General features: G+C 46.9%; 1 protein-coding gene across 1 annotated transcript; it reads left to right on the top strand.

Moving 5' to 3' along the window:
* Positions 1–14,255: 14,255 nt before the first annotated feature.
* On the top strand, positions 14,256–71,804 carry TOMM22 (translocase of outer mitochondrial membrane 22). Its single transcript, XM_063940474.1, has 4 exons — positions 14,256–14,525; positions 21,508–21,626; positions 36,181–36,298; positions 70,873–71,804. Exons 1-4 carry the CDS (start codon positions 14,436–14,438, stop codon positions 70,933–70,935), a joined length of 390 nt encoding a protein of 129 aa, XP_063796544.1. The 5' UTR covers positions 14,256–14,435; the 3' UTR covers positions 70,936–71,804.
* The last annotated feature ends 285 nt before the right edge of the window (positions 71,805–72,089 follow it).

The following is a 72,089-nucleotide window of genomic DNA, read 5'->3' as shown; positions in this document are numbered from 1 at the left end:
AGAAGTTGGCCAGGATTTGGCCCAACACCGGTGGGATTCATGAGGCCGACAAAATCTCCCAACTGAATAAGTGAAAAAAAATTAACTCCTTTTAATTTATTTTTTTTGTCTGGCCGGTGATAATGTTATGATTCCCGAACTCCAGACCAGAGGAGATCTTATGGCAGAGGTCTGAGTACAGGGAAGATCTGCTGGTAGTGGGAGCAGGAGAGCCTAGTAACCCCTGGCGCCCTAACTCCGTTGTCTCGCCCGTGTTATCAGAAATCCCCTGCGAGACTATGGTTGCTTGAGCCCATGGCAGCCGCGTTCGAAGGGCGGATTATGTCTGCCCAACCCCGATGCCCCCTCAGGTCTTAATGGGAGACAAAGGGAAATCCGAGACAGGGTGATAACAAGGGGCCCTCTGACTAAGCAACCAGGCCAGGGGTTACAAGCTAACTAACTTAAACCAAAGGTATGTGCGGACTAGCCGCCAGGGAAAAGGACAACCAAGGATCCACCGATCCGTTACTCCTATCCAGCACCGCTGGATACCAGAGTGGATCTGTGGGAGCGGAATCCTCCGCAAAAGCTCCAGAACACAAATATACTAAATAATAAACAGTAAGCGGACAAGCCGCAACACACGGCTGCGCCGCGACTCACGAACACCACAGGATGTTAAAGGTGCTCGGTCAGACTCCAGGAATGATGACAACTTTCCGAGTACAGGACCACTGAGGACAGGAACAACCGGATTGAGCAAGACTGGAACTCTCTGCAACTGACACAGGCAAACAGGAAGCTATCACCGGCGTCTGTGGGAAGTCCAAAGGGTGCTTATAACAGAGAGCTCCCCAATCAGGAGCCAGACTGGGTAATCACAATGAATGCCGTGCAGCTTGCAAGCTGCACGGCCAGCACACCATAAAATAATTAGAACAGACCCAGCAACGGGGAACGCGGCCCGAACGTGGCGTCCCCGTTGCTAGGTTCAGAGCGGCTCCGTGCGCCCGGCGTCTAGCGTTGCCAGGGAGCCGGCGGCTGTACGCGCACGGCGTCCCTAGTTGCTAGGCGCCGGGCCGCACCGACGAGCGGACCCCGGCGCCTAACACTTGGGATCTTAACGTGGTGTTGAGTTTCCTGAAATCTCACTGGTTTGAGCCGCTTAAGACCGTGGAGTTAAAATATCTCACGTGGAAAGTTGGCGGCTTTGTCATGTAAAAGCACCTATCTGGTTTTCCATATGGACAGGGCAGAATTACGGACTCGTCCGCAATTTCTGCCAAAGGTGGTGTCATCTTTTCATGTGAACCAACCTATTGTGGTTCCTGCGGCTACTCGTGACTTGGCGGATTCCAAGTTACTAGATGTAGTCAGGGCTTTGAAGATTTATGTAGCCAGATCGGCTGGAGTCAGGAAACCTGACTCGCTGTTTATCCTGTATGCATCCAACAAGCTGGGTGCTCCTGCTTCAAAGCAAACTATTGCTCGCTGGATCTGTAACACGATTCAGCAGGCTCATTCTGCGGCTGGCTTGCCGCCTCCAAAATCAGTAAAAGCCCATTCCACAAGGAAGGTGGGCTCTTCTTGGGCGGCTGCCCGAGGGGTCTCGGCATTACAGCTTTGCCGAGCAGCTACTTGGTCGGGTTCAAACACTTTTGCAAAGTTCTACAAGTTTGATACCCTGGCTGAGGAGGACCTTGTGTTTGCTCATTCGGTGCTGCAGAGTCATCCGCACTCTCCCGCCCGTTTGGGAGCTTTGGTATAATCCCCATGGTCCTTACGGAGTCCCCAGCATCCACTAGGACGTTAGAGAAAATAAGATTTTACTCACCGGTAAATCTGTTTCTTGTAGTCCGTAGTGGATGCTGGGCGCCCGTCCCAAGTGCGGACTTCTTCTGCAATACTTGTATATAGTTATTGCTTAAATAAGGGTTATGTTATGGTTGCATCAGGTTTGTCTGATGCTCTGTTGTTGTTCATACTGTTGACTGGGTAAGTTTATCACGAGTTATACGGTGTGATTGGTGTGGCTGGTATGAGTCTTACCCTGGATTCCAAAATCCTTTCCTTGTAATGTCAGCTCTTCCGGGCACAGTTTCCCTAACTGAGGTCTGGAGGAGGGGCATAGAGGAAGGAGCCAGTGCACACCAGATAGTACCTAACCTTTTTTTAGAGTGCCCAGTCTCCTGTGGAGCCCATCTATTCCCCATGGTCCTTACGGAGTCCCCAGCATCCACTACGGACTACGAGAAATAGATTTACCGGTGAGTAAAATTTTATTTTCACACTGGTTGAGGAATCCCCTGCAGGCTTTTGGAGAGCCATCAAATTTCGCTGGAGTCAGTAAATGGAGACGTGGAGCAGAAATGGGTATGGTGGGTGGGGTTACCACTGTAGGTACTGCAGTCGGCACACTGGACGCCCCTGAACCACGGAGAGTATCTCATCCAGCTGAGAGGAGAGGTCTTGGAGACACCGAATCACATGGCCCAGTGCAGCCTCCAGCTGTTCAAGGTGGGCTGCATGTTCTTGCCTTGGCCCGGTCGCTTGATCTTAGTCTCCGGCCGGATTCATTAGGTCAGTGCTTACTGTCACAACTGAGGGCTGGTGCTGACCAGGAGTGGCCTCAGTTGTAGGGGCTGGTGTGTATGTAAACCTGGGCGGCAGTATAGGACTTCTAGACATGCAGATAGATTTGTTCCACGAATGCCCGAAGGTGTGACCACGACAACAAGGATAAAATTAATGTATATTTATTCAGCACAGTTCAGATGGTACACGGCAGTAGCAGTAGTAGAATATGAGAAATTATTAAAAACAGTACACAGTTCCACTAAAAGCAGCAATAGATGAAATGTCCTTAGGTGTGGTATCCACAACAAGACTAGCTTGAGGGGTTAGGAGATTAGGAGATGGAAAGTCCTTTCACCAACACCTGTATGCTGAAATAATAAGATGGAGATATGAACTGGTCCGCAGATGTTGTACAGAGGCTGAATGTACTGTAGAGTAGATCGTACATGTAGACTGCCAGATTTGCCAGTTGGAACCGGTGATGGAGAACTGTTGAAGAAGTGCAGATGAACCAGTGTTAACAGGAGGTGAGTTGAATGACACTGGTAACGCTAGGGATCGGTGATATTGAAGAATAGATGACTGAACACCGATGGTATCAAGGAAACCGATGGCGGAACATCGATAGTACTGTGAAGCTGAACACCGCTGGGAGCCAGGCGCTGGAAGACGGTGTTTTAGAGCACTGCCAGTAGCAGAGAGCAGTGAGGACACTGTGAAGTCAGGCTGCACCGCAAGGTGGTGATTGGTGCTGGTCTCTGATGGAATGAAGACACAGGAGCTGGAATACCTGGAACTTAATAATCAACCAATCAGGAGCAGAGATAGGTTACACTGGTAATGACAACCAAAGCACTGACAACTTCCTTGTTCATGATCAGTCTCTTTATGCCCTCAGCAGTGCAGGGATTGGATGATCAATCAGGCAGAGTTCAGCAATGCTGTGGATTGGTGGAAATAGCGTCATGTGATTAGGACCAACATGGCTGCGCCCATACTGGCACTTGGAGGGAAATCTAGTTTGTAGCACCACATGGGGGTTTACAGTAATGACGGACGCAGGAGCCAATGGACGCCAACCCGCGCACCAGACACACGGAGCCGGCGGCAGAGACCACAGCAGGCGAGAAGCGCCACGCAGACCCGCCCGTGCACCCGAACCACAATGACGGCGGCAGAGGCCGTAACTGACAGGAGACGCCATGCAGAGCCATCTGAGCACTAGAATCGCAGCAATGGCGGCGGAGGCCGCGGCGGCTAGAAACACCATCCAGACAATAAGAGTTCCTTGTGACAGCATCTGCAGACTGGCAGAGAGGAGACATGAAGTGAGGATATCAGCAGCATGACTGAGACCCGGCCCTGGAACGCTGAGCCAGCCTCAGGAGACACCTGAAAGGTAAATAATAGTGTCCTGTACCCCGGATCGTGACACTTAGCTATCGAAAAAATTTAAAATAATTGGAAATATAGAGACGAAACTACGAGATTGGCCAGAAATGAAATGAAATGGATATATAAACTCAAGAGCCTCGTACCTAATGGACTTAACGCAGATTTTGAATTAAAGTGGTTTTTATAGTCACACTTTTCTTTAGTCCTTTTCTCCTACTTTCTTCCATTTCTTCCCTTCCAACCGTATAGGGCACTTTATTTAGCCCTTCTTTTAATAGTTTCCTTCCCCTCTTTTGATTCTATATGTATTGAATTCAATCACCTGTGATATTCTTTCTGTCCTCCTAATTAGGACAAGAGAGTAAAGTTGCCATCTTTCTAGGAATTAATGTACTCCAGTGGGACCCAGGAACAGCCATGCATGTTGATAGACGCTCCAGGAAACGGAAATTGTTGGTTATTTTCATTTTTAACCAAAATTACTGAGCATACCCAAGAAAAGAATTTATGGACATAATAATCATTTTAAAGAATGCTTAATAAATCTTTTGATAAGATGATTTATTCTTATTGTGCCGCTGCATGTTATTATTCCTATTGTACCGCTGCGTGTCACTGTGCGTTCCAAGGACCGGAAGCACGGTGTCCAATCGTCTAACTCTAACAAGTACTAGCAGTGTTAGGCGCCGGGGTCCGCTCGTCGGTGCGGCCCGGCGCCTAGCAACCAGGGACGCCGTGCGCGTACAGCCGCCGGCTCCCTGGCAACGCTGGACGCCGGGCGCACGGAGCCGCTCAGACCCTAGCAACGGGGACGCCACGTTCGGGCCGCGTTCCCCGTTGCTGGGTCTTTTCTAATTTGTATTAATGGTGTGCTGGCCGTGCAGCATGCAAGCTGCACGGCATTACTTGTGAGTACCCAGTCTGGCTCCTGATTGGGGAGCTCACAGTTATAAGCACCCTTTGGACTTCTCACAGACGCCGGTGATAGCTTCCTGTTTGCCTGTGTCAGTTACAGAGAGTTTCCAGTCCTGCTCAATCCGGTTGTTCCTGTCCTCAGTGATCCTGTACTCGGAAGTTTGTCATCTATTCCTGGAGTCTGACCGAGCACCTTTAACATCCTGTGGTGTTCGTGAGTCGCGGCATAGCCGTGTGTTGCGGCTTGACCGCTTACTGTTTATTATTTTGTATCTTTGTGTTCTGGAGCTTTTGCGGAGGATTCCGCTCTCCCTGGTCCACTCTGGTGTCCAGCGGTGCTGGATAGGAGTGACGGATCAGTGGATCTTTGGTTGTCCTTTTCCCTGGCGGCTAGTCCGCACATACTTCTTTGGTTAAGTTAGTTAGCTTGTAACCCCTGGCCTGGTTGCTTAGTCAGAGGGCCCCTTGTTATCACCCTGTCTCGGATTTCCCTTTGTCTCCCATTAAGACCTGAGGGGGCATCGGGGTTGGGCAGACATAATCCGCCCTTCGAACGCGGCTGCCATGGGCTCAAGCAACCATAGTCTCGCAGGGGATTTCTGATAACACGGGCGAGACAACGGAGTTAGGGCGCCAGGGGTTACTAGGCTCTCCTGCTCCCACAAACCAGTATATCTTTCCTGTACTCAGACCTCTGCCATAAGATCTCCTCTGGTCTGGAGTACGGGAATCATAACATTATCACCGGCCAGACTAAAATTTAAAATTAACAGGAGTTAATTTTTCCCTTGTTCAGTTGGGAGATTTGTCGGCCTCATGAATCCCACCGGTGTCGGGCCAAATCCTGGCCAGCTTCTAGTTAGCCAGATTCAAGAACTTACTCAGATGGTTCAGGATCTGTCCCTTCGGGTGAGGTCACAGGAAGATCTGTTACGGACTTCCCAAAGGGTCATTCCTGAACCAAAAATGCATCTGCCTGACCGTTTTTCTGGGGATAGAAAACAGTTTTTTAATTTTAAAGAGTCTTGTAAACTTTATTTTCGTTTGAGACCAGTCTCCTCAGGTACGGAGGCTCAGCGGGTTGGAATTATTATTTCTCTGCTTCAGGGGGATCCTCAGACCTGGGCTTTTGGTTTAAAGACAGACGATCCGGCTTTATTTTCTGTAGACGCCTTTCTGAAGTCTTTAGGACTGTTATATGACGACCCTGATAGAGAGGCATCCGCCGAGACTCAGTTGCGTGCTCTCAGACAGGGTAGGAATCCCGCTGAGAATTATTGTACGGAGTTTCGCCGTTGGTCGAATGACTGTGGATGGAATGACCCAGCCCTGCGCAGTCAGTTTCGCCTCGGCTTATCTGAGTCTATAAAAGACAGTCTCCTTCAGTATCCCGCTCCTGAGACTCTCGATAAACTCATGGAGCTCTCTATTAAGATTGATCGTCGGCTCAGAGAGCGGAGGGCTGAAAAAGGAGCATCTGTCGGGTCAACTCCTTGTGTTTTTTCCATCCCTGTAGACATAGAGGAGCCTATGCAGATAGGTCTCTCCAAACTGTCTCCTGAAGAAAGAACCAGAAGGCAAAATTCTGGTCTTTGTTTATACTGTGGAGGTAAGGGACATTTTGCCCGTAGTTGTCCGAACAAGTCGGGAAACGTCTCGACCAAGTGAATTGTGAGGGGGTTCACTTTGGTCTGCAGCTTATCTCCTCAAATAATTCACTGTTAGTCCCAGCTAAAGTTTCCTTTGGCAGCCTCTGTTCCTCGGTCTCTGTTTTTGTGGACAGTGGAGCTGCAGGGAACTTTATGGATTTAACATGGGCCAAGACCTTAGGTATTCCTCAGTTAGCCTTGGGTAGGTGTATCACCATGCATGGTAGATGGGAGTCCCTTGTCCAATGGGGTTATTTCTCTCTGTACACCTCCTGTTCTACTCTCGGTAGGAGCTCTGCATTCTGAAAAAATTGAGTTTTTCCTCACCCATTGCCCAGCAGTTCCAGTGGTTCTGGGTCACCCTTGGCTGGCCTTTCATAATCCCATCATTGATTGGCAGTCGGGGGAGATCTCACAATGGGGTACCATCTGTAATAAAGAATGTATTACGCTTCCCATCAGAATAGCTGCTGCCATTCCCGCACCCATTCCTGTGGAATACCAGGATTTTGTTGATGTTTTTTCCAAGGGCAATGCGGATATTCTGCCTCCCCATAGGCCTTATGATTGTGCTATTGAGCTAATTCCTGGTGCCACTTTGCCTAAGGGAAGGTTATATGCATTGTCCGGACCTGAAACCATGGCCATGAATGAGTATGTTAAAGAAAGCCTAGGGAAAGGATTTATCAGGCCATCTAAATCCCCTTTAAGTGCAGGCTTCTTTTTCGTAGAGAAGAAGGATGGTTCACTCAGACCCTGCATTGACTTTAGAGCCTTGAATAAAATCTCAGTAAAAAATACTTACCCTCTGCCACTGATCTCTGTCCTCTTTGATCAGCTACGTTCGGCTGTGATTTTTTCTAAGATTGACCTGAGAGGAGCATATAACCTCATCAGAATCAAGTCAGGGGATGAGTGGAAAACGGCATTCAGTACTCAGTCAGGCCACTATGAGTATCTGGTTATGCCATTCGGCCTGTCTAACGCTCCGGCAGTTTTCCAGGATCTCATTAACGATGTGCTCCGTGAATTTCTTGGAAAATTCGTTGTAGTCTACTTAGACGATATTTTGATTTATTCTGACTCGGTAGAACAACATGTTACCCAGGTGCGTCAGGTTCTAAAAAAATTACGTGAAAATCACCTATATGCCAAGCTGGAGAAGTGTGAATTTCATGTCACGGAGGTATCCTTTTTAGGATACATTATTTCCCCTCGGGGATTCCGTATGGAACCAAAAAAGCTCCAAGCCATCCTCAGTTGGGCGCAACCCACCAACTTAAAAGCAATTCAGCGCTTTTTAGGGTTTGCGAACTACTATAGAAGATTTATTCACTCTTTCTCTGACCTAGTTGCTCCCATTGTGGCACTGACTAAAAAGGGAGCAGATCCTACCAATTGGTCACGTGAAGCTGAGTTATCTTTTCAGGCCTTGAAACAAGCTTTTGTCTCAGCCCCTGTCCTCAGACATCCCAACCCAGAATTGCCTTTCATTGTTGAGGTTGATGCCTCAGAGGTTGGAGTAGGGGCTATCCTGTCTCAGAAGGATCCGGATTCCCTTGAATTACATCCTTGTGCCTTTATGTCCAGGAAATTCTCTTCTGCTGAATCCAACTACGATGTTGGTAACCGGGAATTGCTGGCTATTAAATGGGCTTTCGAGGAGTGGAGGCATTGGCTTGAGGGAGCGACTCATATCATTTCAGTTTTGACTGATCACAAAAATCTTCAATACATTGAATCAGCTAAACGACTGAATGCCCGGCAGGCTCGTTGGGCTTTATTTTTTACTCGTTTCAAATTCATTATCACCTTCAGGCCAGGTTCCAAGAATACCAAGGCAGATGCCCTGTCACGCAGTTTTCTTCCAGTTCAAGACAACAGTCCTGTTACTCCCATACTTCCGTCTTCAGTCATTCGGGCAGGCCTCACACAGGATTTATTTACCCAGTTAAAGCTGCTTCAACATCAAGCTCCTGGAAATACTCCTGCTGGTCGTCTTTTTGTCCCTGAGTTTTTGAGAGCAACTGTTTTGACGGAGTTTCATGATAGCAAAGTTGCCGGGCATCCGGGAATCGCTAAGACTTTGGAATTAGTCTCCTGCTCAGTATGGTGGCCTGGTCTTTCCAAAGACATTAAAGAGTTTGTTTTTTCGTGTCAGGTCTGTGCACAGCATAAAGTTCCCCGTTCTTTGCCTATCGGTCAGCTTATGCCCTTGAATGTTCCTCTTAGGCCATGGTCTCATATCTCCATGGATTTTGTGGTGGACCTCCCTCTGTCAGCCGGATGCCGAGTCATATGGGTGGTAGTGGACCGTTTTAGCAAAATGGCCCATTTCATTGCTCTTCCCCGATTGCCATCTGCCCAGGGATTGGCAGTCTTGTTCCTCCGCCATGTTTTCAGACTCCATGGGTTACCCACTGATATTGTTTCTGATCGGGGTCCACAATTCATTGCACAGTTTTGGAAATCTTTTTGTGTCTCATTGAAGATGAAATTATCTTTAACGTCAGGCTACCATCCCCAATCCAACGGGCAGACTGAGCGAGTTAATCAATCACTAAAACAATATTTGCGTTTGTACTCGGCCAAACTCCAAAATGACTGGTCTGAGTTTCTTCCATTGGCGGAGTTCGCTTACAATAATGCCTGTCATTCCTCCACCAATGTGTCTCCATTTTTTGCAGTTTTTGGTTTTCACCCCAGAGCAAATTCCTTTTTTCAACATTCCTCTGTCTCCTCACTGACCTTGACCTCTCATCTTAGGCTCATTTGGAGAAAAGTGCACCTGGCTCTCAGAAAAGCGGCATTTCAGGAAAAGAGATTTTCTGACAAGCTCCGGCGGCCGTGCACTTTTAAAGTAGGAGATAGGGTATGGTTGTCGACTCGCAACATTAAACTTCGACAAACCTCAGCCAGATTGGGTCCTAAATTTATTGGACCATTTCACATTATCAAAAAAGTCAATCCAGTTGCCTTCCGGTTACGTTTACCAAAAACTTTACGGATCGGAAATACTTTCCATTGCTCTTTGCTGAAACCATTTGTCTCGTCCAGTAGATTTCCTCGTAAGATATCTCAGGGGAGATCACCAATAGATGTACAGGGTCAGCAGGAGTTCTTGGTGGAGAAGGTTCTCGATTCCAAGTTGTCCCGGGGTCGGCTTTATTTTTTGGTGCATTGGAGAGGTTATGGTCCAGAAGAAAGGTCTTGGGTCCTGGATAAGGATCTCCATGCCCCGAGGCTCAAGAGGGCATTTTTTCGAGAATTTCCCCAGAAACCTGGCTTTAGGGGTTCCTTGACCCCTCCTCAAGGGGGGGGTACTGTTAGGCGCCGGGGTCCGCTCGTCGGTGCGGCCCGGCGCCTAGCAACCAGGGACGCCGTGCGCGTACAGCCGCCGGCTCCCTGGCAACGCTGGACGCCGGGCGCACGGAGCCGCTCAGACCCTAGCAACGGGGACGCCACGTTCGGGCCGTGTTCCCCGTTGCTGGGTCTTTTCTAATTTGTATTAATGGTGTGCTGGCCGTGCAGCATGCAAGCTGCACGGCATTACTTGTGAGTACCCAGTCTGGCTCCTGATTGGGGAGCTCACAGTTATAAGCACCCTTTGGACTTCTCACAGACGCCGGTGATAGCTTCCTGTTTGCCTGTGTCAGTTACAGAGAGTTTCCAGTCCTGCTCAATCCGGTTGTTCCTGTCCTCAGTGATCCTGTACTCGGAAGTTTGTCATCTATTCCTGGAGTCTGACCGAGCACCTTTAACATCCTGTGGTGTTCGTGAGTCGCGGCATAGCCGTGTGTTGCGGCTTGACCGCTTACTGTTTATTATTTTGTATCTTTGTGTTCTGGAGCTTTTGCGGAGGATTCCGCTCTCCCTGGTCCACTCTGGTGTCCAGCGGTGCTGGATAGGAGTGACGGATCAGTGGATCTTTGGTTGTCCTTTTCCCTGGCGGCTAGTCCGCACATACTTCTTTGGTTAAGTTAGTTAGCTTGTAACCCCTGGCCTGGTTGCTTAGTCAGAGGGCCCCTTGTTATCACCCTGTCTCGGATTTCCCTTTGTCTCCCATTAAGACCTGAGGGGGCATCGGGGTTGGGCAGACATAATCCGCCCTTCGAACGCGGCTGCCATGGGCTCAAGCAACCATAGTCTCGCAGGGGATTTCTGATAACACGGGCGAGACAACGGAGTTAGGGCGCCAGGGGTTACTAGGCTCTCCTGCTCCCACAAACCAGTATATCTTTCCTGTACTCAGACCTCTGCCATAAGATCTCCTCTGGTCTGGAGTACGGGAATCATAACAAGCAGGTCATACAGACGGACAGGATATCAGACCCGGAAGTGCCGCACCTCGTCACCGTGCGTTCCAAGGACCGGAAGCACGGTGCCTGTTCGCTTAAACTCAAATTTAACAGCTTTGCTGGTGCTATTTATACACCGAGGGAGCGTCCTGTCGATGGAGTGACATGCGGGACAGGAGCATATGTTTTAGAATTAGTTCCAGCCGGATTTCACGATCGCGTAACCGGAAATAGGATGACGAGGATGTCCGGTCACGGAGTATTGTTTTTTAATCCCATCTGTTTTTAGTATTGTTATTTATGAATGTTTAAAGATATATTGAGTTATAGAGTCCACAAGGGAGCATATAACGATTTAATGTACATAGATTGAAAAAATCCATTTCAACCTTTGACCTGGAAATATTCGTGTTACATGGCTTAAATAGCCCCACAGTCAAACTCCTACCTTACTGCCTTGATGAAGGGAACCGTCCTGAAACGCGTCGGAGGCTCGGAGCAGTTGATAGAGTGTGAATTTTATCCTAAAGGTACCAGGCTGACCAGACGGAAGTGTGATTGGGCACAGAGGAGACAGGTTCCGGAGCCGGTGACTCCATAGTAATATCTTGAGGCCCATATTACGCCGATCTCTGGTAATCCTCCACCTTGATCGTTTGCTATTTTAGGACCAATTATATTTTGGATGCAGGAATACCTGTGTGTTTTCTACACTAATTTTATATTAAAATAAAAGAGATCCCTCCTAATGCGCTGCAAAAGAGCAGCAAATAGACAGTACCAAATAGGTCACCAACCTATATAAACAATGCGTAACAAAAAAAAGGTACAATCTCACTTTTTGCGCTCCAAATGTCCCTTCACTTGAATAGTCCTCACTCCGATGATATTGTTTACATGGAACAAAAAATTAAACACAACATAGTGTAATACTGTATATGAGAAAAAGTTCTTTCCACTGTGTGGAGGAGAAATAAGGTGATGGAAAACAGTCCCAGAAGAGATCAGACGTCCACCTTCTTATGGGGTCACCCAAAGTGATATAGCGAGGACTTGACAACGAATTCTTACATGTATGCTTACTTGTATAAATGTAGTAGAACACCCGTAAAGGTTTCTTTAGTGGAGATGCTGTTTTTTCTCCTTAGACCATATGATGCAGATAAATACCACTCATGGAATGATATGTGAAATTAAAAAAGGGAAGCCAATTAGGGCAAAGCAAACCCCTTTTATTTTTATATAAAAAATACAGACGACCAGTCATACCCAAAATGGGAAACAGAGATGGACTTCAGCTGACACAGTAATATCCGGATATCACAATGCCATATGCTCCCCTCAATGGATACGCTGGTTTTAAGACATCAATATAACACTGTATCAAAGCGTTTCGACGCTCAACAGCGTCTTTATCAAGATTAAACAATGTATTTAACACTGGCGTGCAGCCTCTCATATATGGTCTGCTGACCATATATGAGAGGCTGCACGCCAGTGTTAAATACACTGTTTAATCTTGATAAAAACGCCATTGAGCGTCGAAACGCATTGATACAGTGTTACATTGATGTCTTAAAACCAGCGTATCCATTGAGGGGAGCATATGGCATTGTGATATCCGGATATTACTGTGTCAGCTGAAGTCCATCTCTGTTTCCCATTTTGGGTATGACTGGTCGTCTGTATTTTTTATATAAAAACAAAAGGGGTTTGCTTTGCCCTAATTGGCTTCCCTTTTTTAATTTCACATATCATTCCATGAGTGGCATTTATCTGCATCATATGGTCTAAGGAGAAAAACAGCATCTCCACTAAAGAAACCTTTACGGGTGTTCTACTACATTTATACAAGTAAGCATACATGTAAGAATTCGTTGTCAAGTCCTCGCTATATCACTTTGGGTGACCCCATAAGAAGGTGGACGTCTGATCTCTTCTGGGACTGTTTTCCATCACCTTATTTCTCCTCCACACAGTGGAAAGAACTTTTTCTCATATACAGTATTACACTATGTTGTGTTTAATTTTTTGTTCCATGTAAACAATATCATCGGTGTGAGAACTATTCAAGTGAAGGGACATTTGGAGCGCAAAAAGTGAGATTGTACCTTTTTTTGTTACTCATTTTATATTGTTGATGAAGTTGTTGTCCATTAAATACATTTTTGTTTAAACATACTTCACCATATCTAACATATATGCTTTCTTTCTATATGGGATCCATTTGAGATACACCTACAATCTACAAGAGAGCAAGTTAAGGAAAGTATCTTTCACATACCTTTACACCTAACACACCCATACTGATCCTACCTTCTATATCCACTATATTTTGTTTTGGTATTAGGGAATACCACTGGTTCAGGGGGTGCTGCTATTCTGGGTGTTTTAGGCGCCACGGTCACTCTTTCAAAAAAAACACTTTTCTAGTTATCATCACAATGACAGACCTTTCCTGCGGTGTCCTCCTCAGACAGACTGAGAGCGGTTTAGGCTTTGGCCAAGCTATATACCTATTTTTATTTCATTTAATAGCGGTCACAGCAACTGTGGACGACACCCTGCCATTCCGACCTATTTTCCACGTGTCGCCCCCGCAACGGTCCACACCTGCTCGCCCCGCAAACGCCTCTACCTGTCAATCAGGCAGATGCGTTTGCTGCCAAAGCGAGACCATACCCTCCAACTGTACCTTTTTAGCAGGTACAGGACCTTTTTTTTTATGGTCTGTACCGATTTATGGCTCTCCAAACTTCCATTGAATGTATAGGAAAAGGGGCGTGCCACGCCCCCCCTTTCCTAATTTGTACCGATTTTTATGTGTAACATGTTGGAGGGTATGCTATACAATCGCATTGGCTGGTCTGCGCACGTGCAGGACAGGACCTGCGCGTGTGCATTAGCGCCGTAAACGGGAAAATTGCTGCAATGCGATCTGAATAACCCCCACTGGTTGTTGTCTCAGCTTGCTGTGTCACCAACTGTATGTTACTAGCTGGCTCATTTATCAGCAAGTTTTAGCTATTTAAAACGTGTTGCATATGAAAAATGGTGTTCCAGCCAATCAGCCCCCAACTGTCATTTAAAAAAAACAAAAAAAAAAACCACATGACAGTTAGGAGCTGATTGGCTGGAGCACCAGTTATCATACGCAACATGTTTTAAATAGCTATGTCATTGATAAATGGTCCCCTAGGTACTAAATGCCTGTAAGCGATTTTTACAATATGAATTTATTTATTTCAAGCCTATTTACTTATGTGTTCACTCCAGAAGTAGAGATTACATTTTTCTACAAATTGCTTGCACTTCCCACATAACGTAGTATAATGTATCCAACAGTAGAGGGCGCTTTCTGCTTCTTACGGCTTGCTCCGTCTGTCTCCTCTCTATGGTGATGTCACGTGCTTGTCTTTCTGTGTTTCCTCTCTATGGTGATATGCCGGTCTGTCACTCTCTCCTCTCTATGGTGATGTGCTTGTCTCTCTCTGTTTCCTCTCTATGGTGATGTGCCTGTCTCTCTCTCTCTCCTTTCTATGGTGATGTGCCGGGCGCTTCCGATGACCCAATTCCTGCCGGCTGACCCCTGAGTGTTCCCGCACGCTGAGCAGCAGACATGTCCTCCCCCTCCGAGCTGCCCCTGGAGATCGCGCTCAGCGAGGCCAGGAACCCGGACACCGAAGAGGAGGAGGAGGATGACGAGGAGGTGAGGTCCGGGTGTTAGTTTGGATGCTCTCTGTGGGCACAGCAATGAGAAGGTGTCAGTCACCCTGCACTGAGCTGTCCTCATTACAGCTATGGCCTTCAGCTTCCTTGCTGGCTGCTCTTCAAATTACATTTTGTCTTGTTAGTGTGCAGCTCTTGATCATACCGCAGTAATTTCAGTGTGACCCTACTGCATGATGGGGATTGCTGTACAGTGCACACTTTGGGGCCGATTCAATCCCGCGACAGTTGAATAGCGCCAGGAGTATGCTCCCGTCGCTATTCAATTCAGCTCAAGTTAATTCGGCCAAGGCCCGTTCTCACCGTCTTAACAGGTTGAATTGTCGGGAGAACGGGCGTTCTCCGACTTAACTACCCGCCGCGATGTTGATTCCCGACAGAATCAGCCTCGCGGCAGCACTTTTGTCGGATTTCTTCTCTCATCCCCAGGGGGTGAGAGAAGAATTCCTGACAATTGGTGTCACTTGGCGCTGTATTGAATAGTGCCGGGAGCTAACTCCCGGCACTATTCAACCGTCGCTGAATTGAATCGATCCCATTGGGCCGATGTGTTGCGTGTAGCCTCATATGCAGCTACGTGCATAATGTGAATATTTTGCCATACAATGATAACACAACAATATGCGTGTCTTCTAGCGCACGCATCACACCACCCACTGTTTTTCCATCTGCGGTGACAGCCGTCACCACTAGTACCAGGACTATTACATCTAGCCTATGGCGGGTGCAAGAGATCAGTTTGAAATAAATGTTCCCGCGGCGTACCCTCGAATTGGAATTGGACGCAACTCTGGTTACAGGCCAGTGACCCTCCCACTAAACAGTTCTTTCCCCTGTATTCACAGCTAAGATCTGTCCAACTCACACTAAGATGTGTATTGTAACTACAGCACATGCACCGTTTGCTACTTACAAGACTTGGGTATAACTCTGAATCAGACGGCGCACCCAATTAACTTTCCCACACACGTGAGGGGGAAGTGTGTAAACGACAGCATTGGAACTCGCAGCCTTATCGCGTCGAGGTTTGTAGCTATTTGTACACAGACTTAAGGGGCTGCAGTAAAAAATCTGTGCCTCTGGGGGTTCCATAAGTTTTGCTTATAGGCGCAATTGCTCGCACCTCAAATAAATCGCAGCTGATTGGATTGACTACAGAGTATTTAATAACTAACGTCCTGGCTTGAAATCTAATCTACTCTCTAGTTTCTTGAATTGAGACACTCAGTTTAATTAAATAAGAAGCCCATTAGTGTGCCTGTCACTGCTGCACCCATAGTTTGGGGATTGTGTTGCTGTTTCTCACTTCTCTGTAGAGCTGTTAACTGTTTTCTGCTTAAGCGATTTCAGATCTTTTATAAATGTGTGCCTTGTAAATCTGTTAATCTGAGAATTTGGGAATATTTATCTACAGTATCTGATGCTGATCTTTTTATTGTACTGAAAGGAAACATTATTCTTACATAGCAGTGGATGACAGGGGGTGTGACTATATCACATGATGCTAAATTATTTAATTTCTCTAGCATCCATAAGGGATATTGGGGAATCTAGTATGATGGGGTCCCAAGGAGCCAGTGCACTTTACATTTCTTCAACTGGGTGTGCTGGCTCCTCCCCTCTATGCCCCCTCCCACAGGCAGTTTAGAAAAAAGTGCCCCAGGAGAGGATGCGCATCTCTGAGCTCCAGAGAGTTTTCTTCAATTTCTTTTTCATGTTTATTTTCGGTATGCTGTTTGGGCAACAGCATACCTGCACCGTGGGAGTTAGGGATGAAACTGTCACCGGCCTTACGGGGTGCCGAGCCGCTTCCCCGCTACAGGACCGCCATCCTGAGGGGTTGTTGTTCAGCGGGGCACTGCGCCTTGGCTGTCACAGCCGCAGCACGCCGCACACCCCTAACACTGCCCGAAGGTGACATCTGTGGTGAGTACAAACCGGGGGCCCCGCTACATGGGTAAACACAAGTTGTGCAGTTTCTGCCACACCAGATTCTCTCCATTATCATCTGATTCTGTTTCATGTGAACAATGCAGCCAATCTTCACAAATCAGTGAAGGGGCTTGGGGAGAGGGTCCAGAGCCCCACTGGCTAGGGTCTCTTAAAACTATGATGTCAGATATGTCATCCAGCTCACTGCTAATGTACAGAAAACTCAGCTACTACAACAAGCTGTTGCAGATCTAGCTGCTAGGGCAGATGCGGCACAGCCCCTCTCTTCTCATGCAGGACCACAAAAGTGTGGTTTACCTGCACTACTCTGATACAGATGAGGATATACAGGAGGATGGGGAGGACTTAGACCCTGTTAGTGGGGATCCCGATTCTGCTCAGGGTATTGAACCCCTAATTCTGGCTATATGGGACGTGTTAAAGTTCCCTCTAGAGGACACTGCATCACAGCAGTCGTTTTTCTTTGTACAAAACAAGCCTAATGTCACTTTCCCTGATTTTGCAAAGTTAGATGACCTATTCAAGCTGGCCTGGAAAAATCCAGACAAAAAATTCCAAGTGTCCAAAAATTTTTTGCGCACACTCCCATTTGCTCCTGAATGTAGGAAATTTTGGGAGGAACACCCAGGGGTTGATGTATCAGTCTCTCGACTGTCCAAAAAGGCGGTGCTGCCTGCCCCAGGCTCCTTTACCATAAAGGATCCTGGGGATAGGAAAATAGAGACTACACTCAAATCTATTTACATGGCAGCAGATGTATCGCAAAGGCCGGTTATTGCGGGTTGCTGTATGACCCATGCCATTCATTCCTGGGCCACTCAAATTCAGGGGGCCCTCTCGGGGGGATATGCCCTTGGTCACTATGGTGACCCTCCTTAAACACATTCAGGACACTACACGTGTCCTCTGTGATTCGCTCGAGATGGGGAACATTAACGCTAGGACTTCTGCCATGGCAGTGTCGGCGTGCAGGGCCTTGTGGTTGCGTCAGTGGATTGCAGACGCAGAATCCAAACGTAATGTGCAATCCCTCCCCTTTTCTGTGGAATGGCTCTTTGGGGTTAAATTGGATACCTGGATTTGCAAAGTTACGGCTGGAAAATCCACGTTTCTCCCCTCTGGGGCTCTGCCGGCGAGACGCTCCTACCTGGGGCCATCTGTCCAGTCCTTTCTGTCTCACAGTTTCAGTCTAAGGCCAGAGGTGCCTTCAATGTGACTAGAGGCACTAGAGGTAAGTCCAGAAAGCCAGCAAGCACCAGCTCTTAGGAACAGACCACCAGGTCTGCTTCCGCTAAGGCCTCAGCATGACGGTGCCCACCCACCCCGAGGGGATCTCAAGGTGGGAGCTCGACTGCGTCACTTCAGCCGCGTCTGGGAGGCTTCCTGCCAGGATACCTGGGTCAGAGACCTCGTTTCTCAGGGCTACAAGCTGAAGTTCGACAGTACTCCTCCCCAACGATTTTTCAATCAAGCTTACCAGCTTTGGAGGATATACAAGTTACGTTGCAACAGGCCATCCTAAAGTTGGGCCAGTCCCATGTCATTGTTCCAGTACCAATACCGCAACGTGACAAAGGGTTTTACTCAAACCTGTTTGTGGTGCCGAAACCGGACGGTTCAGTAAGACCCAATTTGAATCTAAAATCCTTGAATCCTTACTTGAAGGTGTTCAAAATGGAATCCCTGCGAGCAGTGATTGCGGGCCTGGAAGAATAGGAATTCATGGTCTCCTTGGATATCAAGGATGGCTGCCTCATCAGGCATACCTGCGGTTTGCCCTGCTGGACAATCACTGCCAATTCCAGGCACTGCCCTTCGGCCTGTCCACAGCTCCGATGGTGTTCACAAAGGTGATGGCGGCGAGGATGTTCCAGCTCTGGGTCCAGGGAGTCAACATTGTTCCTTACCTGGATGACCTTCTGATCAAAGCAAGATCCAGGGAGCTTTTGTTGCTCCATATAGACCGCACTATCCAACTTCTGTCACGCCATGGGTGGATCCTCAACTTACAGAAGTCCAACCTGGAGCCGACTCGGCGGCTTCTGTTCCTGGGGATGTTGATGGATACTGTGGCCCAGAAGGTGTTCCTACCAGAGGACAAGGCGAGAACACTTCAGGGGTTGGTCCGCATGGTACTCCGATCTGCTCGAGTGTCCATCCATCTTTGCATAAGATTGATGGGGAAGATGGTCGCCTCCTATGAGGCGATCTAATATGGCACGTTCCATGCCAGAAATTTTCAGCTGGATCTCCTGAACAAATAGTCCGGTTCACATCTTCAGATGCACCGGATAATACAGCTGTCGTGTCAGGACAGGATTTCCCTCCTGTGGTGGCTGCAGTCCTCCAATCTACTGGAGGGCCGGAGTTTCGGAATTCAGGATTGGACCCTCCTCACGACAGAAGCGAGTCTACGAGGATGGCGCTGTTACAGGGCAGGTGGTCAGCCCACGAAAGCCTTCTTTCAATCAACATTCTGGAACTTCGGGCGATCTACAATGCCCTGCTTCAGACCTCTCCTCTGCTCAAGGATCACATGATCCAGGTACAGTCGGACAACACTACAGCAGTGGCGTATATCAATCGACAAGGAGGGACAAAAAGCAGAGCCTGCGTGCGAGAGGTGTCAAAGATACTCCTCTGGGCGGAAAGAAATGCAAGAGCATTGTCAGCAATCTTCATTCCGGGTATGGACAACTGGGAAGCGGACTTCCTGAGTCGTCACGATCTCCACCCGGGGGAGTGGGGACTCCACCAGCAGGTGTTCCAGCAGGTCAACAACCGGTGGGGCTGCCCCGTAAATAGACATGACTGCTTCTCATCTCAACAAGAAACTTCCCTGGTATGGCTCACGAACCAGGGACCCTCAGGCGAGGGCAGTGGATGCACTGGCGTCGACTTGGCCTTTTGCTGGTCTACCTGTTTCCCCCAATTCCGTTACTCCCCAGGGTGCTTAAGCACATCAGAAATCTGGGAGTACAGGCAATTCTAATTGCCCCGGATTGGCCTCGGAGGGTGTGGTATGCGGATCTTCTGGACATGTCCGTCGAAGACCCTTGGCCTCTGCCAATAAGAAGAGATCTTCAACAAGGACCATTCGTCTACCTGGACTTCGTTTGATGGCATGGAGATTGAGAGGAACATCCTAGCTCACAAGGGCCTTTCCAAAAAGGTTATTGCTACCATGGTTCAGGCCAGGAAACCTGTGACGTCAAAACACTATCATCATATCTGAGAAGATTTGTCTCTTGGTGCGAGGAACGCATGTATCCGCCTGCTGAGTTTCACTTGGGACGTTTCTTATCCACACCAGCCTGCAGGCTGGTGTGGATAAGGGCTTACGTCTTGGTTTCATTAAGAAGAAATTGGCAGTGTTGAAAGAAGTTCAGACATTCTTGCAAGGGGTACTCCACATCCAACGTCCTTTTGTGGCGCCTACGGCACCCTGGGATCTGAATGTAGTGTTGGAATTTCTACAGTCCTCCTGGTTTGAACCTCTGATGACGGTAGAAGATACCTCACGCGGAAGATGGTGATTTTACTGGCCCTGGCTTCTGCTCGACGTGTCTCAGAATTGGGGGCCTTGTAGTGTAAAAGTCCCTACTTGGTCTTTTACGAGGACAGAGCGGAGCTTCGGTCTAGGAAGCAGTTCCTGCCGAAGGTTGTCTCTGCGTTTCTCTTGAATTAGCCTATTGTGATTCCATCCAGTTCTGGCGCTCCTGCTTCTCTGGATGCAATAAATGCTGTGCGAGCCTTGAAGATCTATGTCAAGAGAACGGCTCGGATCAGAAAGACGGATTCTTTGTTCGTGCTCTTTGATGCCCAGAAAAAGGGTTGTCCTGCTTCAAAGCAGTCTGTTGCTCATTGGATTAGGCTTACTATTCATTCAACAGGCCTATGTGTCGGCAGCCTTACCTGTTCCTAAGTCTCTGAAGGCCCACTCTACAAGATCAGTGGGTTCTTCCTGGGCGGCTTCCCGTGGAGTCTTGGCCTTACGACTATGCCAAGCTGCTACCTAGTAGGGGAAGAACACTTTTGTTTAGTTCTACAAGTTTGATACCCTGGCCCAAGAAGATACCCAGTTTGGGCAGGTGGTGCTGCAGCAGTCTCCGCACGTTCCCACCCTTTCTGGAGGCTTTAAGACATCCCCATCATACTAGATTCCCCAATATCCCTTATGGGTGCTAGAGAAAATAGGATTTTAATTATCAACTGGTAAATCCTTTTCTCATAGTCCATAAGGGATATTGAGCGCCCGCCTCAGTGCGTTGACTTTTCTGCAGGTTCTTGTTATGTGGTTACCTGTTCAACTGTTGTTGTTGTTGTTGTTGTTGTTGTTGAAACCAGCCGTTGCTGGTTGTTATATGTTAGTGGTGTGCTGGTATGTAAATCTCAATAATCTTTATCATATTTCCTTCTCTCATATATGTCCTTTCTCCTTCGGGCACGTTTTTACCTATAACTGCCTGTGGGAGGACGCATAGAGGGGAGGAGCCAGCACACCCAGTTGAAGAAATTTAGAGTGCACTGGCTCCTTTGGACCCCGTCTATACCCCATCGTACTAGATTCCCGAATATCCCTTATGGACTATGAGAAAATGATTTACCGGTAGGTAGTTAAAATCCTATATTAAGTTACATTTTCCAAAATGTATTTTAGGACATTTCACTCCTAGTAACTATTACAATTATATTTATCACTAGATATGTCAGTGCATGATATATTTGGGTGGTCTCGCAGTTGTCAGGTTTATATTCTCTGTTTGGTGCAAGTCAGTCTCTCTCTCTCACTTTCTCACTTTATGTATTTATTGTTATTCACAGCTAATGTCTGAATCACAATTACTGCAATTAACCTGTTAATGTCTCCCTCCCCAACTCTCAAAATCATTACATTGTTAATGGTGATAAAATAAAATAAATAACTGAAAAATGACAGTTGTTACTTGTATACTGAGTTTTATATTTAGGGTTCAAATAATATGTGGCTTTCCTTTCCCTTTATCCAGCTGGATGAGACACTATCAGAAAGACTTTGGGGCCTGACAGAGATGTTTCCTGACAGTCTACGTAATGCAGCTGGCTTCACATTTGACCACTCCATTTGTGCAGCCAAGAAATTTTATAGGTAGGTACCTAATCAGATAATAGAATTTAGACACACACACACACACACACACACACACACACACACACACACACTCCCATTGGTGTACCTCTGGGCACGTTCACAAATTAACATGACTCCTATTGTTAGTGTTTAGCCCACTCCTAAGAAGAAGCACAGGAAAGTAGTGAGTAACTTGTCATATAAGTGTAATGGTCTATAACTGGGATGCCTGGATTTTATATACAAATAGAATAGCATTTTATTATTTTTTCTGAATTCACATTGATGTGTTGGGGGAATTCTTTGTCTGGCTTATTTCTAGTTTCGCTGTACTTTCTAGCATCTGCTATAATCTTTCTATTAGTATCACTTGGGGGATTTCATTTGTTATATTCGCTGCCGCCACTAGATGGCGCCCAATGTCAGCAATTCAATTATTCTGCCGTTCGGGCACCCATTAGCCATGGAAGACATATTTATTCTCGCAGCCTTCTGAGGTACAAGAAAAAATGTGCGCTAATCTGCACTTTGGCCATTCGAATGGGAGTTTGGACGTCCATAGCAGGACTTAAGAAGGGTTTAGCAGTTTTACGCAGCCAAACCCAGTATGTTTGGGTGCTACATGCGTGATATGCATGGGCGCCCAAACGCAATTGAATTGTGACAATTGTTTTGGCGTCTAAACAGTCCCGTTTAGACAGGATTATTAGAACCTAAAACAGTTGAATTCCTCCTACTGTGTTCTCTCTGAGACATTGGGGGAGATGTATTAAGCCTGGATAAGTGAGAAAGCAGTGATAAGTGCAAGGTGATAACGCACCAGCCAATCAGCTCCTAAATGTAGATTGGCTGGTGCATTATCACCTTCCACTTATCACTGCTTTCTCACTTCTCCAGGCTTAATACATCTGCTCCATTGTCTTTTTTTTTTTTTTTTGTCTTTTTCTCCTTGCTAATTTGTTAGTTTTGATTTATCATTTACACAGTAAATGGTATGTAATTACATGTAAATTCTTTCATAAAATAGAATACGTTGATCGAGTTTCTGTATTAAATTGGAATTCCCCAGGTACGACTGTTATAAAAATACATACATATGGCAGAACCAGGACAGTGTTGTCCCAAGTCAGCTGTACTTTCAAAGCCAGTCTTTTCAGGACAGCATTACTCAGACTATATTATAACTACTGACAATACAATAATAGTTTCTATAAGTATGATTCACCCATTATCTGAATAATATTATACATATAATGCTTCCTTCTGATCCCATAATGTGTAGCTTAACGTGTTCTGGTCGTGGATCAGACTTAAAATTGACATTTCTTTCCAACCTCCATTGCTTGTATAATTTTCAAATTAATGACACACTTTTTGCTGGAATTCGTGTTAATATCTGTGGAGGAAGTCCTCGCTCCGACCCAGGATACTGAACACGGGTCAGAGATGGAGCATCAGCTATATATAACCATTTCACACCGCCGATGGGACCTGGGCCATCACCACTCACACAGAATGCTTGGAGATAACATCCCCAAGTGCTCCCGAGCCAGACAATCAGCAGCCTTATAGGCAAGACACAGGTCTTTCTTTCACATTGCAGCCGACCCGGGTCAGTGCTTTCATACCAAGCATGGACCTGTGTCGTGCCAGCTTCCCCTGGCAGTTACCCAACTTCTCGGCTCTGTGTTATAAGGGTAATATACCAGCAGTGTAAACTGCTTCTGGCACTGTATTCTGTGGAGACAGTACAGGTTCTGTATTTGGTATCTCTTGGGAGAGCTAGCTGTTTATAAGTTAAGGGTCTTGCACTTGGGTGGAGGAGGAAGAGCTACCTGGCTGATTCAGCCAGTAGCATATTCTTGTCTCAAAGGTGAAGCCATGGATGTATAATTACACACCTCCAATACAGTGTTTGTGTGTGAATGGCTTATTAAATCACTTATGGTTCCTGGTGGTTGGATGCCAGCGATCAAAAGGCCGACCGTAGCATCCCTAAAGAGGCAATCTCAACAGGGCTAGGTAAGTATACATACCCTACCCCCAATACCCACCTGACCCTAACCCTCTACCCCGGCAGTCTAACTAATCCTCCCCAGTGATGCCTAAACCTAACCCTTCCTACTCAGCAGCCTAAACCTAAGGATCCCTGGCATACTTATGGTCAGGATTCCGGTGTCGGCATTTCATCGGGTGTCAGAATACCGGTGTCCGTATTTCTGCAGCGGGGTACACTGGTATTCCACAGGGAATAACACCGGGGTGTAGAGTTGGATCTTGATCCGAGGCCCCAACAGGCTAAAGCTTTGACTGTTCTCAAGATGCACTGCACTGCCTCCTCTATATCCCCGCCTCCAGGCACTGGAGCACAGTTTGTAAGTTGGTGCCTGCAGTGCAGGCAGCTAACAGGGAGGGCTGCGTTAGGCAGCCCTGAAAAGAGCTTTTCTGAGAAGAAAGAAGACTTCAAGGGCCGCAGCATAGGCTCTAGCTGGTATATGTCATGCTGACATATCGTGCTGCGGCTCCCTCGCCTCCCCCAGCGGCACTGTATACTCCCGCGCCCTGGTTGCCGGGTACTTACAGCGGAGGCCCCCCGGTTTCATCAGGCACACATATACCGCCGCTGCTCTCCTAGATCACGTGGCCGCACATCTAGGGAGTAGGTAAGAGGGTCCCCCAGGTGGGACGCGCCGAAATTGCGATCCAGACATGGTCTCCGGAGACAGACCGTGCCGCTGGCATGGACACTGTGGCCATGCAGGGACCCCACTATATCCACCAGGGCAAGAGCACAGGTCGGATTTACTAAAATCTGTTTGACATGGACTCCATACTACCTGGTGGTGAAGTCCAGCAGAGGGGATAAGGCGCTGACCTGTAGCCCCTCCCCCAGGCGCCATCTACAGCAGATGTTCCCGTGCTGGAGCTGCATCTCTCTCTCTCTCACTCCCTGTCAGTGTTTGGGCGCCATTACACAGAGCTGTGCTGATTCTGGGACTGCTGGGCAAAGTCTCCTCTGTAAAGCCGCCTGCCTCAACAGCGCTGTGCATTTACAGGACACTTAAGTATTTTGCATGTCGTTTAGACAGTGTTAGTTAAGAACAATGCACTACTATATGAATATTTAGTTCAAGTATTCTGTTATATTTCTCTGACGTCCTAGTGGATGCTGGGAACTCCGTAAGGACCATGGGGAATAGCGGCTCCGCAGGAGACAGGGCACATCTAAAGAAAGCTTTAGGATCACCTGGTGTGCACTGGCTCCTCCCCCTATGACCCTCCTCCAAGCCTCAGTTAGATTTTCTGTGCCCGACGAGAAGGGTGCACACTAGGGGCTCTCCTGAGCTCTTTGTGAAAGTTTTAGTTTAGGTTTATTATTTTCAGTGAGACCTGCTGGCAACAGGCTCACTGCATCGAGGGACTAAGGGGAGAAGAAGCCAACTCACCTGCGTGCAGAGTGGATTGGGCTTCTTAGGCTACTGGACATTAGCTCCAGAGGGACGATCACAGGTTCAGCCTGGATGGGTCACCGGAGCCGCGCCGCCGGCCCCCTTACAGAGCCAGAAGAGCGAAGAGGTCCGGAAAAATCGGCGGCAGAAGACTTTCCTGTCTTCAGATAAAGGTAGGCGCACAGCACCGCAGCTGTGCGCCATTGCTCTCAGCACACTTCACACTCCGGTCACTGAGGGTGCAGGGCGCTGGGGGGGCAGCGCCCTGAGACGCAATAAATCGATAGAAAACCTTTTATGGCTAAAATAAATGCATCACATATAACTCCTGGGCTATATGGATGCATTTAACCCCTGCCAAAACATACAAGAAAACGGATGATAAGGACGCCGAGAAAGGGGCGGAGCCTATCTCAGCACACTGGCGCCATTTTCCCTCACAGCTCAGTTGGAGGGAAGCTCCCTGGCTCTCCCCTGCAGTCACTACACTACAGAAAGGGGTTAAAAAAGAGAGGGGGGCACAAATTAGGCGCAGTATAAACAATACAGCAGCTATAAAGGGAAAAACACTTATATAAGGTTATCCCTGTATATATATAGCGCTCTGGTGTGTGCTGGCAAACTCTCCCTCTGTCTCCCCAAAGGGCTAGTGGGGTCCTGTCCTCTATCAGAGCATTCCCTGTGTGTGTGCTGTGTGTCGGTACGTTTGTGTCGACATGTATGAGGAGAAAAATGATGAGGAGACGGAGTAGAGTGTCTGTAATAGTGTTGTCACCCCCTGGGGGGTCGACACCTGAGTGGATGTACTGTTGAAATTGCGTGACAGTGTCAGCTTTGTATAAAAGACAGTGGTTGACATGAGACAGCCGGCTACTCAGCTTGTGCATGTCCAGACGTCTCATACAGGGGCTCTAAAGCGCCCGTTACCTCAGATACAGACGCCGACACGGATACGGACTCCTGTGTCGACGGTGAAGAGACAACCGTGATTTCCAATAGGGCCACACATTGCATGATTGAGGCAATGGAAAAAGTTTACACTCTTCTGATAATATAAATACCACCAAAAAAAAGGGGGTATTATGTTTGGTGAGGAAAAACTTCCTGTAGTTTTCCTGAATCTGAGAAATAAAATGAGGTGTGTGATGATGCGTGGGTTTCCCCCCGATAACAATTGATAATTTCTAAAAAGTTATTGGCAGTATACCTTTTCCCGCCAGAGGTTAGGGTGCGTTGGGAAACACCCCCTAGGGGGGATAAGGCGCTCACACGCTTGTAAGAACAAGGGCTCTACCCTCTCTGGAGATGGCCGCCCTTAGGGATCCTGCTGATAGAAAGCAGGAGGGTATCCTAAAATGTATTTACACACATACTGGTGTTATACTGCGACCAGCAATCGCCTCAGCCTGGATGTGCTGGGTTGGCGTGGTCGGATTCCCTGACTGGAAATTTGATATCCTAGATAAGGACAGTATATTATTGCCTATAGAGCAATTAAAAGATGCATTTCTATATATGCATGATGCACAGCGGAATATTTGCCGACTGGCATCAAGTATAAGTGCGTTGTCCAATTATACCAGTAAAGTGGTCAGGTGATGCGGATTCCAAACGGCATTTGGAAGTATTGCCTTAACAAAAAAGGGGATGTACCCCAGGTCGCCTCTCAAAATAAGACGCCGTATTATCAGGCGCAGTCCTGGTTGGCAAGCGGACAAAAGGGTTCCTCTTTTCTGCTCGTGACAGAGGGAGAGGAAAATGGCTGCAGAGATCAGCCAGTTCCAAGGAACAGAAACTCTTTTCCGCCTCTGCCAAGCCCTCAGTATGACGCTAGGGCTTTACAAGTTCAGGCACGGTGGGGTCCCGTTCTCAATGAATTTCAGTGCGCAGTGGGCTCACTCGCAAGTAGACCCCTGGATCCTTCAGGTAATATTTCAGGGGTACAAATTGGAATTCGAGACGTATCCCCCTCGCCGTTTCCAAAGGTCTGTTTTACCGACGTCTCCCGCTGACAGGGAGGCAGTTTTGGAAACCATTCACAAGCTGTATTCCCAGCAGGTGATAATCAAGATACCCCTCCTGCAACAGGGAACGGGGTATTATTCCACACTATTGTGGTACCGAAGCCAGACGGCTCGGTGAGACCGAGTTTAAAATCTAAAATCTAAAATCTTTGAACACTTGCATACAGAGGTTCAAAATTGAGTCACTCAGAGCAGTGATTGCAAACCTGGAAGAAGGGGACTACATGATGTCTCGGGACATCAAGGATGCTTACCTTCATGTCAAAATTTACCCTTCTCACCAAGGGTATTTCAGGTTATGGTACAGAACTGTCACTATCGGTTCGGACGCTACCGTAGGGATGGTCCACGGCACCCCGGGTCTTTACCAAGGTAATGGCCGAAATGATAATCCCTTCGAAGGAAGGAAATTTTAGTTATCCCTTACTTGGACGATTCCCTGATAAGGGTAAGATCCAGGGAACACTTGGAAGTCGGTGTAGCACTATCTCAGGTAGTGTTGCGGCAGCACGATTGGATTCTCAATATTCCAAAATTGCAGCTGGTTCCGACGACTTGTCTTCTGTTCCTAGGGATGATCCTGGACACAGTCCAGAAAGAAGGTGTTTCTCCCGGAGGAGAAAGCCAGGGAGTTATCCGAGCTAGTCAGGAACCTCCTAAAACCGAACCAAGTCTCAGTGCATCAATGCACAAGGGTTCTGGGTAAAAATGGTGGCTTCCTACGAAGCAATCCCATTCGGCAGATTCCACGCAAGACTTTCCAGTGGAACCTACTGGACAAATGGTCCGGGTCGCATCTTCAGATGCTTCAGCGGATAACCCTGTCACCGGGGACAAGGGTATCCCTCCTGTGGTGGTTGCAGAGTGCTCATCTTCTAGAGGGCCGCAGATTCGGCATTCGGGACTGGGTCCTGGTGGCCACGGATGCCAGCCTGCGAGGCTGGGGAGCAGTCACACAGGGAAGGAATTTCCAGGGCTTATGGTCAAGCCTGGAGACATCTCTTCATATAAACATTCTGGACCTAAGGGCCATTTACAATGCCCTAAGTCAAGCGAAACCCCTGCTTCAGGGTCAGGCGGTATTGATCCAATAGGACAACATCACGTCAGTCGCCCACGTAAACAGACAGGGCGGCACGGGAAGCAGGGGGGCAATGGCAGAAGCTGCAAGGATTCTTCGCTGGGCGGAAGATCATGTGATAGCACTGTCAGCAGTGTTCATTCCGGGAGTGGACAACTGGGAAGCAGACTTCCTCAGCAGACACGATCTACACCCGGGAGAGTGGGGACTTCATCCAGAAGTCTTCCACATGATTGTGAACCGTTGGGAAAAACCAAAGGTGGATATGATGGCGTCCCGCCTCAACAAAAAACTGGACAGGTATTGCGCCAGGTCAAGAGACCCTCAGGCAATAGCTGTGGACGCTCTGGTAACACCGTGGGTGTTCCAGTCAGTGTATGTGTTCCCCCCTCTGCCTCTCATACCAAAAGTACTGAGAATTATACGGCAAAGGGGAGTAAGAACGATACTCGTGGCTCCGGATTGGCCAAGAAGAACTTGGTATCCGGAACTTCAAGAGATGCTCACGGACGAACCGTGGCCTCTACCTCTAAGAAAGGACCTGCTCCAGCAGGGGCCTTGTTTGTTCCAAGACTTACCGCGGCTGCGTTTGACAGCTTGGTGGTTGAACGCCGGATCCTGAAGGAAAAAGGCATTCCAGATGAAGTCATCCCTACCCTGGTCAAGGCCAGGAAGGACGTAACCGCAAAACATTATCACCGCATTTGGCGAAAATATGTTGCGTGGTGGGAGGCCAAGAAGGCCCCTACAGAGGAATTTCAACTGGGTCGTTTCCTCCATTTCCTGCAAACAGGACTGTCTATGGGCCTAAAATTAGGGTCCATTAAGGTTCAATTTTCGGCCCTGTCGATTTTCTTCCAAAAGGAACTGGCTTCAGTGCCTGATGTTCAGACATATTGTAAAAGGGGTACTGCATATACAGCCTCCTTTTGTGCCTCCAGTGGCACCTTGGGATCTCAATGTTGTGTTGAGTTTCCTAAAGTCACATTGGTTTGAACCACTCACCACTGTGGACTTAAAATATCTCACATGGAAGGTGACGATGCTGTTAGCCCTGGCTTCAGCCAGGCGTGTGTCAGAATTGGCGGCTTTATCATATAAAAGCCCTTATTTAATATTTCATTCTGACAGGTAGAAATTGAGGACAAGTCCTCAATTCTGCCCTAAGGTGGTTTCTGCATTTCACATGAAGCAACCTATTGTGGTACCTGCGGCTACTAAGGACTTGGAGGATTCCAAGTTGCTTGACGTGGTCAGGGCCCTGTAAATATGTTTCCAGGACGGCTGGAGTCAGAAAATCTGACTCGCTGTTTATCCTGTATGCACCCAACAAACTGGGTGCTCCTGCTTCTAAGCAGACGATTGCTCGTTGGATTTGTAGTACAATTCAGCTTGCACATTCTGTGGCAGGCCTGCCACAGCCAAAAATCTTAAAATGCCCACTCCACAAGGAAGGTGGGCTCATCTTGGGCAGCTGCCCGAGGGGTCTCGGCTTTACAACTTTGCCGAGCAGTTACTTGGTCAGGAGCAAATACGTTTGTAAAATTCTACAAATTTGATACTCTGGCTGAGGAGGACCTGGAGTTCTCTCATTCGGTGCTGCAGAGTCATCCGCACTCTCCCGCCCGTTTGGGAGCTTTGGTATAATCCCCATGGTCCTTACGGAGTTCCCAGCATCCACTAGGACGTCAGAGAAAATAAGAATTTACTTACCGATAATTCTATTTCTCGTAGTCCGTAGTGGATGCTGGGCGCCCATCCCAAGTGCGGATTGTCTGCAATACTGGTACATAATTATTGTTACCAAAAAATTCGGGTTATTGTTGTAGTGAGCCATCTTTTATAGAGGCTTCTCTATTATCATGCTGTTAACTGGGTTCAGATCACAAGTTGTACAGTGTGATTGGTGTGGCTGGTATGAGTCTTACCCGGGATTCAAAATCCTTCCTTATTGTGTACGCTCGTCCGGGCACAGTATCCTAACTGAGGCTTGGAGGTGGGTCATAGGGGGAGGAGCCAGTGCACACCAGGTGATCCTAAAGCTTTCTTTAGATGTGCCCTGTCTCCTGCGGAGCCGCTATTCCCCATGGTCCTTACGGAGTTCCCAGCATCCACTACGGACTACGAGAAATAGAATTATCGGTAAGTAAATTCTTATTATCCAGTGTTTACTGTGCATTGTTATATCTGTATACATACATAACTCTATGTAGTATTACCAGTGCAGTTTTTTTTTTTTAATTCTATAGTAATTTCTGCATTGTACTTGTGACTGTGTGTGCCAGTAGCTGCTGTGTGGTTCGTAGCTGCTGTGTGGTTCCTATTCCGTGTATCTCGCACACATTGCTATCCCTATATTCTGTACCCTGAGGGGGGCTAAGTGCGTCAGGGTCATCTATATGGTGTTTCACAGGATATACTATTTGGTATTTTTCTCTGTGTATTTTCAGTCACCCTATACCGCTTAATTCATCTGTGTTCTGCGTTTGCAGTCACCTTACACAGGGGGGTTTTGTCCGGTACTGTGTTTGTCTGGCTATATTGTACTACTACATCATAAGGCTACGTTTCCAATTAATGTCTGCTACACAGGGCGGGAATTCCGTGGATGCTCCTGCCTCATGCAGTGTTGACGCCATGGTTTTACCTGAGGAAAATATTTCAGCTGAGGGTCCAGGTACTGGGTGTTCTGCACCCCCTAGTCAGCCTGCAGCATCGGTGGCACACCAAAACTCACCTTGGCCTGCTTTCTCTAATATGCTGACTACGCTGGTAACAAGACTTACGCCCCCTGTGGGACCTCCTTTGCCATTACAGCCGCATATTGTCCCTGTAGTTAATCCGCTATGGGCGGATACTCTGTCAGCTTTGTTACAGCAATTAAATCAGTCCTTGGTTAAACGAACACCTAACCCTCGCTCTCCTAGGACCAAAGGGTCATCAAACGGGCAATTTCTTCCTCACAATCCACTCATGGTTCGGATACTTCATCCGATGAAGATGGGGAATATACTGATCCATGAGACACTGATGCAGCTGCTTCTGATGAGGAATCTATAACACAGGTTTATGTACCTGACCTAGAGGAGGCTATCACACTGATTCTTCAGATTGATGACCCTCCAGATACGTCTAAGAAACCTGATAAGTTCAAACGTCAGAAGGTTACTAAATTAGTTTTACCACTTTCTGAACATTTAGTTGACATATGTCCGGAATCCTGGGAGTCTCCAGGAAAGAAATTCTCCCTGTCTAAATAGATGCTAGCTCGGTATTCCCTTGCTGCAGAGTTAAGTAAAAATTGGGAAACGCCACCTCCGGTGCACTCACATGTCGCATGTCTTGTCTTCTACTCTGCCTGTCACTACCGTCACCTCTCTGAACCGACGGATAAGCGTGTGGAGGGTTGTTTGAAGTCTATTTACACTCTTGCAGGTGTTGTACATAGACCCACTATAACAGTTTCTTGGGCTGCAAAATCGAACCCTGGGTTCAAGAAGTTGAGGCGGAGCTACATCTGTATTTTTCTGATAATGCTAGAAAGTGTCTTTCATATATTACCACAGCCTCTCATTACATTCAGGAGGCGGCTTCTGATGCTGGCGGCCAAAGCATCTACTACGTCCATTCTGGCTTGCTGGATTCTGTGGTTGCGGTCCTGGTCTGTGGATCTGGACTCCAAAAAGACCTTTGAGGTGAGCCCTTTTGGCGTCTGTTAAAACTGCATGTCTGCCGAGTACTAATCCTTTGGCTCCGAAGGCTAAGCGTACCGCCTTTCGTTTCTTTCACCCTCCAAGTAAAGCAAAGGGTCAGGCATACCCAAAACAGGCTCGCACTTCCAAAACCTCTAAGCCCAAACCTAAACGTTCCTGGGCTGCCCGTCAGCCTGCTCCCAAACCAGACAAGCTTGCTGCATGATGGGGCGGGCCTCCCTCCGACTTCTGCGGTTCGCCCAGGTATCTTTACAGACCACTTCGGATGCCTGGGTGAGAGAAGTTGTTGTTGCTCACGGATACGCCATCTCTTTCGAGAAACGTCCCCCTCGCCAGTTTTGCTTGACAAATATCCCTTCGGATCCGTTGAAAGTAAAAACTCTACATTTGGTGGTACAACCCCTCCTGGACACAGGAGTGATAGTGCCGGTGCCCCTGGCTCAGGCAGGCGGTACTATTCAAAACTGTTCCTAGTTCTGAAACTGAATGGATCCTCCCAGCCCATTCTCAACCTCAAGTCTTTAAACAAATTTGTGACTGTGTCCAAATTTCGTATGGAAACTCTTCGCTCTATTGTTCTGGCTTTGGAGCCCAAGGACTATATGGTATCCCTGGACATACAGGATGCTTACCTGCATTTACCTATTGCCATGTCGCATCAGCAGTATCTGCGGTTTGCTATTGGCAACCTACATTATCAATTCCAGGCCTTGCTTTTTGGACTGACCACGGCTCCGCAAATCTTCATCAAGGTCATGACGGCCCTTCTCCGCCGTCAGGGTATCAGGATCCTGCCGTATCTGGACGACTTGTTGATCCTGGCGAACTCCCCAGAGGTACTACTGTCATATGGAACTGACGATCCAATTCCTGCAAGTCCACGGGTGGCTCATCAACTGGAAGAAATCCTCACTGGTCCCTGCTCAGAGCATGGTGCACTTGGGGGCATTACTGGAGAGACAACGGTTGTTCTGGTCTCCGGAGAAGGTCCTGAAACTTCAGGACAAGATAAGATGCTTCCTATCTCGTCCACGTGTGTCGATATACTCGGCGATGCATGTACTAGGCCTCACGGTGTCTGCTTTCGACATGGCAGTGTACGCTTAATTTCATTCTCGCCCTCTGCAGCGAGTAATCCTTTCCAAGTGGGACGGCCTGCCTCACCAGATCAGGTCTCGCATGATTTCCTTGACTCCGGAAGTTTGTCTGTCTCTGAGCTGGTGGCTCCAGGACCAACGATTGAGCAGGGGGTCGTCCCTTCTGGATCTCCAACTGGGTCCTCCTAATGACGGATGCCAGTCTGCAGGGTTAGGGCGCGGTGTTGGAGCAACACTCTCTTCAGGGTCGGTGGACCAGGGAGGAATCTCTCCTTCCGATAAACATTCTGGAATTCATGGTGGCGTACATAAATCATCAAGGCGGCACTGGAAGCCGCATGGTAATGATAGAAGTGTCAAAGATTCTTCTATGGGCAGAACGCCATCTGCCAGCCATATCGGCAGTGTTCATTCCGCTTCCTCAGTCATCAGGACGTACACTCCGGAGAGTGGAGCCTTCATCTGGAAGTCTTTCAACTCCTAGTGGACAAGTGGGGCCTACCAGATGGCGTCTCAACACAATCACAAGGTTCCAGTCTTCGGAGCAAGTACAAGGGATCCTCAAGCAGCGTTCATGGACGCTCTGGCAATTCCATGGAACCTTTCGGCTGCCGTATGTGTTCCTTCCGGTGTCTCTCCTGCCCAGGGTAATAAGAAAGTTCAAGCAAGAAGGAGGATTACTACGTCTAATTGCTCCAGCTTGACCCAGACGGCATTGGTTCTCAGACCTGCAGGGTCTCTCGATAGAGCGTCCTCTTCTACTTCCTCCGCAACGCCCAGACCTCCTCGTTCAGGGCCCTTGTGTCTACCAGGATCTGGCCTGACTGGCTTTGACGGCGTGGCTCTTGAAGCTTCAGTTCTGAGGGCCAAAGGATTTTCTTAAGTGGTCATTCAAACTATGTTGAAACCGGCTTCGGCTCGAATTTATTATAGGGTCTGGAATTCTTACTTCACCTGGTGTGCGGCTAAGAATTATGATGCGTACAAGTTCAGTACTGCCAAACTTTTGGCTTTTCTGCAACAGGACCTGGACTTAGGCTTTCGTCTGGCCACCCTCCTTTCAGCCTTGTCTGTATGGTTTCAGAGAAAAATTGCGACTCTGCCTGACATGTATACTTTCACTCAGGGGATTTGTCGGTTGTTCTGGATGCCCTGCAAGAGTCTCTGATTGTACCTCTTGACTCTGTGGACCTTAAATGGCTTACACTTAAGGTATTATTTTTGCTGGCTATTGCCTCTGCTAGAAGGGTTTCAGAATTGGGTGCCTTATCCTGTCAGTCACCCTTTCTGATTTTTCACCATGACCGTGCGGTTCTTAGAACTCGCCCTGGTTATCTGCCTAAGGTGGGGTCGTCTTTCCACCTTAACCAAGAGATTGTGGTTCCGGCCTTTATCTCTCCTGGTTTGTCCTCCAAAGAACAGTCTTTGGATGTGGTACGGGCTGTATCTGTGAAGAGAACCGCCTCTCTTAGGAGATCTGATTATCTCTTTGTCCTTTTTGGTTTTCACAAACGTGGCTGGCCTGCGAATAAGCAGACCTTGGCCGGATGGATTAGAATGGTGATTGCACAAGCTTATGTACAGGCTGGACTTCCAGCTCCTGCTACTATCAAGGCCCATTCTACTCAGTCTGTTGGATCTTCTTGGGCGGCCCGCCGTGGCGCGTCCCTAGACCAATTGTGCAAGGCGGCTACGTGGTCCTCGGTGAACACGTTCATCAGGTTCTATGCCTTTGATACTTCCGCCTCCCAGGATGCTTCCTTTTGACACCAGGTTCTTGTGTCAGCTACAGTGCGTCCCCTCCCATGGGGAACTGCTTTAGGACATCCCCAATGTTATTCCCTGTGGAATACCAGTGTACCCGCAGCAGAAAAGGAGATTTATGGTAAGACTTACCATGGTTAAATCTCTTTCTGCGAGGTACACTGGTTTCCATAGGGCGCCCACCCTGACGCACTTGGCTTCTTTGGGTTTGTATGGCATTAGCCGCTGGTACCTTCTCCTGTCATGAGAATGTGGTTATCGGCTACTAACTACTGTCGTCTTTGACCTGCTGCTGCATTGGACTGGTTAACAAAACTGAGCTCCAGTGCCTGGAGGCGGGGATATAGAGGAGGCTGTGCAGTGCATCTTGGGGACAGTCAAAGCTTTAGCCTGTTGGTGCCTTGGATCAAGATCCAATTCTACACCCCGATGTTATTCCCTGTGGAAACCAGTGTACCTCGCAGAAAGAGATTTAACAAAGTTCTTACCATAAAGCTCCTTTTTGGTCACGTGTCGGGATTCTGGTGCCAGAATTCTGAATGCCGGCATCCTGCCCACATCCCTTTTAAAGCTACACCATGCTACCAGAAGAAAGCCCACTTTCTTTTAAGAAATCAAAGTAACATACATTTTAGATACATTTCTGGTTAGACAAACCTGCTCAAACCTGAAATTGCGTCAGTCATGAATTGAGAGGAACTCAGTCATAAATTGGTTAACAGAACTGTTAATATGAGGAATATGCATAGCTGTAGTACATGCAATCTCTGGAATACCATCTTTGATAGCAATTAGATGGTGTAATTACATGAGACAGAATAAAGTCTGAGTTATTTTTTCCCCCCTCTGTTATATAACATTGTTCTAGTTTTGATTGTTTTTGTACATGTTTACATGATCTTCTATGTCCTTGGGTGTTAGTCACTCCATAAAACCGTCAATAATATGAGTTTTCTTGTTTTCGGGGGGGGGGGGGGGGGGCTGCAATTCTATCTAATTGATATTAGTGGTGATACAATAGGAAGGCACTTTCATGTGAATCATTGCAGTGTTCTGTTAAATGTTGATGCATGGTGAAGAAGGGTTGTACACGAAGAGGTAGAGCTATGCCCTCTGTGCAGTAATATATATATATATATATATATGTGTGTATGTGTGTGTGTATATATATATATATATATATATATATATATATGTGTGTGTATATATATATATGTATGTATGTATGTATGTATGTATGTATGTATGTATATAGCGGATGGCCCAGAGAGAGCACCCTGGCCAGGTATTTGTAAGCAATCCAAGGAGTGCCGGCTTGTGGAGGTTGATTTATATATATATATATATATATATATATATATATATATATATATATATAATCTGCTGTGTATGTATAAATGCTTCACAGTACATCATTCTTTTATTGTCCTGTGTTTTATCCCAGCTTTTCTCGCTCAGCGCTTTGGATAGGAACCACTTCGTTCATGATTCTAGTATTGCCAGTAGTGTTTGAGACGGAGAAATTGCAGATGGAACAACAGCAGCAGTTACAACAGAGACAGGTAAGAGACTTATCTAAAATACAAGCAAGAGACTTCATTTATGTTTTAATACCTACATAAATAAACTGGCGTTTAATTTACCAGGAGTTTCTCATTTGTAGGGTGGCTTTAGAACGCAATTTTCACAATTTTTAAAAACTTTTTTTTACATCTTGGGTTCAAAACTAATTTATTCAGCACATTTTTCTGCAGCGGGGTACATTGGTTTCCACAGGGAAAACATCGGGGTGTAGAGTTGGATCTTGATCCAGGCACCAACAGGCTAAAGCTTTAGACTGTCCCAGGATGCATTGGGCCTTCCTCTATAACCCCGCCTCCAGGCACTGTGAGCCCAGTTTCGAGTTGGTGCCTGTAGAAGCAGGTCACTTAATAGGGGGCCCTGAAAACACTTTTAGAAGACTTCAAGGGACACAGCACTTACATATCAGGGTGACATTCTGTGCTGCGTCTCCGTCACCTCCCAAGTGACGTCTCATACTCTCATACCGCTGGCTCTGCTCTTGGGTTCTTGCGGCGGAGACGCTCCGGCTCTATGCACACTGTCGCAGAAATGTCCCCCAGGCGGGACCCACCATTAAATCGCGTTCCGGTCGCAGTCTAAGGAGACGGACTGCGACGCTGGCGTGAACACTGTAACAGAGCAGGGACCCCACTATATCCACCAAGGCATAGGAGTACGGTCGGATATATTAATATCCACTTTATTAAGACTCCATAGTACCAGGTGGTGAGGACCAGCATAGGGGAGAAGGCGCTTGACTTGTAGCCCCTCCCCCAGCTCCGGTGTTCCCGCTCTGGAGCTGCCTCACACTCTCCCTTGCTCCCTGACTGAGATGCTGAGCGCCATCTTCTATGATTAGCTGCGACTGGTCTCCGGGACTGCAGGGCAAGGTCTCCTCTGTAAATCCGCCGGTACATCTGCGCCATGATTTTACAGACACTTAAGTATTCTACATGTCAATATTAAGACAGCGTTAGTAAAGAACAAGTGTACATGTGCCAGAATATATTGTACGAGTATCCTGATATATACATCCAGTCTCGGGCCGCGCATTGTGTTTTATATCGATATCTATATACATACACATACACACACACACACACACACACACACACACACACACACACACACACACACACACACACACACACTAGTCCAGTGCAGTTTTATGGTCTTACTAAAATAATTATCTGCATTGTGACTGTGTGTGCCTGTATCTGCTGTTTGGATTTCACTTTCAGTCAGGGTCTCATATATAGTGCTGCACAATATTTACCGTGAAGTGTATTCTATTGTGTACTCTGTCACAAACTTCCTGATTTATTCGCTGGTGCTGTGTACGCAGTCACATAGTACCGGATTAAGACGCTGGTGTTGTGTACTGTGTACACGGTTACATACTAGGGGATTTATTCACGGGTAGTGTACTCTGTCTGGCTGTATTGTACTCATACGCTCTGCGGTTACATTCACTAAAATGTCTAACACAAAGGGAGGGAAATCCATGGACGCTCCTGTATCATGCAGCGCATGCGCCAGGGATTTACCTGAGGGGGAAGCTTTAATAGATGGTCTGTGTAATATGTGCCATACATCTCCCAGTCAGTCCACAGCTCCTGTAACCAATCAGGAGCCACCTTTGGTGGCGTTCTCATCTATGCTCAATACGCTTGTGACATGCCTTACGCCCCCTATCGGACCTCCTGTGCCATTGCAGCCACATATTGTCCCTATGGTAAATCCGCCTTACGCAGATAATTTGTCTACCCAGTTGCAGCAATTTAATCAATCTTTGGTTAGATATAAACCTACCCCAACTCACTCATGTCAGTGGGTCATCTAAGCGGGCAACTTCCTCCTCACAATCCACTAATCTCTTGGAAGATTCTTCTGATGAGGATGGGGAGTATACTGATCCGTCAGACACTAATACAGCTGCTTCTGACGTGGAATCTACAATTCAGGTTGATGTCCCTGACCTAGTGTTGCTATTAAGCAAATTCTACAAATAGATGATGATCTGGATCCCATTACTGTGTCTAAGAAACCTGATAGGTTTAAACGTCTGAAGGTAACTAAAATATTATTACCGCATTCTGACCATTTAGTAGACATACGTCAAGAACCTTGGTCTTTGCCAGGAAAGAAATTCTCCCTATCTAAAAAGATGGTCGCTCGTTATCCTCTCCCTTCTGAGTTGTGTAACAAATGGGAAAATTCATCACCGGTGGATTCCCATGTCACCCTTTCTCATGGTGTCATCTACTCTGCCTGTCACTACTGTCACCTCGCTGAAGGAACCGACAGATAAGCATGTGGAGGTTTGCCTGAAGTCTATTTACTCCCTTACAGGTGCTATACATAGACCCACTATAGCAGCCTCCCGGGCTGCAAAAGCAATTGAAGCATGGGTTCAGGCATTAGAGGAGGAGCTGCCTCAGGATATATCTGACGTTGCCAGATAGTACCTGTCTCACATTACCACCGCCGCCTATTACATTCAGGAGTCGTCCTCTGAGGCAGGTGTGCTAGCGGCCAAGGCACCAACTACGTCCATCCTGGCCCGCCGTATTCTGTGGTTGAGGTCGTGGAAGGTGGACTCCAAAAAGGCCTTGGCAGTACTCCCTTTTAAAGGAGGCACCCTATTTGGGGAAGAGCTCAATAAGATTGTGACTAACTTAGTGGCTGCTAAGACTGCATTTCTCCCGAATACTAATCCTTCTGCACAGAAGGCAAAAGGTACCACTTTTCGCTCCTTTCGGCCTCAAGGGAAAGCAAAAGGTCAGGCATTCCCGAGGCAATCTCGTGCTCCCAAAACCACCAAGCCCAAGGGAAAACAATCCTGGGCTGCCCGTCAGCCTGCTTCCAAACAAGTCAAGCCTGCTGCATGACGGGGCGGGCCCCAGGGTGGGAGGCCGACTTCTGCGATTCACCCAGGTCTGGTTAAAGACCACTTCAGACGCATGGGTGCGAGAAGTTGTCTCTCACGGGTACGCAGTCTCTTTCAAGGGACGTCCCCCTCGCCAGTTGTGCACAACGGTTATCCCTTCTGATCCATTGAAGGCGCAAGCTCTACGTCTGGTTGTGCGTTCACTCCTGGATACAGGCGTGGCAGTGCCGGTACCTCTGTCCCAGAGGGACAGAGAACACTACTCGACCCTGTTTCTAGTCCCGAAACCCAGTGGGTCTTTCCGGCCTATACTCAACCTCAAATCACTGAACAAGTTTGTGAGTGTGTCCAAGTTCCTTATGGAAACACTGCGCTCAGTTGTACTGGCCATGGAACCTGGGGATTACATGGTATCCCTGGACATACAAGATGCTTGCCTGCATATACCTATTGCCATTTCGCATCAGCAATATCTGCGGTTTGCTATTGGCAACCTTCACTATCGATTCCAGGCTCTGCCGTTTGGACTGGCCACGGCCCCTCGGATCTTCACCAAGGTTACGGCCGTGATGACGGCCCATCTCCGTCGCCAGGGAGTCAGGATCCTGCCGTATCTGGACGACTTGCTGATTCTGCAACACGTTGTAGTTGAAACCGCACAGGACTTTTTAAGAATAATTGAATGGTAATTTGTAAACCAACATATTGGCTGTTGCTCCCACTTTAATTACTAACAACTCTTGGTTGGTGGTGCTCCCAGATATCTTGTCCAAATAGACTCAGTGCAAAAGAGTTTTTTCGCAGAAGAATACAAAAAAAAGGGGGAAAGGGGACTACAATGCCTTTTCTGGGGCACACTTATAAGATTATAAATTTACTACATAGTTAAAATTTTACTTTTAATACATATTTATAAAATCATGAGTATAACAATTACAGCACCATGTTTTATGGCATAACCCTGCTGTTCTAAAATGATGTGTATATATAATGATGTTTATCCTAAAATAAACAGCTCTAGCGAAAATATTAATTAACCATGTATATTAGTCAGACGGTATCCGGAGACTTCAAATTTCTCTATAGATAGGGTTAATTACAATGGTCTGATCGTCCTTTTCATCACCTCTCACCATGAAATCAAAAAAGAAGCAGCAGCAATATACTCAAAAGTAATTTTTGTTGGTGTTTGTACGTACTCCCCTTTTCTAATTGTTTTACTCAAAGGTAAACCTTCTACTTTGCTGCTCACCAATCAGTCGTGTGGGCAAGCAACCTACAAACATATATTAGATATATTAGAGTGTATGTTGCCACTATCTTAGTGTATGGTAAATCACCTCCGTATTTTTAATAAGCCATAAGAAGGCCGAAATATGTAATAACATCCATAAAAGATATGTGTAACTATTAGATTTTGAACCACCTGGTTCTAATTACATAGGCGGAAGCCCACCATTCAGTTGTGTGGGCGCCCACCTAACCTGCAGATAGTAACTGATCTGATCTTATATTAACCCCTCTTAATGAACCTTAATATTTAAGGTATGTGATAAACAATACAATTAGTCTCAGATTCTATGGGGCACTATAAATCCCAAATCACCTATAGATGTCCTCTTTCAGTATATTCAGTCTATAAATGCAAATGCACGAAAATGGTACAGAGAGATTTAAAAATCACTTGAAAAAAATCTCTACCAGTGTGTTTAATCTATACAATCACACAGAGAGATTGTTGGAAAGCCCTAATTCAAATAAGGTGTTAAAGATTAGATCCTCATTGGGGAAAATCTAGTGAGACAGAGTGTACGGAGATGGGTAATCTTCTGCTGTCCTGTATCTGTTAAAAAACATCGAATCCAGGATGAGAGAGACACCCAAAACTCCAATCTTCCCCTGAAAAGTAAAGAGAGGAACTAGCTTCTACTTTTTCTATATAGCTGCACATGGAACCCTGATGCTCTTAATTGCAGTGCAGGGTATCCCGGCTGCAGAAATGAGAGAGCCTGTTCCTATTGAAAATAGATAAAGCACATAGGACAAGAGAAAATCAGTTATCACTAATTACATTTACTTATTACCACCAAAATCTCTGTGTTATGAGCACTAAATTGCGGAGATGTGAAACACAAACCTCGGCACCCGTCATTCAATGAGACGGATCCGGAAAAAATCAACAAAACACACAAAAAGCAAAGAGAAATCTAATTGCTACTGTCTGCATTGGCTAATTACCACCAATATCCATCTGAATAGTGAGCGCGGAGGTGCAGTGATGTGAAGCACGATCCCCGGCGTCCGTCACCCAGTGAGACGGACCGGAACCGACGTGACGTACGTTTCGCTTTGTACAGCTTGATCACAGTTGCCTGTGACCAAGCTGTACAAAGCGAAACGTACATCACGTCATTTCCGATGCGGGTCCGTCTCACTGGGTGACGGACGCCGGGGATCGTGCCTCACATCACTGCACCTCAGCGCTCACTATTCAGATGGATATTGGTGGTAATTAGCCAGTGCAGACAGTAGCAATTAGATTTCTCTTTGCTTTTTGTGTGTTTTGTTTATTTTTTCCGGATCCGTCTCATTGAATGACGGGTGCCGAGGTTTGTGTTTTACATCACCGCAATTTAGTGCTCATAACACAGAGAGATTTTGGTGGTAATAAGTAAATGTAATTAGTGATAACTGATTTTCTCTTGTCCTATGTGCTTTATCTATTTTCAATAGGAACGGGCTCTCTCATTTCTGCAGCCGGGATACCCTGCACTGCAACTCTTTGATGCTTGGCAGAAAAAATTCTATTTACTTCTGCAAAACAAAGCAGTAACACAGCTGCTGAATATAGTGCTAACTGGATACAGACTTCTGATTTTCAACAAAGTATTGAATATTTGCTACAGGAAACTCTGTGGCAATCATTTGTTATAGTATCCACACCTGCTACATATTTAAGTGGATACAAAGTATATAATAAGCATAACTGCAGTATGCTGTTTAAAGAATTTACTGAGAAAAGTCTGTTTGTGCTAATGTGTGTATATTAATTGTATTTATTATTGGGCCATTGAGAAACTAATTGTTTTATGTCTATGTAAAAACTAGCTATGTTACAGAGAGATAATAACTTTTATTTTGTTTAGAGTAAACCAGTGTTAAATAAAAGGATTTAAGTTTTAATATGCCAGCGCTATCTGTATTCTGTTTGGATGGTTATTTAGACTTCCTACAAGCCCACGGGTGGCTCATCAACTAGAAGAAGTCCTCGCTGGTCCCTGCTTGGAGCATGGTGCACCTGGGGGCACTGCTGGACACACACAGTCAACAGCTGTTTCTGTCTCCAAAGAAGGTCCTGAAACTTCAGGATAGGATCAGATGCTTCCTCTCTCGCCCAAGAGTGTCGATACACTCGGCGATGCAAGTACTAGGCCTCATGGTGTCGGCGTTCGACATGGTAGAGTACGCTCAGTTTCATTCCCGCCCTCTGCAGAGGTTAATCCTTTCCAAGTGGGACGGCCTACCTCATCGGATCAGGTCTCACATGATCTCCTTGACACCGGAGGTTCGTCTGTCGCTGACCTGGTGGCTACAGGACCAGCGGTTGAGCAAGGGCCGTCCCTTCTGGATCCCCAACTGGGTCCTACTGACTACAGGCGCTAGTCTGAGGGGATGGGGCGCAGTGTTGGAGCAACACACTTTACAGGGTTGGTGGACCATTGAGGAATCACTCCTACCGATAAACATTCTGGAATTGCAGGCAGTGTTCAATGCTTTGTCTCTCGCCCTGCCTCTGATACAGAACAGGCCTGTTCAAGTACGGTCAGACAACGCCTCCACTGTGGCGTACATAAACCATCAAGGCAACACTTGAAGCCACATGGCAATGTTGGAAGTGTCCAAAATGTTCAGGTCTGGTTAAAGACCACTTCAGATGCTTGGGTACGGGAAATTGTCTCTCTCACGGGTACGCTGTCTCCTTTAAGAGACGTCCCCCCTCACCAGTTCTGCACTACGGTACTCCCTTCAGATCCTTTGAAGGCGCAGGCTCTACAAACGGTGGTAGGTTCCCTCCTGAGTACAGGAGTGGATGTGTCGGTACCTCAGTACCAGTGTGGCAGAGGCTATTTTTCGACCCTGTTGCTTGTGCAGAAACCCAATGGGTCGTGTCGGCCTATACTCGACCTCAAGTCACTGAACAAATTTGTGAGTGTCGCCAAGTTTCGTATGGAAACATTGCGCTCTATTGTGCTGGCGATGGAACCCGGAGATTACATGGTATTCCTGGATATACAGGATGCTTATCTGCATTTTCCTATTGCCATATCGCATCAGTAGTTCCCGCGGTTTGCTATTGGCGACAGTCATTACTAATTCCAGGCTCTGCCGTTTGGACTGGCCACGGCTCCTCTGATCTTCACCAAGGTTATGGCCATGATAACGGCACACCTCCATCGCCAGGGAGTCAGAATCCTGCCATACTTGAACGACCTGCTGATTCTGGCGAGTTCCCACAATGCCCTCCTCAGTCATCCTACAATTGACGGTGAGTTGCTTACAAGCCCATGGATGACTGATCAATTGGAAGAAGTCCTCGCTGGTCCCAGCTCAGAGCATGGTGCACCTAGGGGCGCTTCTGGACACACACAGCCAGAGACTGTTCCTGTCTCCAGACAAGATCCTGAATATCCAGGACATAAGACACTTCATTTGTCACCACAGAGTGTCGATTCACTCGGTGATGCAGGTACTTGACCTGATGGTGTGAACTTTCAACATGGTAGAGTACGCTCAATTTCATTCCCACCCTCTGCAACGATTAATTCTTGCCAAGTGGGACGGCCTGCCTCATCGGATCATATCCCAAATGATCTTGTTGACTCCGAAGGTTTGTTTATTGCTGACCTGGTGGCTCCAGGACCAGCAATTAAACAGGTACCATCCCTTCTGGTTCCCTGACTGGGTCCTCCTGACGATGGATGCCAGTTTGAGGGGATGGGGAGCGGTGTTGGAGCAACACTCTTCAGGGTTGGTGGACCAAGGAAGAATCACTCATCCCAATATACATCCTAGAGCTGAGGGCGGTGTTCAATGCATTATCACTCGCCCTGCTTCTGGTACGGAACAGAACAGTTCAAGTCTGGTCAGACAACGCCATGACAGTGGCATACATAAACCATTAAGGCGGCACTTGAAGCCGCATGGCTATGAAGGAAGTGTCAAAACTCCTTTGTTGGGCAGAACGCCATCTGCCAAGTATATCGGCAGTGTTCTTTCCGGGTGTCCTGAACTGGGAAGTGGATTACCTCAGTCGCCAGGATGTACACGCCGGAGAGTGGAGTCTTCATCCAGAAGTCTTTCAACTACTAGTGGACAGGTGGGATCTACCGGACATAGACCTAATGGCGTCTCGACACAATCACAAGGTTCTGGTCTTCAGATCAAGGACGAGGGATCCTCAGAGCAGCGTTCGTGGACGCACTGGCAATTCCATGGCTCTTTCGGCTGCCTTAATTGTTCCCTCCAGTGTCACTCCTGCCCAGGGTTCTACGGAAGTTCAAACAGGAAGGAGGATGGCTGCTTCTAGTCGCTCCAGTGTGGCCCAGACGACATTGGTTCTCAGAGCTGCAGGGTCTATCGATGGGGCATCCCCTTCTACCTCCTCAACGACCAGACCTCGTGCAGTGCCCTTGTCTCTTCCCAGGCCTAGCCAGACTGGCTTTGACGGCGTGGCTCTTGAAGCATCACTCCTGAGAACCAAAGGATTTTCAGAGGCGGTTATTCAAACAATGTTGGAAGATCGCAAACCGGCCAGGATTTATTACAAGGTTTGGAATTCTCTTTTTTTTTTTTTAATTTTTATTATTATTTTTCCTGAAATTTTTCAATAGTTAAACAGATACAATGAAAGGATTAATCTCCATAGCAATATTACATATAGCCACAAGTTGTACATCATAGTAGAGATATAATCCAAATTACAGAACTATGCTATGCTAGACAAAACATACAAACGACGAGACAAGGAAGGGGAAAGGGATAAAACAAACAGTGCAATAGGTCACACATTTTCTGCAAAGGCAACGAAAAACTGAGTACGCCTATAACAAAACCTAAATACATGGAATTGTGAAAGGCGGTAAGTGCATAAAGTGAACTTGTCAAGTAAAGCCCCTACTGGGGGGGGGTTGTGGGGGAAGGCAAATTTCCCGAAAAGCTGTCCATTTTAATGAGTCAAAGAATTCAAGGATGTGAGATCTAAGTATGGGATCTAAAATTTCTATAAACGGTCCCCATTTCTTATAGAAGAGGGTGGCATGTTTGTCCACCTCAGAGAAGGTAGATGGTCGGTCATAATACATAATTGACTTTACCATAGACAACAATTGCTCCAACCTAGGGGGCGACCTACAAATCCATTGAGTCAAAATAGCTTTCTTAGCTAGTGTAAACAAAACAAAGAGAAAAGGGCGAAGGTGGAGGCATTCGGCATGTATACCACAGTTAGAAAAGTGTAAACCCAAAAGAGCAACAGGTGAAAGAGAAAGGTGTAGATTAAATTTAATATTAATGTACCATAAGACCTTATTCCAAAACCGGTGTATCTTGGGGCAGTGCCAAAAGGCATGCATCAGGGTGGCATTAGGTGCGCGGCATTTGAGACAGTGCCCGGATTCTGAGGGCACCATGTGACTTCTCTGACTCGGGGGAAATGTATGCCCGGTTAAGGAATTTTATATGGATTTCCTGAAGGTTTGAGGAGTGTAGAGCATTAAAAATATTTGGTTAAGGACGGAAAAAAATCAGTTATAGACCCCGGCAAAGAAAGGTCCTCTTTCCATTTTTCAAAAGGCAACTGCCATACCTTATCAATATTAATAGGAATAAGGTCCCAATATAACCATTTAGTTTTAGAAGGTGTTTTGGAGGTTCGTATGAGCAGGGATGTGAGGATGAAGCAGAGCCGCAGGCAAGGATTGAACGTAATGTCTAACTTGGAGGTACATAAAAAATATTCCGGTTGAAGTACACCATACCTCTCCATAAGACCAGAAAAAGAGTATATTACTCCCCGCCCGGATCAAACACATACCTAATACTACTGATTCCCTTAGATCGCCACATTGCAAATTTTGTATTCCCTAGAGGAGGAGTAAAACATGGGTTTCCACATAAAGGAATAAAGTCAGAACGATCATAATTTCTATGCAGTGCTTTATTAATTGCTTTCCAAGCTATATAGGAGTCCCAAAACAACAAATTATCTTTTGCTAGTAAAGGTAATAGGGGGGTCGGGGTATGTAGTAAGGCCTTCAAGTCATAAGGGGACATTAAAGCCTGCTCAACATGATAGTTGGTGTAAGTGGACGTCGTCAATAACCAGTCATTAATATATCTGAAGGCCACCGCCTTAGAGAAGGTAGATAAATCTGGGATTGCGAGACCTCCCTTCTCCCGCTTCGATTTAAGTTTAGCAAGCGCTATTCTCGGGTTTTTATTTGCCCACAAAAATTTTGTAAATAGTTTGTCATAAAGCGCATAATCGGCTTTGGTAAGCTTCAATGGTAGTAACTGGAGCATATAATAAGAATTTACTCACCGGTAATTCTATTTCTCTAACGTCCTAAGTGGATGCTGGGGACTCCGTAAGGCCCATGGGGAATAGCGGCTCCGCAGGAGACTGGGCACATCTAAAGAAAGCTTTAGGACTATCTGGTGTGCACTGGCTCCTCCCCCTATGACCCTCCTCCAAGCCTCAGTTAGATCTTTGTGCCCGAACGAGAAGGGTGCACACTAGGGGCTCTCCTGAGCTTCTTAGTGAAAGTTTTAGTTTAGGTTTTTTATTTTCAGTGAGACCTGCTGGCAACAGGCTCACTGCATCGAGGGACTAAGGGGAGAAGAAGCGAACTCACCTGCGTGCAGAGTGGATTGGGCTTCTTAGGCTACTGGACATTAGCTCCAGAGGGACGATCACAGGCCCAGCCTGGATGGGTCCCAGAGCCGCGCCGCCGGCCCCCTTACAGAGCCAGAAGGCAGAAGAGGTCCGGAAAATCGGCGGCAGAAGACGTCCTGTCTTCAACAAGGTAGCGCACAGCACTGCAGCTGTGCGCCATTGCTCTCAGCACACTTCACACTCCGGTCACTGAGGGTGCAGGGCGCTGGGGGGGAGCGCCCTGAGACATAATAATAAACACCTTGGATGGCAAAAAAAATGCATCACATATAGCTCCTGGGCTATATGGATGCATTTAACCCCTGCCAAAATACATAGAAAAACGGGAGATAAGGCCGCCGATAAGGGGGCGGAGCCTATCTCCTCAGCACACTGGCGCCATTTTCCCTCACAGCTCCGTTGGAGGGAAGCTCCCTGTCTCTCCCATGTAGTCACTACACTACAGAAAGGGTTATAAAAGAGAGGGGGGGCACTAATTACGCGCAGTATTAAAGATACAGCAGCTATAAGGGGAAAAACACTTATATAAGGTTATCCCTGTATATATATATATATATATAGCGCTCTGGTGTGTGCTGGCAAACTCTCCCTCTGTCTCCCCAAAGGGCTAGTGGGGTCCTGTCCTCTATCAGAGCATTCCCTGTGTGTGTGTGCTGTATGTCGGTACATTTGTGTCGACATGTATGAGGAGAAAAATGATGTGGAGACGGAGCAGATTGCCTGTAATAGTGATGTCACCCCCTAGGGGGTCGACACCTGAGTGGATGAACTGTTGGAAGGAATTACATGACAGTGTCAGCTCTGTATAAAAGACAGTAGTTGACATGAGACAGCCGGCTACTCAGCTTGTGCCTGTCCAGACGTCTCATAGGCCGTCAGGGGCTCTAAAGCGCCCGTTACCTCAGATGGCAGATATAGACGCCGACACGGATACTGACTCCAGTGTCGACGGTGAAGAGACAAATGTGACTTCCAGTAGGGCCACACGTTACATGATTGAGGCAATGAAAAATGTTTTTACACATTTCTGATAATACGAGTACCACCAAAAAGGGGTATTATGTTCGGTGAGGAAAAACTACCTGTAGTTTTCCTGAATCTGAGAAATTAAATGTTGTGTGTGATGATGCGTGGTTTTCCCCCGATAACAACTGATAATTTCTAAAATGTTATTGGCATTATATCCTTTCCCGCCAGAGGTTAGGGTGCGTTGGGAAACACCCCCTAGGGTGGATAAAGCGCTCACACGCTTGTAAGGGCTCTACCCTCTCCTGAGATGGCCGCCCTTAAGGATCCTGCTGATAGAAAGCAGGAGGGTATCCTAAAATGTATTTACACACATACTGGTGTTATACTGTGACCAGCAATCGCCTCAGCCTGGATGTGCAGTGCTGGGTTGGCGTGGTCGGATTCCCTGACTGAAAATATTGATACCCTAGATAGGGACAGTATATTTTTGCCTATAGAGCATTTAAAAGATGCATTTCTATATATGCGTGATGCACAGCGGAATATTTGCCGACTGGCATCAAGTCTAAGTGCGTTGTCCATTTCTACCAGTAGAGGGTTATGGACACGTCAGTGGTCAGGTGATGCGTATTCCAAACGGCATTTGGAAGTATTGCCTTATTAAAGGGAGGAGTTATTTGGGGTCGGTCTTTCAGACCTGGTGGCCACGGCAACAGCTGGGAAATCCACGTTTGTACCCCAGGTCGCCTCTCAACATGGGAAGACGCCGTATTATCAGGCGCAGTCTTTTCGTGGACAAGCGGGCAAAAGATTCCTCATTTCTGCCCCGTGACAGAGGGAGAGGAAAAAGGCTGCAGAAATCAGCCAGTTCCCAGGAACAGAAACCCTCTCCCGCCTCTGCCAAGCCCTCAGTATGACGCTGGGGCTTTACAAGCAGAATCAGGCACGGTGGGGGGCCCGTCTCAATGAATTTCAGCGCGCAGTGGGCTCACTCGCAAGTAGACCCCTGGATCCTTCAGGTGATATCTCAGGGGTACAAATTAGAATTCGAGACGTCTCCCCTCGCCGTTTCCTAAAGTCGGCTTTACCGATGTCTCCTTCTGACAGGGAGACTGTTTTGGAAGCCATTCACAAGCTGTATTCCCAGCAGGTGATAACAAGGTACCCCTCCTGCAACAGGGAACGGGGTATTATTCCACACTGTTGTGGTACCGAAGCCGGACGGCTTGGTGAGACCGATTCTAAATCTAAAATCTTTAAACACTTACATACAGAGGTTCAAATTCAAGATTGAGTCACTCAGAGCAGTGATTGCGAACCTGGAAGAAGGGGACTACATGATGTCTCGGGACATCAAGGATGCTTACCTTCATGTCAAAATCAGGTTTATGGTACAGAACTGTCACTATCAGTTCAGACGCTGCCGTATGGATGGTCCACGGCACCCCGGGTCTTTACCAAGGTAATGGCCGAAATGATGATATTCCTTCGAAGGAAGGGAATTTTAGTTATCCTTTACTTGGACGATTCCCTGATAAGGGTAAGATCCAGGGAACAGTTGGAGGTCGGTGTAGCACTATTTCAGGTAGTGTTGCGGCAGCACGATTGGATTCTCAATATTCCAAAATCGCAGCTGGTTCCGACGACTTGTCTTCTGTTCCTAGGGATGATCCTGGACACAGTCCAGAAAAAGGCTTTTCTCCCAGAGGAGAAAGCCAGGGAGTTATCCGAGCTAGTCAGGAACCTCCTAAAACCGAGCCAAGTCTCAGTGCATCAATGCACAAGGGTTCTGGGTAAAATGGTGGCTTCCTACGAAGCAATCCCATTCGGCAGATTCCACGCAAGAACTTTCCAGTGGGACCTGCTGGAAAAATGGTCCGGGTCGCATCTTCAGATGCATCAGCGGATAACCCTGTCGCCAAGGACAAGGGTATCCATCCTGTAGTGGTTGCAGAGTGCTCATCTTCTAGAGGGCCGCAGATTCGGCATTCAGGACTGGGTCCTGGTGACCACGGATGCCAGCCTGCGAGGCTGGGGAGCAGTCACACAGGGAAGGAATATCCAGGGCTTATGGTCAAGTCTGGAGACATCACTTCACATAAATATCCTGAAGCTAAGGGCCATTTACAATGCTCTAAGCTTAGCAAGACCTCTGCTTCAAGGTCAGCCGGTGTTGATCCAGTCGGACAACATCACGGCAGTCACCCACGTAAACAGACAGGGTGGCACAAGAAGCAGGAGGGCAATGGCAGAAGCTGCAAGGATTCTTCGCTGGGCGGAAAATCATGTGATAGCACTGTCAGCAGTATTCATTCCGGGAGTGGACAACTGGGAAGCAGACTTCCTCAGCACGACCTCCACCCGGGAGAGTGGGGACTTCACCCAGAAGTCTTCCACATGATTATAAACCGTTGGGAAAAACTCGACAGGTATTGCGCCAGGTCAAGGGACCCTCAGGCAATAGCTGTAGACGTTCTGGTAACACCGTGGGTGTACCAGTCAGTGTATGTGTTCCCTCCTCTGCCTCTCATACCCAAGGTACTGAGATTGATAAGATGGAGAGGAGTAAGCACTATATTCGTGGCTCCGGATTGGCCAAGAAGGACTTGGTAACCGGAACTTCAAGAGATGCTCACGGAGGATCCGTGGCCTCTACCTCTAAGAAGGGACCTGCTCCAGCAAGGACCCTGTCTGTTCCAAGACTTACCGCGGCTGCGTTTGACGGCATGGCGGTTGAACGCCGGATCCTGAAAAGGCATTCCGGATGAAGTCATCCCTATCCTGATCAAAGCCAGGAAGGATGTAACCGCAAAACATTATCACCGCATTTGGCGAAAATATGTTGCGTGGTGCAAGGCCAGTAAGGCCCGACGGAGGAAATTCAACTGGGTCGTTTCCTACATTTCCTGCAAACAGGAGTGTCTATGGGCCTGAAATTGGGGTCCATTAAGGTTCAAATTTCGGCCCTGTCAATTTTCTTCCAAAAAGAACTAGCTTCAGTCCCTGAAGTTCAGACGTTTGTAAAAGGGGTACTGCATATACAGCCTCCTTTTGTGCCTTCAGTGGCACTTTGGGATCTCAATGTAGTTTTTGGGTTCCAAATTCCAAGTCACATTGGTTTGAACCACTTAAATCTGTGGAGTTAAAATATCTCACATGGAAAGTGGTCATGCTGTTGGCCCTGGCCTGGGCCAGGCGCGTGTCAGAATTGGCGGCTTTATCCTGTAAAAGCCCTTATCTGATTTTCCATTCGGACAGGGCGGAATTGAGGACTCGTCCTCAGTTTCTCCCTAAGGTGGTTTCATAGAAACATAGAAACATAGAATTTGTCGGCAGATAAGAACCACTTGGCCCATCTAGTCTGCCCCTTTTTTATTTTTTTATATACTATTTTTTTTTTTTATCACTAACCTTATTTGTTCCTTATTTCTTTGTAAGGATATCCTTATGTCTATCCCATGCATGTTTAAATTGCTCTACTGTCTTAGCCTCTACCACCTCTGATGGGAGGCTATTCCACTTGTCCACTACCCTTTCTGTGAAATAATTTTTCCGCAAATTTCCCCTGAACCTCCCCCCCTCCAGTCTCAGTGCATGTCCTCGTGTCCTATTGCTTCTCTTCATTTGGAGAATGTTTCCCTCCTGGACTTTGTTAAAACCCTTCATATATTTGAAAGTTTCTATCATGTCCCCCCTTTCTCTTCTCTGCTCCAAACTATACATATTGAGATTTCTTAGTCTTTCTGGGTATGTTTTGTGATGTAGGCCATGCACCATTTTAGTTGCCCTCCTTTGTACAGTTTCTAATGTATTAATATCCTTTTGAAGATATGGCCTCCAGAACTGAATACAGTATTCTAGATGAGGCCGTACCAATGACCTATACAGTGGCATTATTACTTCTTTCTTTCTGCTGCTGATTCCTCTCCCAATGCAGCCAAGCATCTGACTAGCCTTCCTCATTGCCTTGTTACATTGCTTACCTGCCTTTAAGTCATCTGAAATAGTGACTCCTAGATCCCTTTCCTCCTCAGTAGTTTCCAGTATAGTGCCATTAATACTGTATTTAGCTTTAGGATTTTTGAGACCCAAGTGCATGATTTTGCATTTTTTGGCATTAAACTGTAATTGCCAGACTCTTGACCATTCCTCTAGTCTACCTAGATCCTCAATCATTTGTTTTACCCCACCTGGTGTGTCTACCCTGTTGCATACCTTTGTGTCATCTGCAAAAAGGCATACTTTCCCTTTAATCCCATTTGCAATGTCACCAATAAAGATATTGAAAAGCACTGGTCCAAGTACAGATCCCTGGGGTACTCCACTGGTAACATTTCCCTCCTGTGAATGCACTCCATTTACCACAACTCTCTGTTTTCTATCCTTCAACCAAGATCTTATCCATTCAATAATCCTAATATCCAATCCCAAACTTTCAAGTTTATTTAGCAGTCTGCGATGTGGAACTGTGTCAAAAGCCTTACTAAAGTCAAGATAAGCTATATCCATGGCTCCACCTTTATCCATCACTTTAGTCACACAATCAAAAAAGTCAATAAGATTTGTTTGACATGATCTTCCCCCAGTGAATCCATGCTGTTTGGGATCCAGTAAATTGCTGGATTTGAGATGATCTACAACTCTTTCTTTTAAGAGTGTTTCCATCAATTTCCCTACTACTGATGTAAGACTCACTGGTCTGTAGTTGTTTGCCTCTTCCTTGCTTCCACTTTTGTGCAGTGGGACTACGTTTGCTCTTTTCCAGTCCCCTGGAATTTCTCCTGTAGCTAATGACTGGTTGAATAATTCTGTCAATGGTGCTACCAGCACCTCTTTAAGTTCTTTTAGTATCCTTGGATGTATCCCATCTGGCCCCATAGATTTGTCCACTTTCAGCTTTGAGAGTTCTGTTAGGACCTTCTCCTCTGTAAATGTACTTGTTTCATTTTCCTGAATATCCCTGCAACTTAACTGTGGCCCCTTCCCCTCTCTTTCAGTAGTAAATACTGAGCAAAAATAATCATTAAGATGATCTGCTATTAAATTGTCTCCCTCAACAAGATTCCCAGTGTCCGTCTTTAGTTTTATAATTCCGCCTTTTGTTTTTCTTTTTTCGCTTATATACCTAAAAAAAGTTTTGCCTCCTTTACCCACTGACTGGGCCATTTTCTCCTCAGCTTGTGCCTTTGCACATCTGATTACCTTCTTTGTCTCCTTCTGTCTAACAAGATATATCTTTTTGTCTTCATTATTTTGTGTCTGCTTATATTTCCTAAAAGCCATCTTTTTTGCTCTCACAATATTTGCTACTTCTTTTGCAAACCACACTGGCTTCCTTTTCCTTGTGTTTTTCCTAACAGTTTTGATACAAAGGTCTGTTGCCTTCAATATTGCACATTTGAATGTTTTCCACCTCTCCTGCACTGTTTCCAAGTTCCTCCACTCTGCCAAAGAATCGCTTACACATTTTCCCATCCCTACAAAATCAGCCTTCCTAAAATCCAACACCTTTGTTTTTGTATGGGACGAGTCAGTCTCTGTCTTAATGCTGAACCATACTGCTTGATGATCACTGGATCCGAGGTTTTCACCCACTTTTACGTCTGATAATCTGTCTCCATTTGTAAGTATTAAGTCTAATATTGCGTCTTTCCGAGTGGGCTCCCTCACCAATTGGTGGAGGGATGCTCCCTGAAGGGAATTTAAAATGTTCCTACTTCTAGTGGAACTAGCAACAGACACCTCCCAGTTTACATCAGGAAGATTAAAGTCTCCCATGATTATTACCTCTCCTTTTAATGCCATTTTAGTTATGTCCTGCAATAGGTTCTTGTCAAGTTCCTCTTCCTGACCTGGTGGCCTGTATATCACGCCAATACGAATAATCAACTTTTCCCCTGTTTCTATGGTCACCCAAAGGGCCTCAGTTTTTTCTTCAATACTTTGTATTAATGTAGTCTTTATGGCATTTTTTACATACATTGCTACCCCTCCCCCGATTTTTCCAATTCTGTCCTTCCTAAACAAAGTATATCCCGGTATAGCTATGCCCCAGTCATGATTTTCATTGTACCATGACTCTGTAATTGCCACAATGTCTAGATCATCCCTTGTCATTATTGCAGTTAGTTCTGGGATTTTATTTCCTAAGCTCCTAGCATTTGCACACATAGCTTTTAGAGTTTTGTTTGTGCTTTTTCTGTTCCTAGCTATGTTCTTCTCTCTGCCTATTTTTATTTGGTTTTGATCTGAATTATCTTCTGTTGCTGTGGATATGCTTCCTATTCCCTTTGCCTGCAGAAACAATACCTCTGTGTTGGGGGAGCAGATTTCTTTATTCCTATTTGGTTCACTGCCCCCCTTTGTTAGTTTAAATAGCTCTTGATGAAGCATCCAAACTGTTCAGTTAGTATTTTCGTTCCCGTTGAAGATGGGTGCAGGCCGTCACTTTTGTATAAGCTCCTATCTTGCCAGATGGTGTGACTATGGCCTATAAATCCAAATCTCTCCTCATTGCACCATGTCCTTAGCCAAACATTGAAGTTTCTGATGCAATGAGTTCTGTCTTCCCCTCTGTGTACTGGCAATACTTCTGAAAAAGATACAGTGGTTGCCACCTGCTTCAGAGCAGTCCCTAACTTCCTAAATTCATCTTTTACAGCAATGAGTTCTGCATTTGCCAGGTCATTTGTCCCTAGGTGGACAATGACATCCACCTCCCCATCTTTTCTTGCTGCCTTCACAATTCTTAGCATGCGCTCTTTATCCCTTGGAGCTGTGGCTCCAGGTAAGCACCTTACTTGTTTCTCTACTTCATTTGCATTTCCCAGATGTATTCCTCTAATAATGGAATCTCCCAAAAGAAGTGCAGTCCTTTTTGGAGATTCAATTTTCCTGTTCCATTTCCTGTTCCTATGGTTGGTAGATGTCCCCATATCCTCCTGTTCTGTAGTGCCTCTATTAGTTGTATCTTCCAGCCCTGCAAGAGTAGCATACGAGTTTTGCAGTGTCACCGCTTGCGGGAGGTGTCTGTGTCCCTCTGGAAACCTCTGCCCTTGAGAGCCCACAGTAGTCCAGGCAGAATGTCTTCTGGTGGCTCTCTGAGGCAGTGGAGGCTTCAAAGACACAGACATCTTACAAATCTCAGCATGCAGTTTTGCTATCTCCTCCTTCAGCAGAGAAAATTGCTCACAGATTGGACAGCAGCTGAGTCTCCACGCTGCCTCTTTCCAAACAAATGCTTTACATCCATTGCACTGCACAAGGCCAAACATTGTATCAGATGTGAATGGTATTGCAAATTTGTGTGTTACTTGGTGTATTTTAAAACTCACCTGTTGCTGTATTCTAACTCACCTGCTGCTGTTACAAACTCACTTAATAAGCCAAGCCTCACTTTATAATGCACGCCTCTCACAAGAGCAGCGTTTCACCTGAACCAACCTATTGTGGTTCAGGGACTTGGAGGACTCCAAGTTGCTAGACGTTGTCAGGGCCCTGAAAATATGTTTCCAGGACGGCTGGAGTCAGGAAAACTGACTCGCTGTTTATCCTGTATGCACCCAACAAGCTGGGTGCTCCTGCTTCTAAGCAGACTATTGCTCGTTGGATTTGTAGTACAATTCAGCTTGCACATTCGGTGGCAGGCCTGCCACAGCCAAAAATCTGTAAATGCCCACTCCACAAGGAAGGTGGGCTCATCTTGGGCGGCTGCCCGAGGGGTCTCGGCTTTACAACTTTGCCGAGCAGCTACTTGGTCAGGAGCAAATACGTTTGTAAAATTCTACAAAATTGATACCCTGGCTGAGGAGGACCTGGAGTTCTCTCATTTGGTGCTGCAGAGTCATCCGCACTCTCCCGCCCGTTTGGGAGCTTTGGTATAATCCCCATGGTCCTTACGGAGTCCCCAGCATCCACTTAGGACGTTAGAGAAAATAAGAATTTACTTACCGATAATTCTATTTCTCGTAGTCCGTAGTGGATGCTGGGCGCCCATCCCAAGTGCGGATTGTCTGCAATACTGGTACATAGTTATTGTTACCAAAAAAATCGGGTTATTGCTGTAGTGAGCCATCTTTTCTAGAGGCTCCTCTGTTATCATGCTGTTAACTGGGTTCAGATCACAAGTTGTACGGTGTGATTGGTGTGGCTGGTATGAGTCTTACCCGGGATTCAAGATCCTTCCTTATTGTGTACGCTCGTCCGGGCACAGTATCCTAACTGAGGCTTGGAGGAGGGTCATAGGGGGAGGAGCCAGTGCACACCAGATAGTCCTAAAGCTTTCTTTAGATGTGCCCAGTCTCCTGCGGAGCCGCTATTCCCCATGGTCCTTACGGAGTCCCCAGCATCCACTACGGACTACGAGAAATAGAATTATCGGTAAGTAAATTCTTATTTTCTCGTAGTCCGTAGTGGATGCTGGGGACTCCGTAAGGACCATGGGGAATAGACGGCTCCGCAGGAGACTGGGCACATCTAAAGAAAGATTTAGGACTATCTGGTGTGCACTGGCTCCTCCCCCTATGACCCTCCTCCAAGCCTCAGTTAGGAACTGTGCCCGGAAGAGCTGACACAATAAGGAAGGATTTTTGAATCCCGGGTAAGACTCATACCAGCCACACCAATCACACCATATAACACGTGATAGGAACCCCGGTTAACAGTATGATAACAACTGGAGCTTCTGAATAGATGGCTCACAACAAAACCCGATTTTTGTAACAATAACTATGTACAGGTATTGCAGACAATCCGCACTTGGGATGGGCGCCCAGCATCCACTACGGACTACGAGAAATAGAATTACCGGTGAGTAAATTCTTATTTTCTCTGACGTCCTAGTGGATGCTGGGGACTCCGTAAGGACCATGGGGATTATACCAAAGCTCCCAAACGGGCGGGAGAGTGCGGATGACTCTGCAGCACCGAATGAGAGAATTCCAGGTCCTCTTCAGCCAGGGTATCAAATTTGTAGAATTTTGCAAACGTGTTTGCCCCCGACCAAGTAGCTGCTCGGCAAAGTTGTAAAGCCGAGACCCCTCGGGCAGCCGCCCAAGATGAGCCCACCTTCCGTGTGGAATGGGCTTTTACAGATTTAGGCTGCGGTAAGCCTACCGCAGAATGCACCAGCTGAATAGTGCTACAAATCCAGCGCGCAATAGACTGCTTAGAAGCAGGAGCACCCAGCTTGGTGGGTGCATACAGGATAAACAGCGAGTCAGTCTTTCTGACTCCAGCCGTCCTGGAAATATAAATTTTTAGGGCCCTGACTACGTCCAGCAACTTGGAATCCTCCAAGTCCCTAGTAGCCACAGGCACCACAATAGGTTGGTTCAAGTGAAAAGCTGAGACCACCTTTAGGAGAAACTGAGGACGAGTCCTCAATTCTGCCCTATCCATATGGAAAATCAGATAAGGGCTTTTACAAGACAAAGCCGCCAATTCTGAAACCCGCCTGGCCGACGCCAAGGCCAACAGCATGACCACTTTCCACGTGAGATATTTTAAATCCACAGTCTTAAGTGGTTCGAACCAATGTGATTTCAGGAATGCCAAAACTACATTGAGATCCCAAGGTGCCACTGGGGGCATAAAAGGAGGTTGAATATGCAGAACTCCTTTGACAAAAGTCTGAACTTCGGGCAGTGAAGCCAGTTCTTTTTGGAAGAAAATCGACAGAGCCGAAATCTGGACCTTTATGGACCCCAATTTGAGGCCCAACGTCACCCCTGCTTGCAGGAAGTGCAGGAATCGACCCAGTTGAAATTCCTCCGTCGGGGCCTTCATGGCCTCACACCAAGCAACATATTTTCGCCAAATGCGGTGATAATGTTTTGCGGTGACATCCTTCCTGGCTTTGATCTGGGTAGGGATGACTTCCTCCGGAATACCCTTTTCCTTCAGGATCCGGTGTTCAACCGCCATGCCGTCAAACGCAGCCGCGGTAAGTCTTGGAACAGACAGGGTCCCTGCTGCAGCAGGTCTTGTCTGAGCGGCAGAGGCCATGGGTCCTCTGTAAGCATCTCTTGAAGTTCTGGGTACCAAGCTCTTCTTGGCCAATCCGGAACCACGAGTATGGTTTTCACTCCTCGCCTTCTTATTATTCTCAGTACCTTGGGTATGAGAGGTAGAGGAGGAAACACATAAACCGACTGGTACACCCATGGTGTCACTAGAGCGTCCACCGCTATCGCCTGAGGGTCTCTTGACCGGGCGCAATATCTTTTCAACTTCTTGTTGAGGCGGGACGCCATCATGTCTACCTGTGGTTTTTCCCACCGGTTGACCAGCATTTGGAAAACTTCTGGATGAAGTCCCCATTCTCCCGGGTGGAGGTCGTGCCTGCTGAGGAAGTCTGCTTCCCAGTTGTCCACTCCCGGAATGAACACTGCCGTCAGTGCTAACACATGATTCTCTGCCCATCTGAGAATCCTTGTGGCTTCTGCCATCGCCATCCTGCTTCTCGTGCCGCCCTGTCTGTTTACATGGGCGACCGCCGTGATGTTGTCTGACTGGATCAGTACCGGCTGGTTTTGAAGCAGGGGTCTTGCCTGGCTTAGGGCATTGTAAATGGCCCTTAGCTCCAGGATATTTATGTGAAGAGAAATCTCCTGATTTGACCACAGTTCCTGGAAATTTCTTCCCTTTGTGACTGCCCCCCAGCCCCGAAGGCTGGCATCCATGGTCACCAGGACCCAGTCCTGTATTCCGAATCTGCGGCCCTCTAGTAGATGAGCCCTCTGCAGCCACCACAGCAGCGACACCCTGGTTCTGGCCGATAGGGTTATCCGCTGTTGCATCTGGAGATGGGACCCGGACCATTTGTCCAACAGGTCCCACTGGAACGTCCTTGCGTGGAACCTTCCGAATGGAATTGCTTCGTACGAAGCTACCATTTTTCCCAGGACTCGTGTGCATTGATGTACCGACACTTTTCCTGGTTTTAGGATGTCTCTGACCAGAGATGACAATTCCTCGGCTTTTTTCAGTGGAAGAAACACTCTTTTCTGGTCTGTGTCCAGAATCATTCCCAGGAACAGAAGACGTGTCGTCGGGACCAGCTGTGACTTTGGAATGTTTAGAATCCAGCCGTGCTATTGTAGCACTTCCTGAGAAAGTGCCACCCCCCCTATCAACTGTTCTTTGGACCTCGCCTTTATCAGGAGATCGTCCAAGTACGGGATAATTAAAACTCCCTTCTTGCGAAGGAGTATCATCATTTCGGCCATTACCTTGGTAAAGACCCTCGGTGCCGTGGATAACCCAAACGGCAGCGTCTGGAACTGATAGTGACAGTCCTGTACCACAAATCTGAGGTACTCCTGGTGCGGAGGGTAAATGGGGACATGCAGGTACGCATCCTTGATGTCCAGGGATACCATGTAATCCCCCTCCTCCAGGCTCGCAATAACCGCCCTGAGTGATTCCATCTTGAACTTGAACCTTTTGATATAAGTGTTCAAGGCTTTTAAATTTAAGATGGGTCTCACCGAACCGTCCGGTTTCGGTACCACAAACATTGTGGAGTAGTAACCCTTTCCTTGTTGAAGGAAGGGTACCTTGACGATCACTTTCTGTGAATACAGTTTTTGAATAGCCACCAACACTGCCTCCCTGGCAGAGGGAGTTGTCGGCAAGGCAGATTTTAGGAAACGGCGGGGGGGGAGACGTCTCGAATTCCAGCCTGTACCCCTGAGATACTACTTGAAGGACCCAGGGATCCACTTGTGAGAGAGCCCACTGTGTGCTGAAAAACCTGAGACGCGCCCCCACCGTTCCTGATTCCGCCTGAGCAGCCCCAGCGTCATGCTGTGGACTTACCGGACGCAGGGGAGGACTTCTGCTCCTGGGAACTAGCTGTGCGCTGCAGCTTTTTCCTCCTTCCTCTGCCCCTCGGCAGAAAGGATGAGCCTCTAGCCCGCTTATTTTTCTGGGGCCGAAAGGACTGTACCTGATAATACGGTGCTTTCTTTTGCTGTGGGGTAGCCTGTGGCAAAAAAGTCGATTTCCCAGCAGTAGCTGTGGAAACGAGGTCTGAAAGACCTTCCCCAAAAAGTTCCACCCCTTTATAGGGTAAAACTTCCATGTGCCGCTTGGAGTCGGCATCACCTGACCATTGCCTAGTCCATAACCCCCGTCTGGCGGCAATGGACATAGCGCTTATTTTTGATGCCAGCCGGCAAATATCCCTCTGTGCATCACGCATGTATAAGACCGCGTCTTTAATATGGTCAATCGTTAGCAAAATATTGTCCCTATCCATGGTATCAATGTTTTCCGACAGGGAGTCTGACCACGCAGCAGCAGCACTGCACATCCAAGCTGATGCAATAGCGGGTCTCAATATAATGCCCGTGTGTGTGTATATAGCTTTTAGGGTACTTTCCTGCTTTCTATCAGCAGGTTCTTTTAGAGCGGCCGTATCCGGAGACGGTAGTGCCACCTTCTTTGATAAGCGTGTCAGCGCTTTATCTACCCTAGGGGGTGTTTCCCAGCGTGACCTTTCCTCTGGCGGGAAAGGGTACGCAGCCATTAACCGTTTAGAAATGATCAATTTCTTATCTGGGGAAGACCACGCTTCCTCACACACCTCATTTAATTCGTCAGATGCAGGAAAAACTACTGGTAGTTTTTTCTCACCAAACATAATACCCTTTTTTGTGGTACCTGGGGTATCATCAGAAATGTGTAATACATTTTTCATAGCCTCAATCATATAACGGGTGGATCTATTGGAGGGTACACTCGTCTCATCATCGTCGACACTGGAGTCGGTATCCGTGTCGACATCTGTATCTGTCATCTGAGGTAGCGGGCGTTTTATAGCCCCTGATGACATTTGAGACGCTTGGACAGGCACAAGCTGAGTAGCCGGCTGTCCTATGTCGTCAAACCTTTTATGTAAGGAGCTGACACTGTCACGTAATTCCTTCCATAAGTCCATCCACACTGGTGTCGACCCCGCAGGGGGTGACATCACATTCACAGGCATTTGCTCCGCCTCCACATCATTATCCTCATCATACATGTCGACACAGCAGTACCGACACACAGCAGACACACAGGGAATGCTCTCACAGAGGACAGGACCCCACAAAGCCCTTTGGGGAGACAGAGGGAGAGTATGCCAGCACACACCAGGGCGCTATATAACACAGGGATATCACTATACAGAGTGTTTTCCCCTATAGCTGCCTATATATTATATATATACTGCGCCTAAATTGTGCCCCCCCTCTCTTTTTTACCCTTTCTGTAGTGCAGGACTGCAGGGGAGAGCCAGGGAGCTTCCTTCCAGCGAAGCTGTGAGGGAATAATGGCGCCAGTGTGCTGAGGGAGTTGGCTCCGCCCCTTTTTCGGCGGGCTTTCTCCCGCTATTTTATCATTTCTGGCAGGGGTTAATATACACCTATATAGCCTCTGGGGCTATATATGGTGTTAGTTTTGCCAGCCAAGGTGTTATTATTGCTGCTCAGGGCGCCCCCCCCAGCGCCCTGCACCCATCAGTGACCGCAGTGTGTGGTGTGCATGAGGAGCAATGGCGCACAGCTGCAGTGCTGTGCGCTACCTTGGAGAAGACAGAAGTCTTCAGCCGCCGATTTTCCGGACCACCTTCTTGTTTCTGGCTCTGTAAGGGGGACGGCGGCGCGGCTCCGGGAACGGACGACGAGGTCGGGTCCTGTGTTCGATCCCTCTGGAGCTAATGGTGTCCAGTAGCCTAAGAAGCCCAAGCTACCACCACTTAGGTAGGTTCGCTTCTTCTCCCCTTAGTCCCTCGTTGCAGTGAGCCTGTTGCCAGCAGGTCTCACTGAAAATAAAAAACCTAAACTATACTTTCTTCTAGGAGCTCAGGAGAGCCCCTAGTGTGCATCCAGCTCAGCCGGGCACAGAAATCTAACTGAGGCTTGGAGGAGGGTCATAGGGGGAGGAGCCAGTGCACACCAGATAGTCCTAAATCTTTCTTTAGATGTGCCCAGTCTCCTGCGGAGCCGTCTATTCCCCATGGTCCTTACGGAGTCCCCAGCATCCACTAGGACGTCAGAGAAAAGAAATTTTTGGGAATATAATGCTCTTTAGGGCCGCCGTACGGCCAAGTAGAGACAGGGGAAGCGCTGACCAGGATTGAAGTTGGAGGGAAATGGCATGCAATATGGGTGTATAATTCACCCTGCACAAATCCGATAAACTAGTCGGGATATAAACTCTGAGGTATTTCAATTTGGATGTATTAAAGACAAATTGGGAAAAATATGGGAAAGAGGACAGATAAGATGCTGCCGGAGTAAGGGGAAGTACTTCAGATTTTATAGAATTTACTCGGTATCCAGCAAAGAGACTGAATATACCAATCTTTTCCATAATAGCTGGTATTGAGACCTCAGGACGGGAAATGAAAAGCAGCATGTCATCTGCGAAGAGACTGACTTTAAGTTCCTGGTCTAATACTGTAATACCTGAAAAAGAGGGGAGGCCTCGCAACGCCAAAGCCAAGGGTTCTATAGTGAGCGCAAATAATAAAGGTGACAGCGGGTAGCCCTGCCTAGTTCCCCATCCCAGTGGCACAGGTTCCGAGAGATAACCATTGCACAGGATACGAGAGGTAGGATTGGAGTATAAAGCCTGCAGCACACGGGCCAGGCCCAGCTGGGACCCAAACTTCACCAGAGTAGTGTATAAATGGTCCCAACTCACCAGGTTAAAAGCCTTTTCGGCATCTAGCGAGAAAAGAAAATGCGGGTCTGGGTCCCCAGTGCGGCCCTACCAGTGCGCCGCGGCCAGTATCTTATGTATATTGGTAGTGGAATGTCTCCCGGAAATAAATCCCGTTTGGTCAGGGTGGACTACAGAGGGGAGCAGGGTTTTTAGTCTATCATCAAGGATCTTTGTGAATATCTTGTAATCTACATTCAAAAGTGATATCTGCCTATAGGATCCAGGGAGCTGTAAATCTTTGCCCGGTTTAGGAAGGAGACGTATGAAAGCGTCATTGAAATACGGAGGTATTTTATGGGATAAGAGAATAACATTAAATAAGGAAGTTAGGAAAGGAATCGATTTATTGGAGAGTAATTTATAATATTCCCCGGAAAAAAACATCCGGGCATGGGGATTTAAGGGGTTTAAGATGTTTGATAGCCTTCTCAACCTCAGATTCAGTAATAAGAGGGCAGAGACGGCCTGTGAAGGACGATTCTAATTGAGGAGGGGAGATGGACTCCCAAAAAGACAATTTAGCGTTTTCATCAATGGAAGGGGTTTGATAAATATCAGTGTAGAAATCAGAGAGGACCTGAGCTATGTCTTTAGATTTAGAAGCTCAAGATCCATCTAGTCGTTTGAGTGGATGAATAAGAGAATTTGACGTTGTCCCCTGTAGTAAATGTGACAAAAGCTTACCAGTTTTATTGCCAAAGCGATAGAATCTATGATTCTTATGAAAGGTGTGTTTGTCCCCTAAAGCCTGCATGACTGCATCAAAAGCAACCTTCGCATCTAAATATAGATTCTTCAAAGTGGGAGAGGGATTTTGTTTGAATCTCTGATAGGCCTCAGTCAGCTGTTGCTGGGATCTCTCTTAAAGGTCGCAGCAAACTTTTTTCCTTTGGGAAACATATTCAATGAGGTGTCCCCCCGGAGGACCGCTTTAGAGACCTACCAGAAAACCAAAGGATCATCCCGGGCCATTTGGGCATTCAGAGTAGAATAGTCATCCCTAAAGGATTCAAATTCTCCACGGAATTCCATAGATGAGGAAAAGTCCGTGGGGAAGCACCAGCGTTTAAAAGAGCCCACGTCTAATGTAGTGGATATGGAAAACCAGACAATGGAGTGATCTGACAACGCCATTGGTTCAATATTAGAATCTAGGGTATGGACAACCAGGGAATCAGAGATCAGCAAGTAATCAATCCTGGAGAGGGAATGATGGGCAGCAGAGAGGCAGGTGTACTCCTTCTCAGTCGGATGCACAAATCTCCATATATCGGATACCTGAAGCTGCTGCTCCATATATGGTATACCATACTTAGGGGGGATGCTAGTTGAGAAGGTGGAATTAATATCCATATATTTTGAAGCAATAATATTGAAATCCCCACCTACAATCAAGGGGTATGTGGAGAAAGGGTACAGCTTAGTAAGCAGGGAGCAGAAAAAAAGCTTTAGAGTACTTATTAGGAGCATAGACTGTGCAGAGCACATAGCGGGAAGCAAAAATGGTAACTTCTACTATAAGGAATCTTCCCTCTGGGTCAGAGACCACCTCCAGTCCCAAGGACCGTTTAGCCAGAATAAGGACTCCTCTAGCCTTAGACGTATAAGGGGCATCAGCCATGACACGCCATCCATGCGTGCCCAACTTCTGGGCCTCAGGGGAGAGAAGATGAGTCTCCTGCAAGAAGACCAGATCTAAACAAAGTTTATTAAGATATATAAGAGCACTTTCTTTCGTTTGATAGGGGACTGGATACCCCCAAAATTCCACGTAGCTACTTTAAATGTAGATATAAAACCATAATCCTATTGGTATGCGGTTCCCTCCAAGAGGAAGAAGACCTGCTATCATCCCCCCAGAGGAAACAGAATCAATATCAAAGGCGTATAAACAGAGAAAATGCAACCCAACATCAAGTAACAAGGAGACATAAGGAGGGGAGGGAAAGGGAGACACAAGACAAACAAAATAGAGAACATAATAATAGAAACACATAGCATGTGTCTCTCACATAAATTGTATAATGACTTCACGGTGTGATTAGTGAGTGCAGAAGTAGCAAGGAGTAAAAGCTCCTGGCCACAACCGCCCATTATAGTGGGGTGTAATAAGCATCACCGCAGCCAACCAAAGAACTAGAAAAATAAAGAGGTAATAAAAATCCGACCTCAAACCCATAGGGGGGGGGGGTTCACGAGTGTGAGCCAACCGTACGGTTCACATGCAGGTAGTGTACCAATGGGGGGGAGGGGGGTCCAACAGGCGAACAGTAAAGGCAGAAGCATAATCAACAGGGAGTCCTCCACCAAGAAGAATAGACATGTTCCGTAAAATCAGCGTCAGGACAGGTATATAGGTATGGAGCCAGACTGCCTTGCTTTCAAACAGGTTTGGTACAACAAAGAAGGCAGGGAGTATACTAGTTCATGTCATCATCTGCCGGAGCGGTCCCCTCTGCGAGGTATGATTCAGCATCTTCCGGGGTGGAGAAGTCTTTAAAGGAATTTCCGTCAAAGATTCTCAGACGGGCAGGGTACAGCAAAGCGGATTTGTGACCAGCCGTCTCCAATTTAGAACAGGCAGGCGTAAAAGCTTTTCTTAGCTGCGTTAACTCTGGAGAATAGTCTTTGAAATAGTAGCAGTTTATTTCCATCCCACGAGCGATCCCTAAGGCGACGAGTCGCCGACCATAAAGCTTCCTTATGGAGAAAATTGAGGCATTTAAATAGGACCGCACGTGGTCTGGAGTTCGGGCCAGAGAGTCTGGAGGGGCCAGTTCTATGAGCTCGTTCCACGACTAAATCAGCACATACTTCTGTATATCCAATAATTCAGGCAACGTGTGGCGTAGAAAACGATACAGCTCAGGGCCACTGATAGTTTCGGGCAAGCCAATGAGGCGCAAATTGCATCTGCGCGATCTATTTTCTAAATTGTCTAGCTTTGCCCAGACTTGCGCGTCAGATTTTTGAAGGGCAGCAGTGGTTTCCTTTAAATCAGCGACCTCTTGGAAATTAGAGCCCACTGTTTGCTCAACATGAGCTAACCTCTTTGTGAGCTGTTTATATTGGCTTTTAATATCTAAAACTGCTTGCTGTAATGCAGCCGCTTGCGATTGAGCCTACTCTTGCAATAAAGGTTGCACTGTTTCTTTAACAGCCCGCACAATATCGGCATAAGACAATGCACTGTCAGGTGTATTAATAGGTGCTGCAGCAGGTGCAGAACCTTTGTGGAGTCGTTTTGGTACCTGTAGTTCCACAGGAGCTGCGGGGTCTGAGAGCCCAGGACCTGGTGCTGCTGCGGCGTTCATCTTAGATGTGGCACTGCGGTCACTTTCTGTTGTGGCTTTAGGAGGCTTCCCGGGCATGCTGCCGGCTAGGTACCGCTCCATAGACAGGGAGGGGGATCCCTAGGAGGCTTGTGGAGGTAAGAGGTGACGGTGGGGGAGCCTGGATAGGTGAAACGCCGGGTATTAAGGCAGCGGGCACCGGAGCTGAGATGGAGCGCTGCTACTCCATGCGCTGCCGGAACCCGAAGTCGGGTTTGGAATTCTTACTTCACCTGGTGTGCTGAGAAGAATTACGATGTCCATAGATTCAGAACTTCCAGAATACTGGCTTTTCTGCAAAGAGGCCTGGACTTAGGTCTCCGTCTGGCCTCCCTCAAAGGTTTATATATCTGCCTTGTCGGTTTGGTTTCAGAGAAAAATTGCCTCTATACCTGATGTTCAGACGTTCATTCAGGGCGTTATTCGGATTCAGCCTCCCTATGTCCCTCCTGTGGCTCCATGGGATTTTTCTGTTGTGCTAAATGCTCTGCAAGAGTCTCCATTTGAACCTCTTGAATCGGTGGTTCTTAAATGGCTCACAGCCAAGGTCCTGGTCTTGCTGGCCATTGCCTCTGCAAGACGGGTGTCTGACTTAGGCGCTTTGTCCTGTCATCCACCCTTTCTTATATTCCACCATGATCGGGCAGTTCTACGAACTCGCCCTGCCTAAGGTGGTGTCATCTTTTCACCTTAACCAAGAGATTGTGGTTCCGGCCTTTGTCTCTTCGGATTTGTCTCCCAAAGAACGTTCTTTGGATGTAGTTAGGGCTCTCCGTATCTATGTGGAGAGGACTGCCTCTTTCAGGAGGTCAGATGCCCTTTTTGTACTGTTTGGTTTTCACAAACGTGGCTGGTCTGCGAATAAGCAAACCTTGGCCAGATGGATTACAATGGTGATTGCACAAGCCTATGCGCAGGCTGGCCTCCCAGCTCCTGGTGCAGTGAAAGCCCATTCCACTCGGTCTGTTGGACCTTCTTGGACGTCCCGTTGTGGCGCGTCCCCAGAACAATTGTGCAAGGCAGCTACGTGGTCCTCAGTGAACACGTTCATTAGGTTCTATGCCTTTGATACTTCCGCCTCCCAGGATGCTTCCTTTTGACGCCGGGTTTTCTTACCTGCTAGGGTGCGTCCCCTCCCTTGAGGAACTGCTTTAGGACATCCCTGATGTTTTCCCTGTGGAACACCGTGTACCCCGCTGCAGAAAAGGAGCGTTATGGTAAACTTACCATAATTAACTCTCTTTCTGCGAGGTACACTGGGGTCCACAGGGCGCCCACCCTGACGCACCTAGCTTCTTTGGGTTGTATGGCATTAGCTGCTGGTACCCTCTCCTGTTGTGAGATTGTGGTTCTATGTGACTAACAACAGCCTTCTCTTACCTGCTCCTGCATTGGATTGGTTAACGAAACTGAGCTCTCAGTGCCTGGAGGCGGGGTTATAGAGGAGGCCCCAATGCATCCTGGGACAGTCAAAGCTTTGCCTGATGGTGCCTCTGGATCAAGATCCAGCTCTACACCCCAATGTTTTCCCTGTGGAACCCAGTGTACTTCGCAGAAAGAGAGTTAACCATGGTAAGTCTACCATAACTCTCCATATTTCTTGTATTGAAATGTGCCTTTAGTTCTGTACTTTGGGCTGCAAGATAGCTCTCCCAAGTGCTAGGTTTGTGCAGACTGTAGCTTGTTTCCCTCAAGACGAGGCTTTATCTTGCTCAACCCGTTGTATTCCGCTGGTTATATTTTTAAGTGTCTAAATACAGAAAAATCCTCATAGCATTATGGTACCACCACCATGCTTTCCAGTAGGATAATGTTATTGTATTGGTGTACAGTGCTAAGTTGGAGCCAAACAGAAAACTTAAAGTTAAGGTCCAAAATATCTTACTCAGAAACCATACAACATTCCTCAATTTGGGTGGTCTTCAGTCTGCCGATGGCCGGAATCCCGGCCACCAGCATACCGGCGCCGGCATGCTGACACATACTCTCCCTCTTGGGGGTTCACGCCCCCCCCCCCCAGAGGGAGAATAAATAGCGTGGCGCGCGCAGCGAGCCCGCAAGGGGCTCATTAGCACTCACCCAGCTGTCGGTATGCCGGCGGACGGGTTCCCAAGCGTCGGTATGCTGGCCCCCAGAATCCAGGCCACCCATACTACACCCCTCAATTTCCCTGTTATGCTTTCTAGTACATTTTGTCAATTCATTTTCTTTTTGCTACACTCCCATAGAGCATAGATTTGTACCTGGTTTGTTCATGTTTCTGTTTTGGTAGAGTTCTCTTGGTGGCTTTTCTAAACAAGTGTCGTCCTCGCGTGAATGCTTTGTTCTGGAGGACAACATTTTCTAAACCAATTCTTTGCTTTTCACACATTTCTGCTCACCTCCTCAGGAATAGATGAGCAGAAATAATGGAGTCTGCTTTATGCTCGCCGGATCAGAGCAACAATCGATTTGCTCAGTCGGGCGCAAGGCACCCAAAAAAACAATTGAATTCCTCCTTAGATATAATCTTATAGCATTCACCTAAGTGGTGCTTTTCAATATTGTTTTTTTTGGGGGGGGCTTAAATGTTGTTTGGTCTACATGATGATCTAGTTTGGGAATATGCTAGTCAATGGCAGGCTCTCGTCACACACAAGTGTATTTATTCCTAAATTATTTGAAAAGTTTTCATTGCACAAAGGTGAAGTACAGTAAATGGTGACTGAAGTACTGAATACTCCAAAATTTCTTTAGATGTATCTTGGCAAGGGGATTAATGCTTTCTCTTTGACATTTATTTTTTAATTATGTAGGAAATAGGGGCAGGAGTTTTTGTTTTATTTGTGTTCCTCAGTAGTGAAAATTCCCAAATTCATAAACTTTGATTACAAACAAAGTGAACATTACATTTTTGTAAAGTATTAGCTAGAGGAATCTATGCATAGTTGCATGAACTCAAACCACTTGATGAAGCAGCTGGAGCAGTCTAAAGCGTGCATGTCTTCTACATGCAGGATGAAGGTCTCCACTGCAGCTTCTTGTGACTCATCACGAGTCCCACACATCTTGCGCTTGATTTGTAGGAACACAAAGTCGCAGGTGGCCAGGTCTGGCCTGTACAGCGGATGACCAAGCTCCTGTATGCGTTCATGGGACAGAAAATCCACCACTTTTCTGGATTTGTGGGCAGGTGCATTGTCGTAATGGAGAAGGGCGCAAGTTCTTGCACAGTGCCTGAAAATGGCTTCCAGCACGTGCGCCAGGCAGTGGTTGAAGTACCAGTCCCCAGTGATGGTGCACTGCTGCACGAGTGGTACGGTAGTTACATGACCAGTCTTGGCCACAGAAATAGCCACCATCTGCTTGGCTTTGCTTCGCTCATGTCAAAAACCTCTGTGGTGGCGCACCTCCAATTGAGGTCCACTGGACCGACTGTTTGGTCTCTGGGTCAGAGCTGTAGATCCAGGGTTCATCGCCACGGATTATCTCCCAGACAGTTTGAGTGACTGCCATCAAACCTGGCCAGCCTGTTGCGGCACCAAGTCACTCAAGCCTCTTCCTGCTCTCGAGTCAGCTGATGGGGCACCCAGCGTACAGAAACCTTGCTCAGGCAAAGCTTTTTGTGGAGGATAAAGCATATGGATCCCAATGAGATGGCCATCTCCTTCTCTAACTGGGCCACAGTCTCCCTGCCATCCATCTCAACCATGGCCTGCAAGGCAGCAACATTGTTCTCGGTAATGGTGAACACATGTTGGCCACGGTGCTCCTTGTCTTCCAGGGACAGTCTCCCACACCAAAATTCTGTGAACAACTCAAACACAGTGGTTCAGGATGGTGTTTCCACCCCAAAAATTAGCTTGCCGTCTTTCAAAACTCTTCTGCTGTCGCATACCACTCTTGTAGTTGTAGAAGATCGTGGCTCTTCAGTGGCCTCTGTTGAGCTCCATAGCGAGTTTGTGAAGTAAGTGAACAAGCTAACTAAGCAGTGCTGCTTTCATACGGTTCTGTGCCTTGACATTTCTCAAGATCTTTAGTCAGAGATTACAGTTTACAACCAATCAGATTGTGTCTACCTATGCGCTGCACACCTCTCCTATGTATATATGTTTTAAGTGAATGTGGAATATATAGTAAACAAGAAGATCCTTTCACTCTCTAGACTGCTGACGATTGCAGCTTTGCATCCACAGTATTTGCAGACCACTTGTAATGGCTGAGAGATACTGGGGTTGCTGGGCATGTGACTCTGTATTGTTAGGCTTACCATACTATCCCTTTAAATCGGGACATTAATGAATTACACAGGTTCTGTGGCTGGCTGACTTCAAGCCTGCATTTCACCTGCTTTTAATCAGTCACAGAACTTGTGTATAGTGTCCCGGTTTAAAGAGAGAGTATGGTAAGACTGTATAGTAAATCCAGTATCTCTTTCTCATGACATGTATGCTGAAGGGAAAGCCGCTGAGGAGCTGCTGAAGAGAAAGCAGCTGAGGATTTGCTGCAGGCAGGAGTACAAACTTATATAGTTGTATGCTCCATACACAAAATCTAGCATACTGTACTTTGGCTGGAGCAGATAGCTAGGAAACTATACACAAGTCCTTACCCATGCAAAGATGTGGCAGCATTATTTATAATGTATGTAGGATATTGCTAAACAGATTACAGAAATGCTGTGGTCCATTGCGAGTTGTTGTGTTTTTTTTACATGTCCTTTTCCTTCCACCACAGATACTCCTAGGACCATCTACAGGAATGTCTGGATCTCTCGCTCCACTTCCCGGGAAAGTATAGTTTCTACAGTCATGAAATTTTTTTTTTTTTTGGTTTCCTTCTTTTTGATGACTGGGAGAACAGGAAATCGGAAGATTGGTCTCCCCTCAGCCAACCCGCCTCTCTGTGCTCTGCGTAACCCCTCTCCAGTGCCAGCGTGGAATGCTGCCATCTGAAGGAATGGGAACATGAGCAGTACTTGGTCCTGTTGGTTTGTTTAGAGCACTCTGTTCCCGGGAAAAGTTCTTGCGCACTCCAACAGTCATTCCATTGCCACATTTGGGACAGACATTAATACACCTGTTCATTCAAGATTGTATGTCTGTGTGTGTATATTATAGCAGGTGCCTTTCATTGCTTTAAGGTTTAAATAAATATTTTAGTTTTTGCCTCACAAGGTATTGACTGATTTTAGACCTAATCGATCTGTTTCTTAGGTCTTTACACTTCCAGCTTAATCTTTTTCTGTGTTACTGGAAATGTTCTTCCTATCTGCAAGGAAATAGTGTACTATGCTGACTGACAAATGGAAGCTGCATGCCTGTTCAGAAGAAATCCTTGCATGAATGACTACTTCTGTCTATAATTCTTACAATATTTTTTTTGTACCACTATTGCAAAGAAAATTCTTTCCCTATATGATTCATATGAATAATCTGGTTAATTATTTCTTGTTCCATTTCATTCATAAGCCCAGTATACTGTTTTTTAGGCGAGTGCAAGGAGACAAAAAGGAGAGGCGCACTCATGGGTAACAATGTTAATTGTTTAGCTGTAGACACCTTCAGGCTGAAGGGCTTTTAATGCTTGAATGGTTGATTTTGCTGAACTCTTTCAAGCTCTTGTGTTTTCTATTTTATTTTCAAAATATTAAATCTTAGAATATCAAATTCACTTTTCTCTATTGTATTTATTATAAAAGTTGGCATATGTCTGAGAGAGGATGTTACTGCATTAGCAGCAAAGCCATGGCGGTCTGGCTATACTTAGCTATTCTGAGACAGATACAGTACAACGATGCACAGGACAGCATGGTGATTACTTAAGGGCCAACACTGAATTGCACTCATCTTGACATCAAGGCTAATCGAGCTCTCCCTCCCTCACTGTAGATGTCTGCATAAATAAAACAGTAAATATAAATTTAAATCAAATTCTTATAGGCAGGAGAACTA

The sequence above is a fragment of the Pseudophryne corroboree genome, chromosome 9, assembly GCF_028390025.1.
Source record: "Pseudophryne corroboree isolate aPseCor3 chromosome 9, aPseCor3.hap2, whole genome shotgun sequence".
Classification (NCBI taxonomy): domain Eukaryota; kingdom Metazoa; phylum Chordata; class Amphibia; order Anura; family Myobatrachidae; genus Pseudophryne; species Pseudophryne corroboree.
The sequence above is the reverse complement of the archived record's forward strand: the minus strand, read 5'-3'. Positions and strand labels throughout refer to the sequence as shown.

What these genes read in the sequence shown, in the direction of transcription:
- TOMM22 (XM_063940474.1), top strand. Translation starts at nt 14,436, where the DNA reads ATGTCCTCCCCCTCCGAGCTGCCCCTGGAGATCGCGCTCAGCGAGGCC. An exon ending in GCAGCCAAGAAATTTTATAG is followed by an intron (nt 21,627 to 36,180) that starts GTAGGTACCTAA and finishes GTTTTATCCCAG; the next exon opens with CTTTTCTCGCTCAGCGCTTT. An exon ending in AGCAGTTACAACAGAGACAG is followed by an intron (nt 36,299 to 70,872) that starts GTAAGAGACTTA and finishes CTTCCACCACAG; the next exon opens with ATACTCCTAGGACCATCTAC.